The 58143-nt window shown below is 35.5% G+C and overlaps 4 protein-coding genes and 1 pseudogene across 10 annotated transcripts; 1 reads left to right on the plus strand and 4 right to left on the minus strand.

The window, feature by feature from the left end:
- Window positions 1-5518: 5518 nt before the first annotated feature.
- On the minus strand, window positions 5519-25621 carry LOC122316507 (rust resistance kinase Lr10-like). 6 transcript variants are annotated; one of them, XM_043133082.1, is made up of 8 exons: window positions 11070-11190; window positions 10842-10969; window positions 10555-10700; window positions 9518-9594; window positions 7855-7984; window positions 7247-7624; window positions 5918-7124; window positions 5519-5845 (listed from the first exon to the last, which is right to left on the minus strand). In XM_043133082.1, exon 7 carries the CDS (start codon window positions 7025-7027, stop codon window positions 5918-5920), a length of 1110 nt encoding a protein of 369 aa, XP_042989016.1. In that variant the 5' UTR covers window positions 7028-7124; window positions 7247-7624; window positions 7855-7984; window positions 9518-9594; window positions 10555-10700; window positions 10842-10969; window positions 11070-11190; the 3' UTR covers window positions 5519-5845. The 6 variants fall into 6 exon arrangements, with proteins under 6 accessions (XP_042989016.1, XP_042989015.1, XP_042989013.1 ...); XM_043133081.1 differs by having other exon boundaries at window positions 7247-7619; window positions 10842-11175; XM_043133079.1 differs by having other exon boundaries at window positions 10842-11175.
- Window positions 21228-23567, plus strand: LOC122316505 (rust resistance kinase Lr10-like). Of its 2 annotated transcripts, none has more exons than XM_043133077.1 (3): window positions 21228-21326; window positions 21615-21748; window positions 22049-23567. In XM_043133077.1, the coding sequence occupies exons 1-3, from the start codon at window positions 21310-21312 to the stop codon at window positions 23329-23331; spliced, it is 1434 nt and encodes a 477-aa protein (XP_042989011.1). In that variant the 5' UTR covers window positions 21228-21309; the 3' UTR covers window positions 23332-23567. The 2 variants fall into 2 exon arrangements, with proteins under 2 accessions (XP_042989011.1, XP_042989012.1); XM_043133078.1 differs by adding an exon at window positions 21880-21961 and having other exon boundaries at window positions 21263-21748.
- Window positions 23644-25633, minus strand: LOC122316506 (annotated as a pseudogene).
- Window positions 25634-28043: 2410 nt separating this feature from the next.
- Window positions 28044-29845, minus strand: LOC122315082. The gene is made up of 4 exons (XM_043130832.1): window positions 29434-29845; window positions 28858-28955; window positions 28463-28531; window positions 28044-28377 (listed from the first exon to the last, which is right to left on the minus strand). Exons 1-3 carry the CDS (start codon window positions 29678-29680, stop codon window positions 28478-28480), a joined length of 399 nt encoding a protein of 132 aa, XP_042986766.1. The 5' UTR covers window positions 29681-29845; the 3' UTR covers window positions 28044-28377; window positions 28463-28477.
- An 891-nt stretch (window positions 29846-30736) lies between these two features.
- LOC122315677 (adagio protein 1) lies at window positions 30737-37229 on the minus strand. The gene is made up of 2 exons (XM_043131742.1): window positions 36670-37229; window positions 30737-32792 (listed from the first exon to the last, which is right to left on the minus strand). The coding sequence occupies exons 1-2, from the start codon at window positions 36894-36896 to the stop codon at window positions 31184-31186; spliced, it is 1836 nt and encodes a 611-aa protein (XP_042987676.1). The 5' UTR covers window positions 36897-37229; the 3' UTR covers window positions 30737-31183.
- Between the last annotated feature and the right edge of the window lie 20914 nt (window positions 37230-58143).

Consider the following 58143-nt stretch of genomic DNA (forward strand, 5'->3'; position numbering starts at 1 on the left):
ATTCTAACTCTACTCTTCTATCCATCATAAGTTATCAATTATTCTAACTCTAAATAATTTGTTCCTAATGTTCACATAAATCCTCAAGACCAATATTTTACTCTCCATATAATAGTCTTCAAAAGAAGATCGATCTATGTATCCATAAAGATAGTGCTTTGCCAGAAATCATTTACTGGCGGTGTGGTAATACTATTATCATAAATGAATCCTACTAAGGCTAAAGCTTCTCCTAATCAAATTACTCTTCCAAACACAATTTCTATCGTATTTTTAGAATCAAAATAATTCTCCAAATATGTGGAATACCATTCATCAATCCTACATATCCTTTCTAATATTACTAAAATGTATTCTATATCTACATTGGTATGAACAATAATACTTCTAATGACAATTGTTACTCTTACCACTAGGGTAACAATTTAACTTCCAAGCTGAATTCTCAAGCACCACAATTAATCGAAACAATGACTCGTTTGAATCAAACAATGTACAATTTACCAACTCCAATGACTTGACCTACTCCAAAATAACAATAATGCAATACTACCATCAATTGCAATCAGATCAACGTTAACTATGTTTACCTCAACTAATTCTTCATCCATCGGGAAAATTCTGATCCTCTTGATTGTTATCTCCCTTAGGATTCCGAGGTATTCTATCACGAGTCATGTGTCCCTTCTTGAAACACACGAGCATATATATTAAAACCACATACTACCCTTCGTACCTTAAGAAATTCAAGCCTACTGACGACTAAAATTTCAAACCTAATGTTTGGTGCATTTCCTAAGGACATGTGGATTTACTGCCCAGAGACGTATTGCTCTGATACCACCCTGTGACGCCCCCAAATTCCGTTTGGGATTGGACGGACATTTGAAGCGTCGAGACATGCAACACAAGGTTACCTGCCCCCGTTCATGACATATAAGATGCAATAATCCTAACATGCATCTAACATTATGCAATATTCGCAGCGGATAATTTTTTTCTTTAGCAATACTATGCACCAAATTAAAATATCCCAAATACTTAAAAACATACTTCATATATAAAGATACATTGAATAACTAAGATCACAGAACTATTCCAAAATAGTTATGATCTAAAAGTACTGGAGATGCAACTCCATCGTACAAGTAGTAATTTAACTACTATATTAACCTTAACGACGCACCGTCGTTCAGTCGACTGTACCTAGTTGGTCAGCTCCTGATCTTCTTTCAGGTCCTGTAACAAGATCTACCATTCGGGGGGAATGGTAGTTGGGACTACCACAGTGAGATTTGATTACAAATCTCAGCAAGTTAACAAAAAACTTCCATACAGACTAATGATGCATGGATGACAGTAAAAGCATAAATGCATAATCAAATTCATAAGTAATTAAAGCATAACTTAGTGTACAACATAACATAATTGACATAGCTTAAATTGAATCATGAAGTGAACTTGACTTAGCATGAACTTGCTCTGAAACTTGAATTAACATGAAAAATACATACTCCACAGTTGTTGTGGCCCCATGTATTCTACGTGTAAATACATACTCCACAGTTGTTGTGGCCCCATGTATTCTTCACAAACTTGACTTAACATTAAAAATACATACTCCACAGTTGTTGTGGCCCCATGTATTCTACACAAACTTGACTTAACATGAAAAATACATACTCCACAGTTGTTGTGGCCCCATGTATTTTACGCATCACATTTGTAGTTAAATACATACTCGACAGTTGTTATGGCCCCATGTATTCTACACAACTTGACTTAACATTTAAAAATACATACTCCACAATTGTTGTGGCCCCATGTATTCTACACAAACTTGACTTAACATGAAAAATACATACTCCACAGTTGTTGTGACTCCATGTATTCTACGTGTAAATACATACTCCACAGTTGTTGTGGCCCCATGTATTCTACACAAACTTGACTTAACATTAAAAATACATACTCCACAGTTGTTGTGGCCCCATGTATTCTACGTGTAAATACATACTCCACAGTTGTTGTGGCCCCATGTATTCTACGTGTAAATACATACTCCACAGTTGTTGTGGCCCCATGTATCTTACATAAACTTGACTTAACATGAAAAATACATACTCCACAGTTGTTGTGGCCCCATGTATTCTATGTGTAAATACATACTCCACAGTTGTTGTGGCCCCATGTATTCTACACAAACTTAATATGAAACGTGACTGGAATACGAAAGGATTGAAGCCCTAACGTAACATAACGTGATTTGAACATAACTTGAAATACATGACCAACTTGAGATAGAAACATTTCATAACATGGCATAACATATAACAGACAACATATTTAACATGACATACTTGTAATGTACAGTAATACATGACAGAATATATTATGTAACAGATAAAAATTGATGACAGAATAAATTCTGTATAATAGACAATTACGTGATAACTTGGCATGGCATGACATATTTGATAACATACATACATACACTGTAGTTCCTTTACTTAGCACACATACACAGTAGACTGCTAGTAAGTTAAAAGCTAACTTACCTCGATCTCCGCGTTTCTTATAAAACTTCAAGTGCGATCACGAGGAACTGTAATTAGTGATTCTAAAAGTTAGAACTAAATCACTAATAATTTGAAATATGGAAAATACTAACTTAAAGAGTAAAATTTTCATTTTACTCTCTACATGTGGGAAAATGACCGTTTTACCCATAACTTAAGGATTTTGCATACTAACTCCAAAAGTTTCCAAAATTTACATTCATCATGTAAATTTTGTCCTAAACTTAAATATCAACTCAGAAAAATTTAAAACAAAACACAACTATGAAGAACACATTATGGCCGAAACATCCATAGGCCATTTCCATTGATTTTTGTTGCAATTCCTTCAAATTTCAAAACTCATGCTTAAACCAAAATTTTGCAACAAACATCTTCCAATCCTAAGTTCAAAATCATACTTAAAACATCCATTTAGAAAAAGCTAATAATTAACACCAAACTTTTTTGTAAAAAGATCCAAGCACTTGAATCACAAGTTTTGACATTAAATCAAAACATCTCCAAGAGTTTCAAAAAATCAAATCTTACTTCTAACATATTCATAATATCATCCTAACATCAACCATGCTTTAAATCATCAAACCAAAGTCACCAAAATCACAAAATAACATTTGGAGTTTTTGGTTTTACACTTAATCCAAAAACAGAAACTTTTTCCTCAACTAGTTTTGATAAATATCTTGATCTATGACTTATAAATATATGATCTTCAAACCAAACCATCACATGGTTTAAAAAGATGTCCTAAAACATATATAAGCTTCTAATTCAAGATCACATGGTTAGAAATTAACCAAAACATAAATTTAGCCAAGAATATCCACACTTTGGCTTGTTTGAATATCTCTTTGCATAAAATTTCATATCTTTGAAACTAACATCAAATATCTTCAAAATAATAATATAAAATGTATATAAGATACTTAGGATCCTCCAATAAAATTATTAAAGTCATTAGAATAGGTTTAGACCACCAAAGAGTTAAACTTTCTCAAAATAGAAACTGTTTTTCTTCTTCCAGTTTCTAAGTTTCTAAATCTAAGTAAATCTTTCATCAAAACCTTTAATCATGCAAAAATCCTCAACCAATAGTCACATATACATGTTAACAATACTCCATAAAAATTTCGGACCAATATCTATCCATTAGCTTGGTCAAAAACTCCAAACTATAACATATTCTCCAGTTTATCTCCCAGAATGACCTTTCTATAGTTTATACAATATTTGACTGACCAAATGATCTTCAAATGAGGCAAATATGATATCCATGTAAACTAGACTAAAAAAGGAACAACTTATATGAAGGAGACTTTATGATAAAACACTTACAACAGCTTCGAAATGGGCGTGCAAAAGACCTCCTAAAAGCTGTCCGAGAGAGAGTGTTTGATAATCTTTTATTGGAAGGTGTAATTAGATAATTTCGTGGGGAGAGGTGGCTGGAGATAATTATGGATGAGATATGGAAGAAATGAGGCTGGAGTTGAGAGTTGAGTGTAGTTTTCTCCTACCCAAAATATCTATAAAAGATTATCTCATAATATTTTATCTAATAATATCTATAAAAATCAACTCAAAATATTTTTACCCAATAATATTCATGAAAATTACCTCAAGATATTTCTTTTTATCCAATAATATCTACAGTTTTAAACAGACGTTTTGACCGAAAATATGAAAAAATGTTATTGCGCCATAAGACTTTAAATAACCCTCCGAGTCTAATGGCACAAACCATAATACATTTTGACACTTCTAACTATCTCCAATAATCAAAAACACACTTCTGATACCATAGTAAATAATAACACTAACTATGTAATTAGACAAAAACCTATATGATTAATGGATTCGTGAAAACTTATGGGGTTTTCACGAGGTTCTTAAAGTTAATAGAAATTTCACAATTAAATTTCTAGCGGGCTGTTACAATGAATGTCAATTTACCATCACGTTGTCATCTCAAATCTGGGAGATATTTTGTAAATCGATAAGTAGATTGTAAATCGACGGGTTAGAAAGTAGATTTTGTTTTTCAAAGGTAGGGTCATACGGTTCGATCCGAGTTTATTTTGATCGGATCAGGTCATATCGGTTTGGCGCCATAATTGGGTTTATGCGGGTCGGGTTGGCCTCAAACCCGACTGTGCAGGATCGGGTTGCAGGCCTAGATGTGTCGTTACTGGTGTGGCCTTTTGTCCTCTCTTATATGGTCAACTGTGTGTTCTATTCCATATAGGGCCAACAACATTTTCTATTTGTTGCCCTCCAAAAGATTAATGACAATCCAAGAATATTGAAGATAATTTGTACATGAGTCATACTACATATAGTCACTTTTGCGTATTTTTTACGCACTCCATTGATGTGATTGGCTTCTTCAATTTTTTTTAATATACAACTAATCACATTAATGGAGTGTGCAAAAAAATACGCAAAAGTGACTGCATGTAAAATTTTTATTTTCTAATTTGTATCACATAATTTCAGAATTTATACATTTCTCTGCAATTTTCGTTGATAATGGAGACAGGACCACTGTACCAGTTGCAAAGCTAAGAAGAGCAAGAATACCACGACTTCAAGAAATTGGCAATCATATTATGCTCACTCTCACAGCCAACAAAAGCGAACAAAATATCCAATGAATCTCATTTTGAGATGATTGTTTGTGCTTAAAACAACCATGAAATTAAGAGGGAGCAACTAAACTTCTAAGAAATAACAAACAAAATCCACCAAATTGGGGCGGGGTGTGTCAAAGGAAATGTATTTTACTATTTCTTTCTACCACACAAATATAGCAAGGAAAAAAGTATTCCAATAGCATCTTCTGCCTTAATGTATGAACAGATGAAAAGGGATCCTTGAATCAACTTCATAAGTTGGCCTAGCGGAATACGGATGAAATAAAATGAAAGAATAGTTGTGCCTTCTGGAAACAGAACTAGTGCCCAGTTTATTGAAAACTCTTCTCAAACTTTTAACAAGATCATAATAATAATCTTCCTTTTCCTACTCACGGGTTATTTGTAGGGGAAGAATAACAACAAAGAAAAGTTTATTCTGATGGAATATTACCATACGAGATTCATAAACTAAGGAAATAAACAGAACCACAATAGGAAAGAAAACAGAATAATAATCCATCTTATTTGCTATGGAAAGGAAAGAAATCATGTAGAATATTGGATTGTGCTGGTGCGATCTGAACATTCATGGGCAGTCTTTAGTGATTCAGCAGCTTGCTCGTTAGTGTCCTGCAACATAAGTGAAAAACAGATCAGTGATGTGAGAGAGAGAGAGAGAGAGAGAGATTCTGTTCAACCCACCTATGTAGAGGCAATTTCAATCTCAATCTCATAATTCCTCATCAGGGGAGTGGCACTTATAGAGGTAGATCTTGTAACCGTTTGAGTTGATAGTTCTGAATCAAGAGAGTTACCCGTCTGTAATGGATGGGAAGGTGCACTAGGGCAAGGAGCAAAATCCAACATGTGCTGGAATGGGTTCAAAGGTGTTGGGATTTCTACTGCTCCTTCCAGCATCTTCACCACCACACTCATCAAAGGCCTCGAATCTGGCCTATACTGAACACACCAGAGGGCTACCTTAACCATTCTCTCTATTGTCTCTCTGTATTTCGCCTCTATTCCACACACTATGGTCAACTCTCCCAGTTCTCCATGTTCATACTTTTTCCAAACCCACCTTGGGAACCATTCTTGGCTCTCTTCAAGACGCGTATCAAGGTTCTTTCTTCTACCTAATATTTCAAATAATAGCATCCCAAAGCTGTAAATGTCACACTTGTGGGTAATTGGATATGGCATCCACATTTCTGGTGCAGCATAACCAGGAGTCCCCCTTCCTGCTGTCAACGTGACGTGAGTATTTTCCCTGTTACAGAGCTTGGCCAATCCGAAATCAGCTACTTTAGGAAGGAACTTTGCATCCAAGAGAATATTTCCTGGTTTTATATCATAATGGATTATTCGTTGTTGACATTCTTCATGCAAGTAAGCAATCCCTCTGGCTGTGCCAACGGCAATTTCATGAAGATTTTCAAATCCTAATTTCATGTTTTCATGGAATAAGTACTTGTCGAGCGAACCATTTCCCATGTACTCATAAACAAGTGCTCTCAAGTCCTTCTCAAAACAGAAACCAAAAAGACGAACCAGGTTCAAGTGATGAACTCTTCCAATTGTACTCACTTCTGCCATGAATTGTTCATCCATCCTCTTATCAGAGTTCCCATGTAGAACTTTCACTGCCACTGGGGTCCCATTACTAAATATCCCCTTATAAACCGATCCAAATCCTCCTAAACCCAGCAAATTAGTGAAGTTGTCTGTTGCAATCCTGAGCTGCTGGGACGTAAATCTGATTGGCTTCTCTCTTTCCATATCATTGAGAAATTTATCCATGGTGAGCGTCATAAATCTTGTGTCTGAACTAACAGTACTGCTACCTTTTCGAGCTTCTTGACAATGACGGATACCACGCCCAAAATAAAAAACTTTACAACGATGACAACTGCAAAGTATTTCAACATAATAAGAACCAGAACCACTCTGCTGTTCAGAACTGTTTAGCAATGAATAACTCGAATGAAATAACATAGTTGGAAAATAAAAGGAAGGTTTTTAGAATCTTACCCACGCTCACAACAATAACAGCAGCTGGTACCCCTCCCTCACCTGTACTAGACATTAATATGGAAGTGGAATGCAGTAAACTAAACTCTATGGCACGCAAAGAGTTAAATTTGATAAGAAAATTTTTTGAATAGCTAATATATATGACAACATGAAGTTTGGAACAGAAGAGTGAAGATCATATCTTGATTTCTATTGAACTGTGATGATATCACGAATCGTCCAATGTTCCCTTCATCCTTGTGCAATTTATGCTTTTCCATTGTATATTATGAATATACTTGAAACCGTGTGGGATCTGCTTACCGGGGATAATTGACGATTGACTTTGACTAGAAGTGCCCTACAGCGACGTTATAGTCTTCAATGAGCTCTGATCTTCGAGGGAAATTTCCAACCAAAAACATGAAACAAGTATACTCAAGACGCGCTTTATTGACTGAGGTTTTAACGAAGTTTCTTTCTACTAAAATTAAACTATCTCATATCATTTAATCATTATAATTTTTTTAAATTTTTTTTAAAAATAAAATAAACAGTTAAAGCTTTTTCAATCTTTAATAAAATATCTCATCTTATTTAATTTAATTAAATAAGAGAATAATTACGTTTTGGGAAAGCAATCAAAGAAATGCTTTGTAATCCCTTGCTCTCGTGATAATCGCCTAGGGCCCATTGATACTTCGACTGATTCAACCCAAACCAGCGCGCCAAAATGATCATCTAAACTCGAATGCGCTGTGTATAGTTCCCCAAGAAAATGGATTAAAATTTGTTCAGTTATCAAGAAATGCAAATAAAGACATTAAGCAAAACAGTGACTCGCAAATTTTCATTCCAAAGGGCCTCTGGAAACTAAAATCCTCCGCCTAACTGAGCCTAACATATATAGCAGTTCCGCTTAGAACACTGCCAACTTAAGCATTCGTTTATAATGCTAGCAAGTCGTAACAGCAGTTAACCCAGCACCTCCGGTTCATTCTCTCAGCAACCAAACAGTTACTTCCCAAATTTTACATAAATCATTCGTTTGAATTGCAAAAAAATATGGGAAGCAAAAAAGAAACCAAGCCCAAACTGCCGCTCATAAGTTGAAAAATTATAATCCTCACTGACGTATCAGCATCCACGTACATTCAAATTTCTCGTGCCATTATTTTGGTGCTTGCTTTAATCCATAAAATAATAGAATTAATTTGCAAATTTTCTTTTCTTGTCCATGCATAACAAATCCTTCTAGTTGTTCTATGTACACTTTTTCATCTAATTCACCATTTGAGAAAGCAATTTAACATCAATTTAGTCTATAAAAAAGTTATATATTGAAGCTAGTACCATATACACTCTAATGAATGTAAATCTAGCCACTGGAGTATAAGTAACAAAATAGTATATACCCTTCTATCAAAAAAAAAAAAAAATAGTCTATACCCTATTTTTGTTTAAAACATTTGGCTACTAATCTAACCTTAAAAGTTTGAAAAAACTCATCTGTATAGTATTTTCTCCTAAATACCCATTTACAACAAATATGTTTTGATCCTAGAGACAAACCAACTAAAACCCAAGTATTGTTTGACAATATTGAATCTATTTTATCGTTTATTGACTCTTTTCAAACTGCAACATTTCTAGAAGTTATAACTTTGTTTAAATGTTTTTTTATCTTCTTCTATATTTAATAGAATGAGTAGCTTATTTAAAATATCATCTCTATTTCCTTTTAAAAGAAAAACAAGAGCATGAGATGACACAAAATTTCAATCCAAGCTTTTCTCTTTTCTAATTCTTTGGCTTCTCCTCAATTCAGTCAATGTGTTAGGAATTATACAATTCCTTTTCCAACTCAAGTCAGCTTTAATCTGCCGTTTGAGTAGGATTTGATATTGTTTTAGAGTCATTATAGAATATAGAATTTATCATCAATAAATTATACATCTTTTGATTTTACTATAATGTTAGAATTCAAATCCAAAAGTCTATATGCTTTTGAATTATTAGCACATCTTATAAAAACACTCTTGATTATCTTTGGATTTAAATTTGATCTTTTTGGGTCTGGAACTATATTAAAGGCTAAATAACTCCATACCATTAGGTATTTCAGATTTAGTTTCCTATCTTTTCATAGTTCATATGGTGAAATTTTAAATTTTATAGAAGATATTCTATAATGCAAATAACAGGGGAGCCAAAAAGTAGAAAATTAAGCAATATTAATAATAGTATTTGACCTCAAGAACAGCTTGGTCATGGTTTGAGATTTCTCACCTGTGTCCACGTGTAGGGGTTTAAATGGAGTGATGGTATGCTCCGGTTGTAATCCACATAAGTGAAAGCTAATGGACCTGCAAATTTTGTTTAAAACATCTCAAGCTCAATTTACATAAGACCATGTTTCAAAGTGGCTTCTTTGGGCCTTTTGCATGCAAAGGTTGCCTCCTGACTTCTAGTGGGAGCATTTGAAAATACCCGTCCTTTTAATTCTCAATATTGATTATATAATTAAAATTTGTATGTTTTTATCTACTTTTTTAGATAAATTTTAATTCTAACGTAATATCATATTATATGTTTCGAATTTGAATTATGACGCACACTTGAATAAAAATATTAAAATATAAATTAATTAATTCACTTTAGACTCAAAATCTTTCAACAGTAAAAATATGTAAAATAATAATAAAATATAATATTTATATATAATTTTATAAAAATAAGATATGAGTGCGGAATACAATATTATTTTACAAGGATATATATTTGTTTTAAAGAAAATATTTATTTTAAATTGTGCTAATTTAAAATTTTCAAGTTAGATATATAAAGATATAAAAGTATCGTTAAACCCTTTATCAATAATTTAATATTGTGTAAAGTATAAAATAATAGATATGATAAGAATTAACTGATAGAGCCAAATTTTTGACAAATAACTTCAATGCCACTGGATCCTTGGTTTTAACTTTTAGAAAGGTATGAAATGAAAACACGTCGACGTTATTCTGGTAACCGCGGCTCTGCTAACTTTTAACGTTAGCTGACAACTAATATTCCTCCAACCACTCTTCTACGCCTACAGCCTTTCAAGTTTCAACGGTCTGGGTGTACCTTTGTCGACCTCAGTTAAGTTTTTGATGCGCAGCTACATGATATTAAATTAATTTTTCTAAAGAGAGAGGCCCGCAGCAGCTTGCTGCTGGAGCCTTCCAGCGTCATCCAAGCGTTGCACTACTGGATGAAAAAAAAAAAAAAACAGAATTTCCGTGCCAGTGGAGACAGAGGAGAGTGATGGGAAGGAAATGTACCGCTTTCATAAAAGAAGGCAGAGAGAACAGAGCAACCAGGACCTCCGGTGAGCCAAAGCATAAAAGGGTCTTCTAAAGGGGACCTCTGAGATTCTACGAAATAGTTAACCAGTTGCGACTCGTTTGAATCACCTACACCCACGTACCTGACACCCAAATTAAAATTAAGCATTAGAAAAATTAAAATTAAGCATTAGAGAAATGCAAAATCGATCGGGTATGTGTTAATATTGAAACGAAAAGAGGATTTTATTATTATTATTAAATGAAGAGAAATCTTATCTTACCCAGTTTCAAATGTGAACGGAAGATCGCCATCATAACCAGGAAGCTTGGTGACAATGGTCTACGAGGCAGCAATGCCCGACAAAACCAAAGAACAAGAACCTGCAAACACATTGAGCTGAAAAAGCCACTGCACATGAACAAAATTCCTTAGACTAATGCGGGGATTTGCTTCTGCCTTTCCTGTGGCCATGACTCGAAACTAATACGCCAAATGCACCAGAAGTCACCTCTTTCAATGATGCTCCAAGCGCTCGTGCATATGCCTGCATCAATAGTTGAAAGGCCAGCTATATTTAAACTAGCCAGAAAGAACATGTTGGAATCCTCCAAGTATGCATGCTCATACGTAATCACCTCTTCATATGTAACCACCCACCCACCGAAAGTCCCTTGTCTATATTAGGACACCCCAATTTTCTGACAGGAAACATTGACTATAAATTACTGTTGTGCCCTCCGGCCATCCAAAAATCACATAAGACGATATTTAAGTGGTTCAACAAATTGCCTACTGTAACAGCCCGCTAGAAATTCAATTATGAAATTTCTATTAACTTTAGGAACCTCGTGAAAACCCCATAAGTTTTCACGAATCCATTAATCGTATAGGTTTTTGTCTAACTACATAGTTAGTGTTATTATTTACTATGGTATCATAAATGTGTTTTTGATTATTGGAGATAGTTAGAAGTGTCAAAATGTATTATGGTTTGTGTCATTAGACTCGGAGGGCTATTTAAAGTCTTATGGCGCAATAACATTTTTTCATATTTTTGGACAAAACGTCTGTTCAAAACTGTAGATATTATTGGATAAAAAGAAATATCTTGAGGTAATTTTCATGAATATTATTGGGTAAAAATATTTTGAGTTGATTTTTATAGATATTATTAGATAAAAATATCTTAAGTTGATTTTTGTAGATACTATTGGATAGAATATTATGAGATAATCTTTTATAGATATTTTGGGTAAGAGAAAACTACACTCAACTCTCAACTTCAGCCTCATCTCTTCCATATCTCATCCATAATTATCTCCAGCCACCTCTCCCCACGAAATTATCTTTATTTACACTTTCCATTGAAAGAATATCAAACACTCTCTCTCGGATAGCTTTTAGGAGGTATTTTGCACGCCAATTTCGAAGCTGTTATAAGTATTTTATCATAAAATATCATTCATATAAGTTGTTCCTTTTTTAATCTAGTTTACATGGATATCTTATTTGCTCCATTTGAAGATCATTTGGTCAGTCAAATATTGTATAAACTATAAAAAGGTCATTCTGGGAGGTAAACTGGAGAATATGTTATAGTTTGGAGTTTTTGACCAAGCTAATGGATAGATATTGGTCCGAAATTTTTATGGAGTATTGTTAACATGTATATATGACTATTGGTTGAATATTTTTGCATGATTAAAGGTTTTGATGAAAGATTTTCTTAGATTTAGAAACTTAGAAACTGGAAGAGGAAAAACAGTTTCTGTTTTGAGAAAGTTTAACTCTTTGGTGGTCTAAACCTATTCTAATGACTTTGATAATTTTATTGGAGGATCCTAAACATCTTATATACATGTTATATTATTATTTTGAAGATATTTGATGTTAGTTTCAAATATATGAAATTTTATGCAAAGAGATATTCAGATAAGCCAAAGTGTGGATATTCTTGGCTAAATTTATGTTTTGATTAATTTCTAACCATGTGATCTTGAATTAGAAGCTTGTATATGTTTTAGGACATCTTTTTAAACCATGTAATGGTTTGGTTTGAAAATCATATATTTATAAGTCATAGATCAAGAGATTTATCAAAACTAGTTGAGGAAAAAGTTTCTGTTTTTGGACTAAGTGTAAAACCAAAAACTCCAAATTTTATTTTGTGATTTTGGTGACTTTAGTTTGATGATTTAAAGCATGGTTGATGTTAGGATGATATTATGAATATGTTAATTCTTTGAGATGTTTTGATTTAAGGTCAAAACTTGTGATTCAAGTGCTTGGATCTTTTTACAAAAAAGTTTGGTGTTGATTATTAGCTTTTTCTAAATGGATGTTTTAAGTATGGTTTTGAACTTAGGATTGGAAGATGTTTGTTGCAAAATTTTGGTTTAAGCATGAGTTTTGAAGTTGGAAGGAATTGCAACAAAAATAAAGGGAAATGGCCTATGGATGTTTCAACCATAGTGTGTTCTTCATAGTTGTGTTTTGTTTTAAATTTTTCTGAGTTGATATTTAAGTTTAGGACAAAATTTACATGAAGAATGTAAATTTTAGAAACTTTTAGAGTTAGTATGCAAAATCCTTAAGTTATGGGTAAAACGGTCATTTTTCCACATGTAGAGAGTAAAATGAAAATTTTACTCTTTAAGTTAGTATTTTCCATATTTCAAATATTTAGTGATTTAGTTCTAACTTTTAGAATCACTAATTACAGTTCCTCGTGGTCGCACTTGAAGTTTTATAAGAAACGCGGAGATCGAGGTAAGTTAGCTTTTAACTTACTAGCAGTCTACTGTGTATGTGTGCTAAGCAAAGGAACTACAATGTATGTATGTATGTATGTTATCATATATGTCATGTCATTCCAAGTTATCACGTAATTGTCTATTATACAGAATTTATTCTGTCATCAATTTTTATCTGTTACATAATATATTCTGTCATGTATTACTGTACATTACAAGTATGTCATGTTAAATATGTTGTCTATTATATGTTATGTCATGTTACGAAATGTTTCTATTTCAAGTTGGTCATGTATTTCAAGTTATGTTCAAATCACGTTATGTTACGTCAGGGCTCCAGTCCTTTCGTTTTCCAGTCACGTTTCATCTTGAATACATTCAGTTTGTGTAGAATACATGGGGCCACAACAACTGTGGAGTATGTATTTATACGTAGAATACATGGGGCCACAACAACTGTGGAGTATGTATTTATACGTAGAATACATGGGGTCACAACAACTGTGGAGTATGTATTTTTTCATGTTAAGTCAAGTTTGTGTAGAATACATATGGCCACAACAACTGTGGAGTATGTATTTATACGTAGAATACATGGGGCCACAACAACTGTGGAGTATGTATTTTTCATGTTAAGTCAAGTTTGTGTAGAATACATGGGGCCACAACAACTGTGGAGTATGTATTTACACGTAGAATACATGGGGTCACAACAACTGTGGAGTATGTATTTTTCATGTTAAGTCAAGTTTGTGTAGAATACATGGGGCCACAACAACTGTGGAGTATGTATTTACACGTAGAATACATGGGGCCACAACAACTGTGGAGTATGTATTTTTCATGTTAAGTCAAGTTTCAGATCAAGTTCATGTCAAGTCAAGTTCAGTTCATGTTTCAATTTAAGTTATGTCAATTATGCTATGTTGTACGCTAAGTTATGCTTTAATTACTTATGAATTTGATTATGCATTTATGCTTTTACTGTCATGCATGCATCATTAGCTTGTGTGGAAGTTTTTTGTTAACTTACTGAGATTTGTAATCAAATCTCACTTTGGTAGTCCCAACTACCATTCCCCCCGAATGGTAGATCTTGTTACAGGACCTGAAGGAGAATCAGAAGTTGATCAACTAGACACAGTTGACTAAGCGATGGTGCGACGTCAATGTTAATATAGTAGTTAACGTAAATTACTACTTGTACAATGGAGTTGCATCTTTAGTATTTTTTGGATCATAACCATTTTGGACTAGTGTTGTGATCTACTCAATGGGTCTTTATGTATGAAGTATGTTTTAAGCATTTGGAATATTTTCAATTTGGTGCATAGTATTGCTAAAGAAAAAAAATTATCCGCTGTGAATATTGCATAATGTTAGATGCATGTTAGGAACATTGCATCTTATATGTCATGAACGGGGGCAGGTAACCTTGTGTTGCATGTCTCGACACTTCAAATGTCCGTCCGATCCCAAACGGAATTTGGGGGCGTCACACCTACATCCACTGGAGCCTCTTTTATAGAATTTATACGAGATTTACAAAAACTCTATAAATTCTCTTTCTCTCCCTCACGTACCCTCTTTCTCTGTAAATTCCCCCCCACTGCCACTGCCGCACTTTTGCACATTTAAGCTCTCCTATTTATAGGAGAGCAGACCTTTACAGTGCAGCAATCTACTGCATGATGTTTGGGGAGGTGCCTAATAAAACAAAAACACCAAACGGTGCCTAATAAACCAAAAGAGAAACGGTGCATGTTTCTCACACACGTAGGGTGGCTTTTAACAATCACCCCCTCCACCCAAATGTGTCATACCAGACTATTTGCAAATTGATTCACTCTTCAATTTGAATACACCTCTTTCTTTGACATGAGAGATTTCTGCCACCAAATGCATCTGCAGGTACGTCTTCAAATGGATGTCCAAATGCCTCTCAAAATACATCTTCAAATGCATTCGCATCATCTACATCCACGGAGCTTGCAAGGGATTTTCTTCATAGGAGATTTACAAGTGTTTTACTGCACAATCTCAACTCTCTAGGATTCTTCTTTCACTCGAGTCCATGAGTCCGCACTCATGTACACCTTGAGCAAACTGAGTTTCACTCCAGTCACAACCGAGCGAACAATCTACCTGGTGCCTTTACAGCTTTCAAACCAGGCTCCATAATCCTACAATCACACCAATCTCCAACTTGGAGACTGGTTCTTCAACATGCTAGCCTCTATCTCCAGCATGATCCCTTATCATCTTTACAATTTTACAGCTCATGTCTTCAAGTCAGAAGACTAACTAAAGTGATGCATAACTTTAGTTCATCACGTACAGTGCCCTTAATCAACACATCTATATAGGGCAACACATCTCCCACTGCACTAGGAATCAATGGTCTCGCACGGACCTTGACACAAATCAGAGAACCTGTTGCTAAGGTCTCCATCTCTGATCTGGGCAACTGGCCCCTCATCCTGCTGCTACTATATCCTGTCTTCAGTCGATGTGCCCATCTTATATGCAGTCTTTGCTAACTTCGACTTGCATAATCTCCATTCTTGCAAGATTTTTCTTCATACCGTAGTTCACTACTTTCATTCAGCAGGATATAGTTTAAGGTAGTAACCACCATGGAGGTCTGATCGTCTTGGCAGTCATGCAATCATCAACTTTATGTGTAGATATCCCTGGAACATCTGACATTTTGTTCCAATCTCTCACACATTTGCTTCATGTCGTGATCTAGGGAGATTTCTTTAGGTTTAGATGAGGAAAAGTAAAACTGAGTTCCTTTTACTTCATCATCTAATTCGCACGACCATTACCACGAGCCAAGACTAATGAATCATTCATGACCTTCCATGTCTTTTTGAGAAAACACTACTGAATGACTGCTGTCCTCAAGCTGTCTTTAACAGCATTGTGCACTGCAAGAAATGCAACGCCATGTATTTCTTCAGTCACCATATTCACAGCATCATTCTCAATTTTCTCCTGATTTTAGCAGTCTCATGTGGCATGTCTTGCCACAATTCCTAGCGAGCCATCTGTTGTCTAGATCTTGACTTGCCTCTACCCCTACTATCAACATTCAGGACCAACAACTCGAGATCTTGTTAGAATCTCTTCTGCGCACCTCCTCATCTAGGATAAGATCTCTTACATTAAGAAACTTCAACTTCGACTTCTTTGCAGAATTACTCATAGCCATTCTCATGACCTCCCAACTTTTTGACCACAACGTCAAATACTATTGGGCAACAATAGTACCTTTTGCCTTTTCTAAAATTGAACTGTTTTTTCATCTGCACTTTGTTATTTACAACTGGCTTTTCAAAGAAAGCCACGATGAGATCCGTTGCGGTTCTCCTCTTAATAACATTATGCTCTATAAGTTGTATGACTGCAAAAACCTGCTGATACAACAAATTAATTAGCATCGTCCAATGATCTGAAGTTTGCTCCTCAAACTTCACGATCTCAGCTGGCTTAAATCAAGCCCAAACGAACTGAGTCCAGCAACATTGGACTCCAACTGGCTGACATCAAGCCCCAAAACCAATGAGTCTGGCACGACTCCAACTGGCTGAGATCAAACCCAAAACAAATGAGTCTGGCACGACTCCAACTGGCTGCGATCAAACCCAAAACAAATGAGTCTGTCACGACTCCAACTGGCTGAGATCAAGCCCAAAACAAATGAGTTCATCATGACTCCAACTGGCTACAATCAAGCCAAAAACAAATGAGTCCGTCACGACTCCAACTGGCTGCGATCAAGCCCAAAACAAATGAGTATGTCACGACTCCGACTGGCTTCGATCAAGCCCACAACTGATCTGCAACTATGAACGGTTCAGATCGAAAGTACTGATGGCGAATCTCAACATTCCCACCGTACCGATGAGTCTGGAATGATCCAAATAGTTTGTCAGTATTATTTGATCATCGCGATGGAACTCCAACTGACGTAGATCTAACCCAAAATGATCTACAACTCATGGACGATTTAGATCGAATGTACCGATGGCGAATCTCAACATTCTCATCTTACCAATGAGTTTGGAATGATCCAAATAGTTTGTCAGCACCATTTGATCATCGCAATGGAACTCCACCTGGCGTAGATCTAGCCCAAAATGATCTGCAACTCGTGGACGGTTCAGATCGAATGTACCAATGGTGAATCTCAACATTCTCACCGTACAGATGAGTCCGGAATAATCCAAATAGTTTGTCAGCACTATTTGATTATCGCGATGGAACTCCAACTGGCGTAGATCTAGCCCAAAATGATCTGTAACTCGTGGACGGTTCAGATCGAATGTACCGATGGCGAATCTCAACATTTCCACTGTGCCGATGAGTCCGAAATGATCCAAATAGTTTGTCAGCACTATTTGATCATCGCGATGGAACTCCAACTGGCGTAGATCTAGCCCAAAATGATCTGCAACACGTGGACGATTCAAATCAAATGTACCAATGGCGAATCTCAACATTTCTATCGTACAGATGATTCCGGAATGATCCAAATAGTTTTTCAGCAATATTTGATCATCGCAATTGAACTCCAACTGGCGTAGATCTAGCCCAAAATGATCTGCAACTCGTAGATGGTTCAGATCGAAAGTACCAATGGAGAATCTCAACATTCCCACCGTACCGATAAGTCCGGAATGATCCAAATAGTTTGTCACCACTATTTTATCATCGCAATTGAACTCCAACTGGCGTAAATTTAGCCCAAAATGATCTGCAACACGTGGATGGTTCAGATCGAATGTACCGATAATGAATCTCAACATTCCCACCGTACGGATGAGTCCGGAATGATCCAAATAGTTAGAAACTACTATTTGATCGTTGAAATCGGATTCCAAATAGCTTAGATCTAGCCCAAAATCAATCTGCAACTTTTTGACGGTTCAGATCAACCTTCTGCTACAGTAGCGCGCCAGAGCGCGTGCCTAAGTGTGGTGGCGCGTGGGAGAGTGTATCCCACGCATCTTCTTCCTCCAGACGTGAGTGAGGGTGCGTGGGCGTGTGTCTCCCACTCGTCTTCTTCTTCTGACGCGATTTAGGCGCGTCTGTGCACTCTCCAACTTTTGGGGGCGCGTACAGACTCCTCCGACATCCGTTTTTGATGCCGTTTGCGGCAACGGATTCATCTTGATGCAAGGAACATCGCTGTGCAGTCAAAAGTTGATTTCAATCAACTTGATTTTTCTAGACAGTACGAAATCAAAGCTCTAATACCAATTGTTGTGTCATTCGGCCGTCCAAAAATCACACAAGACGATATTTAAGTAGTTCAGCAAATTACCTTCGTCTATTGGATACTCTTTTATAGAATTTATACGAGATTTACAAAAAACTTTATAAATTCTCTTTCTCTCCTTCACGTACTCTCTTTATCTGTAAATTTTTCCCCCACTGCCACTGCCGCACTTCTGCACATTTAAGCTCTCCTATTTATAGGAGAACAAACCTCTACGATGCAGCAATCTGCTGCATGATGTTTGGGAAGGTGCCTAATAAAACAAAAGCACCAAACGATGCCTAATAAACCAAAAGAGAAACGGTGCATGTTTCTCACACACGTAGGGTGGCTTTTAACAATTACTGCACTGAAAGAAGCTATTGGAAATCTTCTTCTTGGTCAAGAATTGTAAGTGTTTGTCCCCTATGGCTTCTCTTATAAAAGAAGGTCATTTGATAAAGATTAAAACTATCCTCACTAAGGTGAGCCATCAAGAAGATAAAAAATGTAAGGGATCCTCACTCACTGAGATGAGCGATCAAAGCATAGGGCTGTGAGTGAAATATAGGTTATGGAGAAACTCAAAACAGAGGGCCTTTTAAGAGATAGAATTTGTTTATAAGTGTTTGTAATTTTATACAAACATATTAAATATACTGAATTTTCATTCCAGTGGATGTAGACAAGTTGCCGAACCACTTAAATATTATTTTTATATCATCTTGTGTGATTCTTGGACATGTTTGTAGTGCAACAGAACCCTTCTGTCCATTTCGGGAGAAAGTTAGATACATACCTATCGGAATATATAAAACTCTAGCTCGGAAGAGAGAGAACAAAATCAAGCTGCAAGTACGTAACCAAAATAATTAGTATGATTAGGTGCAGGGCACGTGAAAAATGCACCAAGCCTTGAAACGTAGACAATGTTTCTCATTAGAGTAATGTTACATACAGTCACTTTTGCATACTCCCTGCGCACTCCATTGATATGATTGGCTGAATTAATTTTTTTTTTAATACACAACTAATCATATCACTGGAGTGCACAAAAGAATTCACAAAAATGACTGCACATAGAATTTTTATTCTCATTAATTGGTCCAAGTGTTCCCAACACATACCAAACAAAGAAGATCTCTGATAAAATAGCAGCCAAACAATGTCGGATATATTAAGGTCGTATTGACACACTTCACAATCAAACTAGATATTTTGCATCGTCTATTAAGGTCGTATTGTGTTGATACTACTTATCCATCTTAATAGGATTAGAATGTAAATTATCATATTTTTATAATTTAAAAATATGTTAGTTATACATTTTAAGGCCGCATAAAAGAAATTTATCATATATAAGCCAATATGAATAGTGAATACCATATATATATATATATATATATGCGTCATTCATTCCGTTGATTTGGCAATTTATTTAGTTAATAATATGAATACTCATTTTATTTAGTTTTCGTTATTTAATTCCTTTGATTTGGAAAAGTATTTTGAGCTAAAGAAATTAATATTAATAAATGCACAATTTAATTTATTTTTGTTAGTCAGTGAATCCAACGACCATATAATATAGTACTGACTGAAATCTAGATATATAAATAGTCAGTCTCACCATACAACAATATTTGTTTAGTCATGGACCCACGTAACGTTTTTATTCATATTATACCAAGTTTATTTAATCCATCATATAATATATTCTTCTGTCAATATATAAACGACAGCGTTTGCATTACAAACTACGTACTCTCGAGTCTCTTACCAACTCTTCCAAATTAACTAGCAAAATCTCTTAAGCCAAAAGACAAATAAAAATTATTCAATTAATCCTTTCAAAACGTTGTTTAATATTGGGCTACCTTGTTATAGATATTCCTCGATAAATCAAAAGCCTTTAATATGATGGGTCAAGGGCCCAAGGCCTGCTCCGTTCAAAGAATGGTAGATTGAAATTAGTTCCATCATCCAGCCCATTTTTTGGTGGGTTTGAACAAGTATTTCAGGCAGCTCAGTATTTTTTTTCCCCCTTTTTTTTAGAGACCGGAAATAAATAGAAAGTCCATAAATTTATCCCGATAAAAAAAACTTTTAATTCTCTAATAAAATACTCATTTATATGGTTTTAATCTATGAATTCTGTTAGTTATAAATTGCATTCATCAAAATTTTAAAATAAAAATAAAAATATTTTTCTTTATTAATATGTAGTTCTTTTATTTTCTTTAGTTGAATTAAAAAAAAAAAGATGAATGTATATTTTGAATCAAATTTATAGTTTTTTATAAAATACTACATTTTCCATGTACTTATAACTTAATATAAATGGTCTTTATCTATTTTCAAAAAAAAAAAAATGGTCTTTATCTTCTTCTAATATGAGGCAAAAAGAATGTCGACAATTAAGCTTAAATATGCAAATTATATGTATATTGAAACTATTTAAACTCATATCATATTTTTATTAAAATTAATCGATAAATTTATATTTTAAACTTTTTTATACATGATATTAAATACTTGAATTGCATTATATATGATTTTTAAAACTTTTTATTAACAATAAAAACAACTAATTTTTATTTATTGACCGATCTTGACCGATTCCAATTTTTGGAGCCGCTTGATCTAGTTTTCCAAGTCCTGCGGTACTGTTTGAAGCCCATATCTACACGACATCTGTGATCTTGTCTACACGGCTTTAACTCTCGTCGATGTCGAAAGTCAGCAGGTAGAGCTAGCGTTTTATAATTTATGAGTAGGAGACTATTCCAGGCTGCATCTAAATTCTATAGTCTACTGATCCGTGCGTGGTTTTGCTTGGAATAAGTTTCCCTTTAAGAGCTCCGTCAATAAAGCGCGTCTCGAGTATACTTGGTCTTGTTTAATGTTTTTGGTTGGAAATTTCCCTCGAAGATCAGCTCAATCAACATTATAACGCGGATTCATTCATGCATGATTTACTTGATACTTGCTTTTGTTGCTAATCGTCATTATTCATCTTCTTTAATTTGATCAGTCTGGTTTCGATCGGGTCACCAAGAAAAGAGATTGGTCGGCCATCCTTCTCTATCGACATGAACGATCAGGCCCAAAGTGAATTCCACGATGAAGTTAATTCCACGATGAAATGGGCAACAATAGCTTCACTTGGTAAGCCGATAGAACTTCGTTTGAATCCTAAATTAAAAACATGTATCGTTTCTGTTACTTGTTCCTTAATTTTCAACTATTTTTTTTAAAAACATGTTTCTGGTTCTTGTTTATTTACTTTTTATCAACAGTACTGATGTTCCTGCATGCTTCGAGTTTGTCGGGGAAAAAATTTACGTGCTATTGTCACTCTAGGAACGTTCTTATATATTGGTGCGAATAATCCTTACTGACAAACAAATTCGTCCTGATTTTTAAAATTTTCATGTTAATTAATCATTTTTTCCCCTCATTTTTCAGTTTCTGGTGTGGTGATGACCATTGCAATTGTGGCCATAGTGTATGCCATTATTGATTGCTTGAGAAAGGCAGGAACTGCAATTCCTGGTTATACCAGGATAGCCACCGGAGACACCTATAAAGCAACAGATCCACATCCATCATCCAATCATGACATTGAGAAAGCAGCAGCATCACCTCCTCTCCTCGTTGAGAATACGACGATAGAGAGATTCCTCAGCAACATGGCAAGAGAGAAGCCCGTCAGGCTCTCACCTGAGCAACTTAAAGATTTCACTGAAAACTACTCCACCATCTTAGGTTCAGGCGGTTTTGGTGTAGTCTTCAAGGGGCGATTCCCAAATGGAGTGCAAGTGGCTGTCAAAGTACTTAATGGTGATTTGAATAAGCAAGTTGAAGAGCAGTTCATGGCGGAAGTTAGCACCATGGGAAGAACTTACCATATCAACTTAGTCAGACTCTATGGCTTCTGCTTTGACCCCACCATTAGAGCACTCGTTTACGAGTACATGGAAAATGGTTCCCTCGACAAGTTCTTGTTCAGCAACTCCCAAGACATGGAATGGGAGAAACTTCATGAAATTGCAATCGGAACGGCAAAAGGAATTGCTTATTTGCATGAGGAATGTCAACAAAGAATCACTCACTATGATATAAAACCAGGAAATGTGCTTCTTGACAATAGTTTGAATCCAAAAGTTGCAGATTTCGGGCTAGCAAAGCTTTGCAAAAGGGGAAGCAGTGACTTAATATTGACAAAAGGCAGAGGGACACCAGGATATGCTGCTCCAGAGCTTTGGAAGCCTTATCCTGTGAATCACAAATGTGATGTTTACAGCTTTGGTATACTGCTCCTTGAAATTATTGGGAGGAGGAGACATTTTGATGATAATGAAAGTGAGTCACGGCAATGGCTTCCAAGATGGACATGGGACATGCTTGAGAATAATGAATTAGCAGTTATGATGGCGCTTTTCGGGATTGAAGAGAAGAACAGAGCGAAGGCAGAGAGGATGGCAATGGTGGCTCTATGGTGTGTTCAATATTCACCAGATGAGAGACCTCTCATGAGTACTGTGGTGAAGATGTTGGAGGGAAGCATTGATGTTGTCCCACCACCTTTTCCTTTTGAACACATGGTATCTCCTAGACCAACTATGAACTTACATAATGGAAGCCATGGGGATTCTGTTACTTCATCATCATCGTCAATGGAAAACACTCTTGAGAAATCCAAATCCAACCCTATACATAAAACCTTAGAGATTGAACTAGCTACTTAGATCTGTAGATCCAGGATTGATGATTGTCTATCTATACATATACAAGATCTGTAGGTCCGGGATTGATGATTGTCTATCTATACATATACAAACACTTTCTCCACTACTGTTTGCCTATATTGATATCAGCTGTAATTTTTCAAGTAGGTTCATCCACCACGAATTCAAATTTATTCCAATGCCATGGTTTATGTACAATGTTGACCAATATCAATAGATCATCCTGATTGCTCCCAGATTGGGGATGTGCCCTGACTAGTGTGGCCTTCTATCCTGTCTTATATGGTCAACTGTGTGTTCTATTCTATATAGGGCCAACAATATTTTCAATTTGTTGCCCTTCAAAAGATCAATGACAGTCCAAGAATATTGAAGATAATTTGTATCACATAATTTCAGAATCTACACATTCTACTGCAATTTTCGTTGATAATTGGGACTGGACCACTGTACCAGTTGCAAAGCTAAGAAGAGCAAGAATACCACGACTTCAAGAAATTGGCAATCATATTATGCTCACTCTCACAGCCAACAAAAGCGAACAAAATATCCAATGAATCGCATTTTAAGATGATTGTTTAAAGAGGGAGCAACTAAACTTCTAAGAAACAACAACAAAAAAATCCACCAAACTGGGGGCCGGGTGTGCCAAAGGAAATGTATTTTACTATTTCTTTCTACCATACAGATATAACATTGAAAAAAGTATTCCAGTAGCATCTTCTGCCTTAATGTATGAACAAATGAAAAGGGATCCTTGAATCAGTTTCATAAGTGAAAAATAGAACACTGATGTGAGAGAGAGAGAGAGAGAGAGAGAGAGAGAGAGAGAGAGAGAGAGAGAGAGAGAGAGATTCTGTTTAGCCCACCTATTTAGAGGCAATTTCAATCTCATATTTCCTCATCAGGGGTGTGGCACTTATAAATGTAGATCTTGTAACCGTTTGAGTTGATAGTTCTGAATCAAGAGAGCTACCAGTCTGTAATGGATGGGAAGGTGCACTAGGGAAAGGTGCAACAGCCAACATGTGCTGGAATGGGTTCAAAGGTGTTGGGATTTCTACCGCTCCTTCCAGCATCCTCACTACCACACTCATCAAAGGTCTCGAATCTGGCCTATACTGAACACACCAGAGGGCTACCTTAACCATTCTCTCTGTTGTCTCTCTGTATTTCGCCTCTATTCCACACACTATGGTCAACTCTCCCAGTTCTCCTTGTTCAAACTTTTTCCAAACCCACCTTGGGAGCCATTCTTGGCTCTCTTCAAGACGCGTATAAAGGTTCCTTCTCCTACCTAATATTTCAAATAATAGCATCCCAAAGCTATAAATGTCACACTTGTGGGTAATTGGATATGGCATCCACATTTCTGGTGCAGCACAACCAGGAGTCCCCCTTCCTGCTGTCAACGTGACGTGAGTATTTTCCCTGTTACAGAGCTTGCCAATCCGAAATCAACTACTTTAGGAAGGAACTTTGCATCCAAGAGAATATTTCCTGGTTTTATATCATAATGGATTATTCGTTGTTGACATTCTTCATGCAAGTAAGCAATCCCTCTGGCTGTGCCAACGGCAATCTCATGAAGAGTTTCAAATCCTAATTTCTTGTTTTTATGAAATAAGTACTTGTCAAGCGAACCGTTTCCCATGTACTCATAAACAAGTGCTCTCAAGTGCTTCTCAAAACAGAAACCAAAAAGACGAACCAAGTGATGAACTCTTCCAATTGTACTCACTTCTGCCATGAATTGTTCATCTATCCTCTTATCAGAGTTCCCATATAGAAATTTCACTGCCACTAGGGTCCCATTACTAAATATCCCCTTATAAACCGATCCAAATTCTCCTAAACCCAGCAGATTAGCGAAGTTGTCTGTTGCAATCCTGAGCTGCTGAGAGGTAAATCTGATTGGCTTCTCTCTTTCCATATCATTGAGAAATTTATCCATGGTGAGCGTCATAAATCTTGTGTCTGAACTAACAATGCCGCTACCTGTTCGAGCTCTTTTATGGCAAACCACGACCAAAATAACAATCTTTACAATGATGACAACTGCAAAGTGTTTCAACTTAATAAGAACCACCGTACTGTTCAAAACTGTTTAGCAATGATAACTCGAATGAAACAACATAGCTAGAAAATAAAAGGAAGGTTTTTAGAATCTTACCCAAGCTCACAACAACAGCAGCTACCTCGGCAGCTGGTACCACTTGCTCACCTGTACTAGACATTAATATGGAAGTGGAATGCAGACTCTTAAAGCCCTACTGTAAACTCTGGCACGCAAAGAGTTAAATTTGATGAGGGAAATTTTTGAATAGCTAATATATATGTACAACATGAAGTTGATTTCCATTGAACTTTGAAACGCAGAGCACCTGTGGGATATCCCGTATCGACCAATGTTTCCTTGTGCAATTTATGCCTTTTCAATTGTATATTATAAGTATACTTGAAACCGTGTGGGGTCCGCTAACCGGTGATAATTGAAAAGCCGGCCATTAATATTAATATGTAAGTTAGAAGATTATGACATTTTATAGGTGATCATACATGTCAAGGATAATCCAACCATGTATCCATTGATGCCCTTTCTCCTAGTACCGTCGTTGAAACGCACCACCATTGCCTCTATTTTCATGACCATTCTACATAACGACAAGAAGAAGCAAACATAATCCGTCTTCTGTCAGGCAAAGCAAGCGGGAAGACCCATAAAAATATAAAATGAAAATGAAAGCGACTAATAATTCTGAAGGCATATATGGGATATCCTCTAAAGTAGTTATAAATAAGTCAAATGAGTTTCGAATTTACATGGAAATTGAATTCAAAAGACAAGAAGCACTAAACAGCAGAAACATTGCCACAGAACCCTCGCCTAATCCTAAGGTCCCATTGGGTTTTTTGGATGTCTTATCTCGTTTCATTTCGACATTTAAATATTATACAAATATAAACAATTTTTAATATTAAATTATTTCTTTAATCATTATAACTTTTTCAAAATTTCAAACAAAATATATAAAACAATTTAACTTTTTAAGATTTAAAAAAAATTAATATTAAAAAATTATTCGATTTTATAATATTTTTATTCAACGCTTTTTTTCACATTTTCAAAAGGTATATAAAATATCTTAACTTAAATAATTTTACTATTATTTATAAATTATCTTATTACTATTCATAAATATATTATCTTATCTGATAGGAAAATATAAATAATGGCTACAAATTAAACCTTTCTCGGGCTATACTACTTTTAGCTTCAGACAACAAGATTTTGTAGAAAAATAGTTTTTTCACAAAAAATCTTTTGCCATAATTTTGCCCAGGGAAAAAGGCTGTATTTCTTGTAGTCAAGGCATCAACACCTCCGGTCATAGTTGGCTTTTACTTGCCATGTTCTTGCGCTTTTTTCTAAGATTCCTCGTGCAATCGAAATAAAACGATGTTGTACTGTTTATCTCGGTTACAGAGATCTTCGTGCATAAAGCTAAAGCCAACCGCAATGTTTTAGTATATGTTTGGATTAGGGTAAAAAATATAATTTATAATTTTAAGATTTATAACTTATAATTTAAATAATAAATTTTATTATTAAAAAATTATTTATTATTTAGTAATTATATATTTAAAACACTTTTAAATATATTACGTTTATTTAGAAACAAATTTAAAAAGTACTTTTTAAATTTGAAATAACGATTATTTAAATTTTTAAAAATTATGTTTATATTATTAAAAGTTTGAAAGTTGTAATTATCTTAAAGTTATATGGATATTTTTGTCTATAGATAGTCTTTTTAAAATTTAAATTACGTTCTGTATTATACGGAAAAATACGTTTAAAAAAAGACATCTACTTTTTAGTTTATTTAAAATTAAAAGTATTTTAATATTTAACTCCATTAAAAATCTTTTAAAAATATTTAAACATTCTTTAAAACTCTTACCGCAACCTCAAACATGCCCTTAATGATGCCTCCCAGCGTAGTCGACCGATCACGTAATGTTAACTCCCGAACAATTGGCCGTAGCAACTCTATGTGCAGTACCCTAAAAAAACTGATTGAATAAGCGGGATTTCTCTATTGCCTTCTATTCTGCCAAAAGGACGATCCTTTCTCGTCTGAGCTTTCTGCATTCTGCAACTTCTGCCATCACAATAAGCCACGGCCATAAATTCTTACATAAACTGCTGTAGGTTTCAAGAAGCAAACGATGTGCAAACCCGTTGGTCACGATCTTGAAAGAAGAAAATGCGAATGGTTTCTCAATCACGACCATTTATATCCGGACCAAACAAGTTAACCAACTAGACAACTCGAACACTATTTTTTTCAAAATTTTCAGATTAAGAGAGTTTTTCTGGTTCTGGACAGCCCAACTAGATTCGCCGAACCAGCTAAATAACAACATGGATACACGCTCCGAAGCATCTCCCACAATCAGAAGTTAAAAACGAATGCTTCAATGTCCAAATTGGTTACACAAAATAAAAAATCTCATCTAATCTCATCCTATCTCAATTTATCATTACAACTTTTTTAAATTCTCATACAAAATATAATAAATAATTTAACTTTTTCAAATTCTAATATAAAATTAATATTAAAAAATTATATTATAATAATATTTTTTTTATTATTATTTAAAATATTTCATCTCATCTATTTAACCAAATGGCGCACTAGATAAAATTATAAAAATACACGTTCGATTACCAAAACTGCAATTTACAGAACCCAAGAACTTGACCAAACTAAATGAGATGGTATCACATCGGTGTCCATGAACCAAAAAAGTTATCTCGTACAAAAGGAAAAAAACAACCAACATGACAGTACAGCTGCTTCTCTAGGTTACCAAGTTCAGTTAACTGCTTCTCTAGGGGAGAATCGCATTACCCAGATCCCAGACGTTGCTTAAAGGAACCTTTACAAATTTGCTGCACTTCTGCCATTCAATACATAGGTATATAGCTATAGTATATCCAAACGGAGAACTCTGCAGAGACTGCCATTTTCAAACATTCTGCATCCCAACAACATTTTCAAGTTCAAAAACTTCCAATAAACATTTCAGGTAAAATAAAAGGAAAAATCAAACATTAAGTTACCAGCCAACAAGCATGTTACACACTCTGTACTTTGCTTGATATATCTTTTGCCCTTGCATCTCCTTTTTCCTGCAGTCATTGAATTTCAAGCATTTTAGACTGCGATGGAATCACATGCATTTTAGACTGCGACGGAATCACAAGGTTAATGAAAACAATCGTGGTATTTAGGTTAGAACTTGTTCATGATGACACAGGAAAAAATATGTGATTTCTATTGAAGAAATTGGTTGTTTTATCTATCTGATACAGGCGTAGTTGCTTTAAAACACTTTGAGATTAGAGTTTATTCACCATTAACACCTAACAAAGATCAGACAATAATTACGTTTTGGGAAAGCATTCAAATAGATGATTTCTAATCCTTTAATCAACAGTCAATTCAAAATGCTTACCAATCCCTTGCTCTCGTGATAATCGTCTAGCGCCCATTGATACTTTGACTGATTCAACCCAAACCAGCGCGCCAAACGATCATCTAAACTCGAATGCGCTGTATAGTTCCCCAAGAAAATCGATTAAAATTTGTTCAGTTATCAAGAAATGCAAATAAAGACATTAAGCAAAAACAGTGACTCGCAAATTTTCATTCCGAAGGGCCTCTGGAAACTAAAATCCGAGCGTAACATAGCAATTCCGCTTAGAACACTCTGCCAACTTGAGCATTCGTTTATAATGCTAGCAAATAATAACAGCAGTTAACCCAGCACCTCCATTCTCTCAGCAACCAAACAGTTACTTCCCAAATTCCACAAAAATCATTCGTTTGCATAGCAAAAAAATATGGAAAGCAAAAAAGAAACCAAGCCCAAACTGCCGCTCATAAGTTGAAAAATTGTAATCCTCACTGACGTATCAGCATACACGTACATTCTAGCAGGTTTTTCTTTTTATTTCTCCCAAACTCAAAACTTGATTTTCTTTTCTTTTCCTTTCATCAAAAACCAAACAAACTCTCAAAATCCACATACCATTCTGAACCTTCGTGACAGCATTCTTAAAGAAGCCCACAACAGGTCCACTGGAGTCAATGGACTTAGCAGATTTATGGAACTGAAGCGGCGGAGGCTGAACCGGTGGCGGAGTGACGATCTTGTTGGGCGAAGCGAAGACCGGCGGCTGAGAAGGCTTTGGGGTCGAAGGTGGGGTCATGAACACAGTGTAAGGCCCGATTTTTCCGATCGCAGGCGGGGGAGGGGGGTCTCGGTTGATAGCCATTGATGGAAATCAAAAGAAGTTGGGAGAAAGTGGTGGGAAAGTATGGTATCAGGTGTGAAGAGTGAAGTAGAAGAGCGTGAAGGGAGCGACTTTCGGCAAAGAGTAAAGATAGCGAGGCAGAGAGCACGCAACCCGAAGAGAGTGACTTTTTATTGGTAGGAGTCGGAAAGTGATTTTCGCAGATAAATGAGGATAGAGATGGGAGAATGTACTATCTTTTGTTGTGTTGTGTTACGAAGACATTACACTCATTACAGTCAGGCTTGAGAACACCGAAACATGTTCTGTCACTTCCGTTTTTTTTTGCGTCCACCCTACTGTCTTCTGACTATTTAACTTTTTAGTGCAATTAGATTTAGGAAACTTTAGGAATAAAGTAATTCATTAAAATAAATTCTGTTAAATATTTTTAATTTTTTTTCTTAAAATAAATATAAAATATCATATATAATTATATCTATTTATAAATTTATTTTTATGAAATCACTTTAACTATATTTTAAATTTTAACATATTGTATTAAACTTACTGAGATAATAAATATTTATATAATTTAAATATATAATCGTTCAACACTTACTAATGGTATATGTAAACGGACCTCGCCTTGGATAAGTTCCTTATCAATAAATATGGTCTTGGCTTATTAAAAGGAAATAGGTATGGTCATGCTACGTAACACCGCCACCCGCCCACAATAATAACAACTTGTTACTGATCGTACAGCACGAGTCTATGTTGTTTAAAAAAACCAAAAAAGAAAGATGTTACTGTTATCTATTCATCTCATTTATCTTGTTGCTACTACGTAATCATTCTCTTGGTGTAGTCTATTAATGGTGATAAGAGTCAGTTTGATTGCTCCAAGAAAGAGCTAAATTAAAATCTTGAAGCCTAAATGTAAGTAATTTATTATCTGGTAAGGGAGATTAAAATACCCGGATAAAAAAAATAAAAATAAAAATAAAAAAGAAAAGATGAAGGGATATATGCTGAACATGGCTTCCATTATTACATTTAAAAAAAAAAAAAAAACAAAGGCTGCAGCAGTAGCCATACTATAAACATGCACCTCTTTCAATTTTTGGTTCAATTTACAAAACTTAAAGGCAACCCATGGGCAGAGCAAGTAAGAAACTAAGCCTAAATACATAAACCTACCTGTTTGTCAAATACTTACTATCAGTGAAGAATAATCCATTGTACGTACTGAAAGGCAAGTCTCACACAAACCTCACAAAAACAGACACGTCCCAAGTCACTGTTTGAAAGTCGATTCAAATTTTTTATATCGAGCCAGAACAGCTCCCATACAAGATAATGCGTTACGAGCAACCACCTGACCTCATAGAGGTCCCCGACTTGAATATCATTTGTGAAGAGATATTAGTAACAGAAACAACATTCTCCAGACACTAATTCCTGGGAATTATCTCGCAGCTGGCAGTTGAAGCTCCTACTCACCCCTTTGTGACAGCTTTTCATATTCTCTTATCCCCAGAATCAGATGACCGAACTTGCCAGCGACAGCTCATGGAGCTCACTGAGCATCCAGTCCTCTCCAGTTTGACCGCCAAGAACAATAGCCCTTGTCCCCCCAACAACACAAGTACTATGACCCCAAGCAAATCTTGGGGGCCTCCCAGGTATATTTAATATCCTCCATGTAGGCTTCTCATCTGTTGGGTCCAGGATATAAAGCTGTGAGGCAGAGTGAAGACCTGCCACGGACCCACCAAAGATTAAGATTCTCCCACCTGGGAGGCTCACGGCCACATGATCAAGTCTAGGTGGAGGAGCTATGCCCCCTGGATTTCCAGCACCAGGCATTCCACTCCCCGTTACACATCTCCAACATGGTTCCTCCTCACTTAAATCCATTGTGAAAACATCGCTGGAACGAAAACGAAGAGGCCCGCTCTTGGCCAGACCCCCGAACATCAATATTTTCCGACCACCATACACAGATAGCGTATGACCTAACCGAGAAGGTGGAGTCCATGCCACTGGTATCTCCCTCCAGACAGGTCTCTCTATTGAAAGATCAAGCAGAAAAGTGTCGCTGAGGAGTACTCCAGAATCCGCACAGCCACCAGAAACAATCAACTTGGTGCCATCTAGGATGCAAGAGCTATGCCATGATCGTGGAAGTGGAGGGGCCAATCCAGATACTTCACGCCAAGTTGGAGGCTTGGCATCCAAATCCAGCACAAAAACATCATTGAGCAAGCCCTGCGTTCCACAGCCTCCAAATACCACTAAATGAGACCCATTTACACAAGAAAGTGTATGACCCCAACGACCAGGTGGAGGGGAGCTCACTTGGACATGTTGCCATTCTGGGTTACTCGAATTCAGATCCAATACGAAGGTGTCATTCATGGGTTGCATGTCGACCCCTTCCCCGCCAAAAAGGACAACCCGATTCCCGACTGCGCAAGCACTAAAGTTGCAGCGTGAAGGTTCAACAGCACCTCCTACAGTCAGTTTCCTCCATGCTGCTGCTTCAAGAGTCGTCAATTCCCTTGCCAGCCGAACCCACCCAAGTCTCTTTGCACCTGGTACAGTCTCTAAAACACGAGTTGTTTCACTTCCCCATGAATTTTGGCAGACCATTCTCCAAAGGTCCTCATTCTTCGTCAGTTCATACAATCGCCTACAGACAGACCCAACTGATGCAATGTCTCTAGGCGTCAAACGTGAAAGAATCTTGAGAGAGAGCACCTCATCACTCAGCTGGAATATCCCACAGACCCCACGACAAAAATTTCGGTCCCCCAAGGTGACGGGGCGGATAGTTGAAAGGCCAGAACGAAACCGATCAGAAGATTTTGCAGATTCCTTAGTCAAAGAGCCAGGCAAAGGACCCAGATCAATATTTACTTCAGTGAAGAACTGGATTCCAATAACATGAGTAATCATTTCATCATCTCCGTATATAGGCGTCAGCCGTAATCTGTTCATCAGTGGAGACCCATCTTTCCTAAAATTCAACAACTCGCCTTGGAATTCGATTCCCTCCTCAAGACATTTCCTAATTTCTGAAACTACTGTGGAGTCCACTAATGGATGTCTTCTTTTAGCATAAGGTCCTCTACATTGCAAGAAACGGCTGTAACAAAGTCCCACAACATCAAAACAAAGACAAAAATCTCAACATTGTAACCAATCAATTGATGAAAAAATAATTCTAAAGATCATAATGTTAGTTAACAAGCCCACAGACACACACACACACACGCACGCACACAGACTACTGTAATCTAAACCTGCAAGAATGAAGCAGCAGAATAAGAACAAGGAAAAGCATGCAAAGACCATAAGCAATATGTCAAACCCTATAATCAGTGAGTATAAGATAAACCACATATATTAATGCATAACCACGTATCAACTAACTTACTGTAAATATTGTGTATTTGGCTATTCTTTTGTTGTTTGTTAACTGGGTTTAAGAGTGTAAAACCCGAAGTGAAACATAGCTCATGGAATCCACAAAGTCAACTCTCGGAACCATAACTTTAACAGTTAAGCAAAGACACATAGAAACCAAAACTTTGTGCTGCATTAAGGTCAAATCAGGTCAAATCTAAAATTAACGGAACCAACATATATAAAAAAGAAAAAATAATTTTAACAAAAAGAAAAAGCAACACTAAAAAATTGCCTCCAAGAAGCAACACAGCGAGACTGAGCGAAGCACTAGGTCCCCTGATAAAGCACCCTAGCTCCTAATTCAGTACCCTCATGACAAACTTTTGAAATACAATATTTAGGGGCACCTACACAATAAAGCATTGAGGAATGAAATTAAGCTCCAAATATAATAATTAAGTTAACCCCCTCACTTAATAGTCATATATGTCAACTATACCTAATGTTTCCATGACTTGGATCAAGTTCAATGCTTTTTTTTTTTTTTTAATATAAGAAATCAAAGATTTATTTGAAAAAAAGCATCCAAAAGGCATAGCCCGAGGGATGAAGTTCAATACTGTAAGACTACTAAGAAAGAAATAGAGAAAATTGAAAATAAAATGTCAATACAGATTATAGCTTCTGCTTTAGGATTCTATCAATTAGGATTTCTGGATATATTTTATCAAAAACACAGCATTAGCCACATCTGTGCTTAAAGCCATGAAGCAATGCAATGTCCCAGCACCACATGGTGTTACTAAGTTGAATATGATACCATTGTAACAATCCAAGAAAAGCGCTAGCCACATCCGTTCTAATACTCAAAGTAATTAGTCAAGGTACAACTAAAACTCCTTGGAATAATTATAAAGTCTAGTTCCACCAAAAAAAGAACCAATGTGACACCCCCAAGATTATTCGGGATGCTATTCTTGGACACCCAGTGCCAATAAAAAAATAAAACCAATGTAGGACTTGGAACTCAATGTACTTTTATCATACTCATGCACCTCTACCATAACTTCCCCACCCAATGTAAGGCTTAACAGGGCATCATAACTAGTAAGCCACGCAAAGGATGCAATTTAACTCAGTTGCAAGTTGGTGAGAAAATTTTAGTTGCATGCATTTAGATTGACGTGAAATAACAGAGAAATATTTCTAGATTTCACAAACGTTGACAATTTTTTTTTTATAGGTAACACGTTGAAAAATTATTAGTCTGCTGTACTTCAAAGCAAACTGATTCATACTAGACAGCATGTACTTCAATGCAAATGAAGAAATGAAGAAATGAAGAAAACCACTAATTGCAAAAGTAACCCAACAAAAGAGAAATGAATGGTGGTAATGGCATTGTGGTGATGAGGTGTTAGCAAACCGCAAACAGCATGAGGTGGATATACCCTATAGACAAAAATATTACCATCACCACCCTATATAAATCTTCACCACACATGTACTACTCTGCCTATCTCATCTGAGCCCGGTTTGGATGCCCATATGAGATGCAAACTATCTCATCTGAGCTGTACTTCATCTTTCATCTGCCTATCCAAACGGTTGGACACAAAATCTTATCTCATCTCTAATTTTTCAACTAATGCTACAGTAACTCTTAACTACCACATTTTTAATATATATAATTATCCATCAGAATTTTTTATTTTATTGTAGTATATAATTAGAAAAATATATTTCGAATTTTATCAAATATAGTATAATAAATAGGTCATAATATAATAATATAAAAATATATTTTGAGAAAGTCAAAATATTTATGAGTTTTTAAATTAATAATAGATATTACTTATTTTTAATATATTCATAATATTTCCACCCAATAATTTTTTTTTCTATAATTAATATGAGTTTTATTACCATATATAGGCATAGCTTAAGTAAATAAGAAGTAAACAAGAGGAAATACCATCTCAAATCCCCAATAATTAAAAATACTTTTTGATAATTGGTGGGACCCACCACTTTATCAAATCCCAAAAATGTTAAAACCATCTCATCTCATCTCACTATCCAAATTCCAAACACACAATTTTTTACAAACTATCTCATCTCATCTTATCTTAAATAAAAAATCTCACTACTATTCAAAACATCTCATCTCATCTAAACTGTGTAACCAAACGAAACCTAATGGATTAGCTATCTAAATCTTCATGGGTATACCAAAATCTGAAAATGGATATGCATAACCTATATTTGACCCTAATCTTGCTGACCATATGTGATCTGAGTGTCTCGATAAGTGACTTATGAGAATAGTTTTATGTGCAAAACCTTGATAATGAAATTAATTACCATTGGAACAGGAATATATCTCTGTGTATCAACGAAACAACTCAGAAAATTCCAAATCATATCTGGGCCTCTACTCAAAATGAATAGTCAATGTTGAGCCTCTTGCCTCCCAGACAATGTGAGATCCTTTTCACCACCCTCCTCCTATACTCAATCTGGGGTATTACTAGCTATTATGTCATTGATTACTAGAGTATAGACCACTGGGATGAGATAACTACTTATCAAAATCCATTTCATGCATGTACGGGTGTTTGGACAAGTTGAACAATGATACAACAATGGAAAGATGACATATAAGTGAAGAAGCTTTGAAATGCATCATGTATCATCAAATAGCATGTTACATAGCATCTTAAATGATACAGATTGCACTTAATCAAGGAATGTGCAACAGATTGTTCTGCCACACCAAGAAGTCAAAGAAAATGTTCATGACTAGATTGAATCACCAAGCAAGAACTAATAACAATATAGAAAAAAATTTTAAATTTGGGAACATGACCTCAAGCTGAAAGATGCATTTTTTTCTCTCAGCCACAGGCGAACCTATTGGTTACAAACTTTTGCTATACAAAATAATACAAACTAGTTAATTTCCAGGCCAAGAAAAGAAAATATGGGAGGGATCACATCAGCAATAGGTCTAGCATGCTTCATCACTAATAACATAACCAATCGGAGAGAGAGTAAGATTTCAAAGGCATACACCTACTTCTTAATATTTAACCGCTAATTATAGAGAGATTCAAGGATAGGCATTATATTCGAAATTCTGCTGTAGACTATTTGATTTTATCCTAGCACCACTAATCTTGGCAACGATCAAAAGGCAGAAAGGGGCAGCTACAAATTTTTTATTTATTATACCCATAGAAAGAGGCAATAAAATCCACTTGCAGACTACTACCTTCCACTCCGAAAATAAAAGAAAAATAAAATAAAACCTCGCTAGAATGTACCTCTAAATGGCATTTGCGAGTTATAATTTAAACCTAGGCTCCTTGTCGTTCTCAAAATAAAAAATTTAAGAGTTAAAATCTCTAATTCTTTCAAAGAACCAAACAAAAAAGGTTAGGTTTAAATGCCAAAAGTACCCAGATAACACCTTAATTTCCCCATAATTGTACTCTCGTGTGAATGAATAACCGAGAATTGAAATTTTAAAATTCTACATCCTAAGCCTGGAAATAATAGTAAGAAAAATAAAAGAAGGGGGAAAAGAAAGGGGAAGGTGGAGGAGAACGGACCAATTACGACCGAGGACCTCCTCGGCGCGGTATCCGGTGAGCATCTCGAAGACGGTGTTAACGTAGATGATGGGGTGGTCGGGGTCGAGGGCGTCAGTGACGACGAAGCCACAAGGTGCCGTTTGGAGAAGGTTTCCAACGGGGAAGGGAAGCGGTCCGCCATCGTTGAGAGCGAAGCCCTCGTCCTCGTCGCCGCTGAGATCCGAATTGCTACTATCCCACTCCATCCCCTTCAACCCATAAATGAAATTACCCCAAGACGAGCTCCAAACAAATTCACTTGGATTACCCAAACAGAACTCAAGACTCTCTCAGACGAACTCTCTCACAGTCCGTTGGGTGTGTATCATGGGTAACGGAGCAGAGGAGAAATGAATGGTGGGCAGCGTTTGGTTGTGCGATTTGGCTAAGAAAGAAAGGTCTGTGTTGTTGTACAGTGTGACAGAGAAGAAGTTGAGGGTTCGGGTTTGGCAGTGTTTTTTAGCGTACCGCCTTGATTACAATGTTGGAAAAAATCTGGGAGACTCCGAGTTGGGTTCGGCATTGGCTTGGCTTCGGATTTTGGCTTTGGGTCGTGGGTTGGGATTTGGGTTGCGTACGGGTTTTTCTCTCTTTTAAAGATGAGTTTTGATATCTATAAATAAAATTGTATATTAATTTATATATTAATAATGATTCTTACATATTTAAAATTTAAATTAATATTATTTTTAATAAAATTTATTTTTTAAATAATTATATTAAATTAATATACATATTAACATCTAATTATATTTCAATTAAATTTTTCTTTGACGTTGTGGGAGAATGGGGACTCTTCACTTCGCTATCACGCGATCCGGTGCTGGGTGCGTCTTGGAGTAAGCTCAACTCGCTACCGCCTTATTGCTCTGCCTCTTCGTTAGCTTTGTCCCGTGTCTTCATGTGTTAGGCGCAGGATCTAATTTGTCTCGTAATTAAAATGAAGATGTTATTTAATTTAGCATTTACTCTTTTAATTTTTACCCTATTCACAATCTTTAAATTTATTTTTTTTAAATGACGACATTTTATAATAAGAATTTTTTTTTTTTTTAAGATTTTGTTATTTTTAATCACACCTATAATGTAACAGATTTACACGGTTTCATATACCAAATTTGAATCCCTAAACTTTTTATCCCAATACTAAGCTATAGAGAATGAAATAAATATATATATATATATATATATAATTAGCTCTACAATATTTATAAATGTTGTAAAGTGCTGTTTTAGTGATTTATATGCTTGTCTCCGTCTTTGTGCTTAAACATTATTTTTATTGCTTAAATATATAGTCATTTAAAATATATTGTATTAATATTTACAATTTATTACGAATAACAACAATTTTATGGCCCCATTGGAAACCCTAGTCGCCTCCTCTCTTCCCCCTCCATCCTCTCTCTCAAAAAACCAAATTATCTAGATCCGATTTTCCTCCATTGCCTTCCCTCATTTCTCTATTCACCTATATTGTCTATCAAATTCTAGTTTGTTTGGTTTTATTTTTGACAACTCTTGAAAGACATGTGCGTCACAATTAGATTCACAAGTCTAAAACTATTCGGAGAAAAGTAGTGATTTTACAAAAATCATCGTGCTTGGTTCTCACGTGCCGCCCATATTTGCATAGCCCACATGCGCCACCATTTTCGACAGCTCTTATCAACACACATGTCAGATCACAGGACTTGTCACCATTAGACCTTTTAGATATATTTTTGTAGTTGAAAATAGACAAGTGTGTTGCCTTCCTAGACCGTCACAAATTTCAAAGTCTAACAAAGTTGGTACAAACTGTAATCCGTCTTTTTTCACATGTATCTTATTACTTTTATTTTCGGTTTCATTATTGTTAATTAAAAAAAAAAATTGTTCGTCTCTTAATCTTTTGTTTATAGAAGTTGAATTTTCTCTTTTTTATGAATTGTGAGATTAAGTCTCTATTTAGGTAGAGAGTGTTGTCTCTTGAATATTTATCTGTAGAGAGTATTAACAATGGTGAAGATCAAACCTGTCACAACAGAAAATAGTTTTCGTGGAGCTCCAAATGTATTATTTTGGTTTATGATATTATATTTGATAGGGAGACATCCCATAATGTATGTAGTTATGAATGTAAATTTTTTTGATAAATGAATTATGATAGTTTCCTTTAAAAAAATAATACTTTTATTTTTAAAAGTAAATTTTTTTTCTAATAATTAATAATAGAAAAATATCACGCGGGTAGAGTGTAAATTTGGGGAAAAGTATAGTATATATCAAAACTTGATTGAAAATATCCTTTTACATACCATCAACAAATAACAATTATGGGATCTAATTGCCCTTAATTCAACTGGGGACCATCAATTACAGCCTCTGACGGGCCGTCGCACGTGGTTTTGGCAGAAGTGGAAATGCTCTGTTCAATCCCTTTGGTGCTCCACATATTTTGGATGCAGAGTATGCAAGGATTTAAATCATTTAAAAACTATTAAATATAATATAAATAATTAAATTATTATTTTAATTCTTTTTTTAAGAGATAATTTAATGTGATATCTGAATATAATATAAAAGTTTTAAAAAATCTAAGCCCACCAAAATTATTGTTCTCAACAAATATAGGATAATTATGACTATCATAAATAATTTTATTTTTTAAATTTTTTGTGCCCATAGAGCATATTTAATGAATTATTCAAATCTAAAAATAAAGTTTCATTTAGTTATTAGAGATGATAAATTGCTTGTAATGGATTATGCAAACTCAAATTTATTGGCTTTGAGCTACAGTACATGTAAAAGTAAAACTAAATTTGCTTGTTACTATTTAAAGAGTAAATGTTTATTTTATTACTTCATATTACTCATGATTACTAGTTTAATTACTTATAAATAGAATAGTAAAATATGATAAAATAAAATAAATTAATAATTAAAAAAATTAAATATTTTTTTAATTATTAATTACTTATTATTATATAATGAATAAATAGATAATCTAATGTAGAGATTTGATGTGAATAACTAAAGTTAAATTCATCTTATATTATTTTATTGTTATATAATGAAAAATAGCTATTTAAACATAGAGTCTTACGTGAATAGAATAGTCAAAAGTTAAATTTATCAAAAATGTAACTTTAGATAATCAATTAAGGATGCTCTAGGCTGTAACATATCTTTATGTTGTATTACAATGAATGATAACGAGTATAGAGTTTAGTTAGCTTGAAACTCTTATATCTCTTATATCTATAAGAGTTCGTATTATTTAATAATTGAATCTATTTTACATCTCAAGTGATTTATTTAACAATAGAATGAAGATAAATTTAAATGCCTCATTTGTTTTTATAGATGAGATGAGTTTAAGATAAAAGTTGAAAGTTAAATAAAATATTATTATAAAATATTTTTTTAATATTATTTTTATTTTGTGATTTGAAAAAATTGAATTATTTATTTTATTTTGTGTTAAAATATAAAAAATTTATAATAATTAGATGAAATGATATGAGATAAAAAAATTTTATAAAAGTAAATAGGGACTCAATCTAATTAAATTTGAAGCGTAGGTAAAAGGGGGTGTGTAATAAAGCAGGGGCGCCCTTAGTGGGCATGCCCCTGCCTCTTACCATTTAGGGATGCTGGCATTACTCCAGGCGTTATGTCTGGAGTCAAGGGCCGTAACTTTGGCTGGCCATTTACCATATGAAGGGGCGCGGACGACTGATAAATGCCTCCTTCCATTCCTTGGCAGATGCAACTCTCTCTTGGAAAAATCTCTCTCTGTCTGTGAGTGAAAATACTTAGGCTGTGGGCATTTTGAATGTGTCTCTAGATTCATCTACGTAGCACATTCACGCACTGAGTGGAGAAATCTATTTGAACACTGGATTCACTCGTGGAACAACTACACAGACTATTCTTGAGGTATTTCTTCCGCTGTGTACGTTTATATAATTGCTAACATTGGTATCAGAGCATTACGTTAGTTGTTCCCAGTGAAATATGTCTATGTTTCTTGTTCATGTAATGCATATATATTTTTTTTCTTACGTTCTATGAATATGATCATGTTTATATATATTGGGTTTAGTCTCTGTTTATTAAAACATGTATGAGACTGTTAGAAATGCCATGATCTATTATCGTAAGTTTTTATATATGATCTCTGTTTACATGAACATCACGCTATATTGCTAGATGTGTTTTAACAGTTTTCTTTTTATGCATTGAGAATATGTATTATATTGTTTTTTTTAAAATACAATATATATATATATATATATATATATATATATATATATGTTGAGCACTGTGTGATACTGCGCATGGCAGTGTATTTGCCATGCGCAGAGGCACGGAGCGCACCATGGTGGTGGCTGGGCAACCACATGGTTGCTGCTAGCACCACACGGGTGGTCCTCGCACTACATGGTGCCGAGGACACCTCCATGGGTGGCAAGCACCCACTGGTGCACCGAGCACCATTTTTTGGTGCTGAGCGCACACGGTGCTGCAGCCCACACCGTGGTGCCTATCGCACCATGGTGCTGCGGGCTCGCACCGTGGTGCTGCTCGCACCGTGGTGCCGCTGGCACCAAGTGGAGATGCTGGCACCGAGTGGTGCTGCCCAACCGAGATGGGCAGCATACACCACGGCTGCCGCATGCCAAGGAGTGGTGCTGCACAATGGGAGCAGCCCACTCCGGCTGCTGCAGCCCGTGGTGTTCAGAGCACTCCGGTGAGTGCTCTGCCACCGAGCCCACCGGCGGAGGCTGCCTAAAATGGTGGCTTTAAGCCACTGTTTTTTTTTTTCTGATACTGTTCACATGAACAGTACCAATTCCGAAGGTTGAAGAAGGTTTAAAAAAAAAAAAAAGACTTACGGGCTGAGGATTTAAAACTAATGGGCTGTTCAAAGCTTGAACTTGGCCCAATTGTTTTATTTTTTTTTATCTCCAGCCCAATTGTTTTCTGGCCCAACCCGTGAGGTTTTTTCACTAAAATGGCAGAAATTGTTTTTCTCGTGTTTAGAACCCATGACCAAGTGGGAGTCAAGATGAAAGCGCACCATTGGGTTGCTGCTTCTCCTGGTGATAGGTGGGGGTTCTATTTTTTTATGATCTAATTGTGCTAAAAAAAAAAAAAAAAACCTTTCTGTTTTTTTTTTTTTTTTGGCATGATTATTTCTTTAAATACATGATTAGTTATTATATTATCACTAAATTAGTAAGTTTTTTTTGTGATAATTAGTGGATGTATGGTTGAAATTTTTTTTGAAATTTCCCATGCAATTTAAAATTGCGCGAAAATTGAGTTAATAAGTTAATAATTGGGCATTGTGACGCAAGAGATGATTAGGAAGCTTAGCGAATTTTCGATCTTGTGACATGTCTAGATTATTTTCTCTTTAACTTAGATAAACGCGGCATTTTTTTTAGGTGTGTGTATATATCTAATTTGTGCATTTTTGTAGTGAAATGGCATCGAAAAGTATTGTTGCCGATTTGAACAAAGGAGAAAAACTGGATGGGGAAAATTACGACATTTGGCATCGTAAGATCCAGTATGTCCTGAATGAGCAAGAGGTCTTGGAGACCTTAACTCACTCCCTAACTGAGCCTGAAAAAGGGAACTCTGAACAACACCGAAAGGATCATGAGGTTTTTGAGAATTGGCTCAAAAAGGATCGGTGCGCGCGCTTTACTATGTTAAGCAGCATGCACAATAACCTTATCGGTGAGTTCGAGGAGTATAACACTGCTCAAAGTATGTGGGAAGCACTGAAAGTGAAGTTCGGGGGAACTTCTGCCATGAGATTGCGCGGACTGACTATGAAGTTTGACTCTTATAAAATGCGCTTTGAACACACGATAAAGCAGCATCTTAGAACGATGTCATCAATGATCCGTGAACTCAAAGTGGCTGGAAACAATCTGACGGATGAGCAGCAAGTCCAAGCGGTTATACGCTCACTACCCAATTCATGGGAAGCCATGTGCCAAAATTTGACGCACAATGAGAACATCAAAACTTTTGATGATGTGTCGCGTCATTTGGAGCTTGAGGCAGAGCGCCTAGAGGCTATTAAGCCTAAACATTCATCCTCTGTGGCTGAATCTGGCTCGCGTAAGGCAATTAGGCCTAAACGCAAGAATAATAAGCTTGGGGTATCCACTGGACGTGTGCAAAAAGAGTCAGGAACTTTCAAACGCACCAAGAGAGGGAAGCGTGGAAAGAACAAGTCCAATATGGATTGTTTTAACTGTGGAAAGAAAGGTCACTTCGCTCGTGACTGTACTGAGCCGAAGAAGGTACAATCTGACTATTCTCTTTCTGTTTATGTAACAAGTCATGTGATGGTTGCTCACTCATATCCTATGTGGACTGTTGATTCAGGAGCGACCGAGCACATAGCAAGAGACAGAGTCGGATTTGTCGAGTATCGTCGAATTCCAGTTGGGAGTCGTGATATCAAGGTGGGAAATGGAGCTAGTGTCGAGGTGCTTGGAGTTGGTACCTACAAGCTAGTATTGCGAGGCGGTCGCATTCTATTACTCCATCATGTGTTATACGCTCCCGGAATACGACGAAATTTACTTTCCGTAGTTACTTTAATCAGACTTGGTTTCCGCATTTTATTTGAAAACAATGGTGTTTCCCTATTTTTGGGTAATGTTTTTTATGGTTCTGCTTTTCTTTCAGACGGTTTTATGATAATGGATTTGGATGATTCAAATGTGAATCTACTATTTTTATCACTGAATCTGATAATTTAGATTCGAATACATGGCATGCTAGACTTGGCCATGTTGGGCAAGAGAGGATGACACGGTTGGCTAGAGAAGGCCTAATAGGCAATCTCGCTAAAGTCACGTTGCCCACTTGTGAACATTGTTTGATGGGAAAATCAGAAAGAAAACCGTTTGGAAAAGCAGCAAGAGCATCTTCTTTGTTGCAATTAATCCACTCAGATATTTGTGGCCCAATGAGTGTGAGGGCGAGACACGGGGCTTTATATTTCATCACATTCATAGATGATTATTCACGATATGGTCATGTTTATTTGATCTCCCATAAGTCTGAAGCATTGGATTGCTTTAGACAATACATGAGTTTGGTTGAGAATCAATTAGACAGGAGTATAAAAGCTCTAAGAACAGACCGTGGACGTGAATATTTATCTGAGCAATTTAAAAGGCTCTGTGATGAAAAGGGAATTAAAAGGCAGTTGACAATGCCATATACGCCACAACAAAATGGCGTGGCAGAAAGAAGAAATCGGACACTGCTTGAGATGGTTAGATCGATGATGGCGCAAGCAAACCTACCAATATCATATTGGGGGGATGCACTTTTGACTGCAGCCTATATCCTTAACCGAGTGCCCTCCAAATCGGTGCCGTCCACCCCGTATGAACTTTGGACCGGTGAGAAACCCAACTTGAATAACTTGCGGCCATGGGGTTCAACGGGCTTCGTTCATGATTCTTTTCATAAATATGGAAAGTTGGGTCCTAGAGGAAAGAAGTGTATCTTTATAAGGTACCCTGATCACTCTAAGGGATATGTATTAATCGATGAACAACCTGATGGGACGGTATCTGAAATTGAGTCACGAGATGTGAATTTCATCGAGGATGAATTTCCAATTAGAGGCGAGGTTGATAGGAGTTTGGAACTCCAAGAACTTGTGGATCAAGAGGAAATCACTCCAAATGTCGTAGTTGAGAATGATGAAATTTCTCAAGCTCTTAGAAACAGTGGGAGTGATTTAGCTCTGAGCAACGAAACACCACTTGTTGATTATTCACAACAGTTTCAACCACGTAGAAGCTCACGCGGAAATATTCCCCGTCGTCGATTTGAGATTGAAGGGGAGATTTTCATGGTGGGACTGCAAGATGATGATGAGCCTAGAACCATCCAAGAGGCTTTCTCATCTTCTACTAAAGATGAGTGGATAAAAGCACTAAACAATGAGATGGAGTCTATGAGGACTAATCAGGTCTGGGATCTGGTAGACCTACCGCCAGGACGAAAGGCCATTGGGAACAAATGGGTTCTAAAGGTCAAACGTAAAGCGGATGGGTCAATAGAAAGGCATAAAGCTCGCCTAGTAGCGAAAGGATATACCCAACAAGAGGGTATAGACTATGAGGAAACCTTTTCTCCAGTAGTAAGGTTTGCCTCAATTCGCTTGATTCTAGCCATTGTAGCACAATTGGACTTAGAACTCTATCAAATGGACGTTAAGACGGATTTTCTCAATAGAGAACTAGATGAAGAGATCTATATGGATCAACCCACGGGCTTTGTGGTCAAAGGTCAAGAGCGCAAAGTGTGCAAGCTCAAACGATCTATATATGGCCTAAAGCATTCATCTAGACAGTGGTACCTCCGATTCCATCAAGCCATTCTTTTGAATGAGTTTACGATGATCGCAGAAGACCACTGTGTTTATATAAAACGGTCCAAAACGAGTTTTGTGTTATTATCATTATATGTTGATGATATTTTAATGGCTGGAAATGATAAGGAGATGATTGTCGCCACTAAAGAGTGGTTGTCCCTCAATTTTGAGATGAAGGACATGGGTGAGGCTGAATATATTTTGGGCGTTAAGATCTATAGAGATCGTTCAAAGAAGCTTCTGTGTTTGTCTCAACAGACTTACATAAAGAAGGTCCTTGAACGCTTCCAAATGAGTAATTGTAAACCCATTGACAATCCCATTGCTAAAGGCGAGACCTTATGTCAAGAAATGTGTCCTAAAACTCCAAAAGAGAAAGAGAAAATGACTCGTGTTCCCTATGCTAGCGCTATTGGTAGTCTGATGTACGCAATGATGTGTACTCAACCGGATATATGCTATGCAGTTGGCTTGGTCAGTAGATTCCAATCTAATCCTGGACTGGCTCATTGGAAAGCGGTCAAGAGGATTTTCAGATACCTCAAGGGAACTGCAGACTATACATTGTGCTATCAGGGTTCAAATTTGCAGCTAAATGGTTACAGTGATGCTGATTGGGGCAGTGACCTAGATGAGCACAAATCGACAACTGGATATGTTTTCTTGCTGAATAATGGCGCCATCACATGGAGTAGCAAGAAACAACCCTGTATAGCTTTATCCACTATGGAGGCAGAGTACATAGCATGTTCAGCAGCAGTTCAGGAGGCTGTTTGGTTGAGGAGGTTCCTTCAGCACTTAGATATCGGCGCGGATTATTCTGATCCAGTGACGATTTTTTGCGACAGCATGGCTGCTCTCGCGTATGCTAAGGACCCAAAATATCATGGAAGAACTAAACACATTGATATCCGATATCACTACATAAGAGATATGGTGGCACAAAAGGAAGTGGTCCTGAAACATTTATCTACGAATCGCATGGTTGCTGATCCCTTGACAAAGCCCATAGCGAAAGTCACTTTTATGACTCATGTTAGGAGTTTAGGACTGCGTAGATTGTGATTCAGTTGACACAGTTATGTAAACTTTCTTTGGAGAAATTAATGCAGTGTGTTTCTTTTCTTTTGATCATATTGCATGAATTGTACACACACACAATGTATGTTAACAGGCTTAGATCGACTCACTCACACGAGTGATCACCTTTGGCGCTGTAAAGAGATAGCGAGCAAAGATGAGACATTATGTCACTTGTTACTTGTCCTGAGAGAGATAAGTATGACATAAGAGATATGTTGCCTTAGTAAGAACTAAGATGAGGTTCATTAAATTTAAAAGAACCGTGCATGGACACTCCACAATCTATGTAGCCTGTAGTAAGCCAGATGTGAGATTCTCTTTGGCACCTTGGGGGTGAGCAAATTGAGAAACTCAGGTTAGACATGTGTCTAGACTAAGATCTGTACGGTGTTTGATATGGACATACGCTCTTTGATAAAGAGAGATTCACCGTAGCATGTATTTCATACTACATGTGCTCTTGCGACCAAATATGGAAGTGAATGAATAGTTTCCTGTTTCTTCACTGTGTGAGTCCTATACTTCATATTTTAAAATGATGCCCTTTTTTATGACTTTTGACAATGTCATAAGATGGAGGTTCTGATATTTGCTACTCTAGCATACTCTCTATGATCATGATTGATACGGTCTAAAGAGGTATTGTTGGGAAAGCAGTTAGACTAACATTGAGTGACATGAGGGCGAAGGGAAGACTATTCGACAACGCATTTAGATTGTGTTTGCTGATGTCAAACTTTGGCGCTACAATTTGGTAGTGACAATTTTTGTGAACACATCATGAAAACTAAGAAGCAATTAAAGCATAGTTCTGGGTTTATTTTTAAACTCAAAAAGGGATCGAATATGCTTGATTAGATGCGATCGAATGAGTCTAGGGCGTACGAGACACTTTAAGGATGATGCTATGCTGGTCTTCTCGAGGAGAGATTTGGTATAGTGCTCCCAATTTTATTTTTTCAGGTGTACTCGGTGGTCGCACGGCCTATTTATTTTGTATAAACGAGATAGAGAACATGTTGAGACATATATGCCTGGGGATGCCCACTATGTGCGAGTGGGAGATGTAATAAAGCAGGGGCGCCCTTAGTGGGCATGCCCCTGCCTCTTACCATTTAGGGATGCTGGCATTACTCCAGGCGTTATGCCTGGAGTCAAGGGCCGTAACTTTGGCTGGCCATCAACGGTTACCATATGAAGGGACGCGGACGACTGATAAATGCCTCCTTCCATTCCTTGGCAGATGCAACTCTCTCTTGGAAAAATCTCTCTCTGTCTGTGAGTGAAAATACTTAGGCTGTGGGCATTTTGAATGTGTCTCTAGATTCATCTAAGTAGCACATTCACGCACTGAGTGGAGAAATCTATTTGAACACTGGATTCACTCGTGGAACAACTACACAGACTATTCTTGAGGTATTTCTTCCGCTGTGTACGTTTATATAATTGCTAACAGGGTGCTTTGTTTACGACACCAATTACGTTGAAAGTCATTTTTTTTTCTTTTTTCTGTTTTTGATCAAGATTGGATAATATATTGAAAGACAAATAAAGCTTACAAAGTTGGGAGATGGTAATTACAAGACTGCACAATTACGTTGAAAAATCATTAAACATATGTATTTATTATTATTTCGTTGGTTGGGGGTTTGGAATCAATTAATAATATAAAAACTCTATATGCAGATTGTAGTTATTTTTATATATATTTTTAATTTAATTGGCTATATCATTTTTTTAAAATTTAAAATAATTATTTTAATTAATTATATTAATAAAATATATACAAATAATTGTATATAACAAAACTCTTAATAATATCCGTACTAACTTGTTGCACAGCTTTTGATTGGACTTTTTGGTTAAGAAATAAAGGTATGTGTTTTTGTACCGTGTGACAGAGTAGAAGTTCGGGGCTTCGGATTTGCAAATTTTTTTTTACAGTGAAATAGTGTTTCATTCATTTAAATAACGGACAATTACAACTTCTGACTTGAAAAATACAAGCCAAATTATAACATTTACTCGCTCCCCAACCCACAAATTTCTTTGTGGTTGACATGGTCTTGTCCAACTCCTCTAGACTAAATCGTCTAAGAGACAGCCCTCCAGACTAACAATCTGAGAGACAAACCCCTGTCTTAGACCACCGTCTAAGACAGCCTACACAACGCCCCCTCCCTAAGAGTGGAGTACAAACTCTACGGACCCTAGGCCCTAGAGACTGTTTCTAAACACTACCTGAAAATAAACTATGTGACGCCCCTAAATTCCGTTTGGGATCGGACGGACATTTGAAGCGTCGAGATATGCAACACAAGGTTACCTGCCCCCGTTCATGACATATAAGATGCAATAATCCTAACATGCATCTAACATTATGCAATATTCGCAGCGGATAATTTTTTTCTTTAGCAATACTATGCACCAAACTGAAAATATCCTAATACTTGAAACATACTTCATACATAAAGATCCATTGAATAACTAAGATCACAGCACTATTACAAAATAGTTATGATCCAATAGTACTGGAGATGCAACTCCATCGTACAAGTAGTAATTTAACTACTATATTAACATTAACGACGCACCGTCGTTCAGTCGACTGTGTCTAGTTGGTCAGCTCCTGATCCTCCTTCAGGTCCTGTAACAAGATCTACCATTCGGGGGGAATGGTAGTTGAGACTACCACAGTGAGATTTGATTACAAATCTCAGCAAGTTAACAAAAAACTTCCATACATACCAATTATGCATGTATGACAGTAAAAGCATAAATGCATAATCAAATTCATAAGTAATTAAAGCATAACTTAGCGTACAACATAGCATAATTGACATAGCTTAAATTGAATCATGAACTGAACTTGACTTAGCATGAACTTGTTCTGAAACTTGAATTAACATGAAAAATACATACTCCACAGTTGTTGTGGCCCCATGTATTCTACGTGTAAATACATACTCCACAGTTGTTGTAGCCCCATGTATTCTACACAAACTTGACTTAACATTAAAAATACATACTCCACAGTTGTTGTGGCCCCATGTATTCTACACAAACTTGACTTAACATGAAAAATACATACTCCACAGTTGTTGTGGCCCCATGTATTTTACGCATCACAATTGTAGTTAAATACATACTCCACAGTTATTGTGGCCCTATGTATTCTACACAAACTTGACTTAACATTAAAAATACATACTCCACAGTTGTTGTGGCCCCATGTATTCTACAAAAACTTAACTTAACATGAAAAATACATACTCCACAGTTGTTGTGGCCCCATGTATTTTACGCATCACAATTGTAGTTAAATACATACTCCACAGTTGTTGTGGCCCCATGTATTCTACACATCATAATGTACTCAAGATGAAATGTGACTGGAATACGAAAGGACTGAAGTCCTGACGTAACATAACGTGACTTGAACATAACTTAGAATACATGACCAACTTGAGATAGAAACATTTCGTAACATGGCATAACATATAATAGACAACATATTTAACATGACATACTTGCAACAGTGAATATTACATGACTTGACTTACATGTAATAGATGACATACTTAGCATGACGTACTTGTAATGTACAGTAATACATAACAGAATATATTATGTAACAGATAAAAATTGATGACAGAATAAATTCTGTATAATAAACAATTACATGATAACTTGACATGGCATGACACATATGATAACATACATACATACACTGTAGTTCTTTTACTTAGCACACATACACAGTAGACTGCTAGTAAGTTAAAAGCTAACTTACTTCGATCTCCGCTTTTCTTATAAAACTTCAAGTGCGATCACGAGTAACTGTAATTAGTGATTCTAAAATTTAGAACTAAATCACTAATAATTTGAAATATGGAAAATACTAACTTCAAGAGTAAGATTTTTATTTTACTCTCTACATGTGGGAAAATGACCGTTTTACCCATAACTTAAGGATTTTGCATACTAACTCCAAAAGTTTCCAAAATTTACATTCCTCATGTAAATTTTGTCCTAAACTTAAATATCAACTCAGAAAAATTTAAAACAAAACATAACTATAAAAAACACACTATGGCCGAAACATGCATAGGCCATTTCCCTTGATTTTTTTTGTTGCAATTCCTTTCAACTTCAAAACTCATGCTTAAACCAAAATTTTGTAACAAACATCTTCCAATCCTAAGTTCAAAACCATACTTAAAACATCCATTTATAAAAAGCTAATAATCAATACCAAACTTTTTTGTAAAAAGATCCAAGCACTTGAATCACAAGTTTTGACCTTAAATCAAAACATCTCCAAGAGTTTCAAAAATCAAATCTTACTTCTAACATATTCATAATATCATCCTAACATCAACCATGCTTTAAATCATCAAACCAAAGTCACCAAAATCACAAAATAACATTTGGAGTTTTTGGTTTTACACTTTGTCCAAAAACAGAAACTTTTTCCTCAACTAGTTTTGATAAATCTCTTGATCTATGACTTATAAATATATGATCTTCAAACCAAACCATCACATGGTTTAAAAAGATGTCCTAAAACATATATAAGCTTCTAATTCAAGATCACATGGTTAGAAATTAACCAAAATATAAATTTAGCCAAGGATATCCACACTTTGGCTTATTTGAATATCTCTTTGGATAAAATTTCATATCTTTGAAACTAACATCAAATATCTTCAAAATAATAATATAACATGTATATAAGATACTTAGGATCCTCCAATAAAATTATTAAAGTCATTAGAATAGGTTTAGACCACCAAAGAGTTAAACTTTCTCAAAACAGAAACTGTTTTTCTTCTTCCAGTTTCTAAGTTTCTAAATCTAAGAAAATCTTTCATCAAAACCTTTAATCATGTAAAAATCCTCAACCAATAGTCACATATACATGTTAACAATACTCCATAAAAATTTCGGACCAATATCTATCCATTAGCTTGGTCAAAAACTCCAAACTATAACATATTCTCCAGTTTATCTCCCAGAATGACCTTTCTATAGTTTACACAATATTTGACTGACCAAATGATCTTCAAATGGGGCAAATAAGATATTCATGTAAACTAGACTCAAAAAGGAACAACTTATATGAATGAGACTTTATGATAAAACACTTACAAAAGCTTCGAAATGGGTGTGCAAAAGACCTCCTAAAAGCTGTCCGAGAGAGAGTGTTTGATATTCTTTCAATGGAAAGTGTAAATGAAGATAATTTCGTGGGGAGAGGTGGCTGGAGATACTTATGGATGAGATATGGAAGAGATGAGGCTGGAGTTGAGAGTTGAGTGTAGTTTTCTCCTACCCAAAAAAAATCTATAAATGATTATCTTATAATATTCTATCCAATAATATCTAAAAAAAATCAACTTAAGATATTTTTATCTAATAATATCTATCAACTCAAAATATTTTTACCCAATAATATTCACTAAAATTACCTCAAGATATTTCTTTTTATCCAATAATATCTACAGTTTTGAACAGACGTTTTGTCCGAAAATATGAAAAAATATTATTGCGCCATAAGACTTTAAATAATCCTCCGAGTCTAATGACACAAACCATAATACATTTTGACACTTCTAACTATCTTCAATAATCAAAAATACACTTATGATACCATAGTAAATAATAACACTAACTATATAGTTAGACAAAAACCTATACGATTAATGGATTCGTGAAAACCTCATACAGGTTCCTAAAGTTAATAGAAATTTCACAATTGAATTTCTAGCGGGCTGTTACAATCTCCCCTCCTAAAAAAAAAATTTCGTCCTCGAAATCGAAGTAAGTAAGAAATAGCAATTTAATGAGGAGGTGTTGCTTACCAACCTACTGTCTATCCCGTATATATTTGCCTTTGAGATTATGTCATTCCTTAACTCTCTTACTTTAATCAACAATTAGACTATACTTCTTTGCACAAGGTTAGCCAAGTTGTAGCGACATACTCTCCAAACCTAAAACTTTAAGTAAATAATCTTCCGAAACTCTTCTTTAGAAAATCATAGGTGATATACTTTAAATGTTCTTATAAATACCATAGTTAGTAGAGAATTCATCAAAATTAAGCCGTTAACCTCTCTCTCTCTCTCTCTCTCTCTCTCTCTCTCTCTCTCTTTAACAAAATCGGTGGCACTCTGTTTTAGACCAGACAACTCTGATCCGCATGATTTTTATAGGTCTTCTGTAGTTGTCAGGCGCCGCATAGCTATGACACTACTTTGTTCTTGTCTCTTGTACAGAAATGCTTCACGAGAGATGATTCGTCATAATTTTCTCTATAAAAGAATTATTCAGTTCATCTTCTTTCGCATCTCATCTTCTTCACTTTTCTGAAATTAGTCTGCATTCTTACTCTGCAATCTCTTTCTGCTTTCTCATTTTGCAATGGCTCAGCAATCTTCTCATTACCAATACATGAGGTATTCTGCACCTCGTTCACCAGTTGTTTCTGCTTCTTCCGTAGGTGCTATTATGCAATCAAATAATGATCTGACTAATAAGTCAGAAAATGAACTTATCTACGAGCTTGTGAGTCTCGGTACTCGATACTCATCAGCCATTGTCGCATATTCTCAGCGACTACAATCCAGGACTGGTGGGGTTGACCAACTCCACGAGAAAATTTCTATCCTTCAGAGGCTTCTTATGGAATCCAACATGAAGATATAAGCAGTAAAGCGAGAGAACAGAGATTTAAAATCTTTGCTTAACTCTTCTTTTCGAGTGGCTACTCCTTTAGATAGGAGAGGCATGCAGATTTTTGAAGAGCAAGAACGTTTAAAGATTGAGGCAAAGAGCCTCAAATTTCTGTAATTTTGCTTTATGATAATAAAATAATACTTCACAAATATTTATATTTGTGCTTCTATCTTCTGGTATATGTTTTATGTACAACATTTTATTTCTTTCAGGGATTTTCATATATACGACATGATCCAATGACTCATATAAATATGCATTTAATCATGCATATCCAAACTTTCAGTAATCTTCAAGTTAATAAAAACCTCAAGGAGTTCTACTGGTCTAGGACTAACTTACTTCTTTATAATCGCAACAATCAGTCATCTTCCTAGGTGGTACTTTGATAACTGACCAGTTAATAACTTAAACTTGAAACTTTCTCTCTTATGATTGTTATAACTCTTCTATCCATCATAAGTTATCAATTATTCTAACTCTAAATGATTTGTTCCTAATGTTCACATAAATCCTCAAGACCAAGATTTTACTCTCCATATAATAGTCTTCAAAAGAAGATCGATCTATGTATCCATAAAGATAGTGCTTTGCCAGAAATCATTTACTGGCGGCGTGGTAATATTATTATCATAAATGAATCCTACTAAGGCTAAAGCTTCTTCTAATCAAATTACTCTTCCAAACACAATTTCTATCGTATTTTTAGAATCAAAACAATTCTCCAAATATGTGGAATACCATTCATCAATCTTACATATCCTTTCTCATATTACTAAAATGTATTCTATATATACATTGGTATGAACAATAATACATTGGATTCGTGAAAACCTCATACAGGTTCCTAAAGTTAATAGAAATTTCACAATTGAATTTCTAGCGGGCTGTTACAAACTAGATAAACCAAAATACATAAAAACACTCAAAATAAAAACACCTTGGGCCCAAGCCCAGTCAAAAGAAAGTCTAGCCTATTTGCAAGAGGGAAGCCCGTTAGGGTTTCGTCTCCATCATTTTCCTCGCCCCCCTTCCCCTTCTCCTTCACGGTTTGATTACGCTGTGGGTCTCTTTCAGCGGACCCCAACCGTGCCCACCAAAACTGAGAGCCATAAAAGCCTTAACAACGGAGGGAGACAAACCAAAAACCAGAAAACGAAACCAATAAAACTGCAATAGGACCAAAATGAAAAGCTCGCCGTCGTCTGCACTGCCAGCCCCCTCTCCGACCTCTATCCATGTGAACGCCCACACCCCATATCAGCTCATCCACCTGCACCTCCGAAAGCCTCCAGAAAAACTTCCTCTGTTTTCCTTGGGTGAAACAGGGCACCATTGGCTGAACAGATCCACCCATGCACATCAGTGTGCATCCACCCCTTCCTTCCGTTTGAACCCGCGGGAGTACATTCCGAAAGAGCAAACCTTCCTTCATACATCTGAGAGCTAACGCCACACATCCGGTCAGAAAAATAGCGGCCAAGTTCGTAGATTTACAACCACCCATAACCATGGCCAAAGGAAGCCGAGATCCTCCTCCTCCTCCTCCATTGTGCACAGACTCTCCGCCCAGCTGCGTGTTTTGTTATGGAGGATGACTCGGGAAACCAAGCCGGTGGTCTTACAACCCACCAAAACGCAGCCAACAACTTTTATTAAAACCAAAACCAAGACCCAAGAAAAAAGAAAAAAATTGAGAAGCATGGAAACTGAAACCAAAAAAAGCAAAGAGAAAACAGAAATAGAGAGAGAGAGAGAGAGAGAGAGAGAGAGAGAGAGAGAGAGAGAGAGAGAGAGAGAGGAGAGGAGCCGAAGGCTCCCACCTCCCTCGGATGGTTTCTGAAACTTCTTTCTTAGAGAGAAGGAAGAGATTCTCTCACTAAAACGCTAGGAAGGTTATTTTTAATTGTGCGTATATTTTAAAGCTTAGCTTCAAACTAGCTTTCAATATTATTAGCCGATTTTTTTTAAGTTTTGTTATATATAAATAAAATTATATATTAATCTTTGCATCAATATTAACTTTTTTATATTTAAAATTTAAATTATTATTTTTAATAGGATTTAGTTTTTGACCCATTATATTAAATTAATATATATATTAATATACTGTTGTATTTTCAATTAGATTTTTTCTTTTTACGTACCGCCTAGCTTTTCGGCCTACCATGTTAGAAAAAAATCTTGGAGACGCAGAGTTGGGTTCGGCATTGGCTCCGCTTCGGGTTTCGGCTTTGGATCGTGGGTTAGGGTTTGGGTTGCGTACGGGTTTTTCTCTCTTTGGACGATGTGGAAGAATGGGGACTCTTTGCTGCGGTATCACGCGATCCGGTGCACTGCTGGGTGTGTTTTGGACTGGGCTCAACTCGCTACCCCCGTAACCTTATTGCTCTGCCTCTTGGTTAGCCTTGTCCCGTGTCTTCATGTGCTACACACGTGGGATCTAATTTGTCTTATAATTAAAATGAAGATGTTATTTAGTATTTCCTCTTTTAATTTTTACCCTATCCACAACCTTTAAATTCATTTTTTTAAAATGACTACATTTTATAAGTAGAGCAATGTTAATTTTTTATTTTATTTTAGATTTTGTTGTTTTTAATCACACCTATAATGTAACACATTTTAAGTGACTTCATGTACCGAATTTAAATCTCTTAACTTTTTATCTTAATACTAAAGGATAGATAATGAAATAAATAAATAAAATTAGCTCTAAGATAATTTAAAATATTGTAAAGCGCTGTTTTAGTGATTTATATGTTTGTCTCCGTCTTTGTGCTTAAACATTATATTTGTGGCTTAAATGTATAGTCATTTAAAATATATTGTATTAATAATTACAATTTAATATGAATAACAATACTTTTATGACCCATTAGAAACCCTAGTCCCCTTCTCCTCCCCCCTGTCTAAAAAAACCAAAGCCTCCGGGAATGATTTTCACATAAGGGAAAGGAAACCTCAGCTTGTTCATTCTCTTCCCTCTCCTTCCTCATTCTTACACATTGTTTATCAATATTTATTTTGTTTAATTTTATTTTGCTTTCTTTAAGATTAAAAAAGATAGATCTATAATTTTTCGACTACTCCTGAGAGAAATAAGCGGCACAAGAAGATTCATAGGCCCAAAACTATTAAGATAAAGTGGTGATTTTATAAAAATTATCGTGCGTGGTTCTTACGTGCCGCCCATATTTGCACATAGTCCACACGTGCCACCATTTCCAATAGCTCTTCTCAATATACACCTCAAATCATACAACTCACCATCACCAAACTTTTTATATTTGACTTTTGTGATTGAAAATAGGCAAGTGTGTTAGCTTCATATATCATCACATATTTCAAAATCTACCAGAATTTGTCCAAACTGTAAAAATGTATTACATTAATAATTACAATTTAATACGAATAACACTTTTATTTTTAAGAATAAGTTTTTTCTAATAATTAATAATAAAAAATATCACACGTGTAGAGTTTAAATTTGGAGAAAAGTATAGTATATATCAAAACTTAATTGAAAATATCATTTTTTCATACCATCAACAATTATGGGACCTAGTTGCCCTTAATTCAACTGGGGACCATCCACAACATCTCATGGGCGCTGTCGTGCATAATTTGGGTAGAAGTGGAAATGCTCTGTTCAATCCCTTTGGTGCTCCACATATTTTGGATCCAGAGTATGCAAGGATTTATAATATAAATAATTAAATTATTATTTTAATTTTTTTAAAAGATAATTTAATATAATATCAGAATATAATATAAAAAATTTAAAAATTCTAAACCCACCAAAATTGTCGTTCTCAACAATTCTAGGATAATTATGACGATCATAAATAATTTTATTTTTTAAACCTTTTTGTAGCAGCGGTAACATATCTTTATTTTGTATTACAATGAAAGATAACGAGTATGGAGTTTAGTTAGCTTGAAACTCTTATATTTCATGCATCTATATGAGCTTGTATTATTTAATATTGCATCTATTTTACATGTCGAGTGAATTATTTAACGACAAAATGAAGATAAATTTAAACGTAATCTAATTAAATTTCAACCGTACGCCAAATAAGGTATTTTGTTCATGACACCATTTACGTTGAAAAGTCCTTAAAACATGTATTTATTATTATTCGTTGGTTGGCGGTTGGAACTTGGGGTGTTTGGAATCAATTAATACAATAATTATACAGCCAACCAGACTGTGTCACCGCCGCTGCCTCTGGCTGACGTGGCTGTTTATGACTTTTTTAAGAAAAATTTTTATTATTATCCTCACACTTTACGCATCATATTTATTTTAATATTTTTTTTATTTTTTTATAATAAATATGTAGTGTATAGATAATAAATAAAATAATTTAATTAATTTAATAAGAATAAAATGAAATAAAAAATAATATTTTAATATATAAAGTGTATAGTGTAGGATAATGTGTAATATTTTTTTTTTAAAAAAAACAACCACACCGGCCAGCAGGCTGCAGTGGAAATGCTGGCCAGTTAACTGTAGAATTATTTTAATTAATAATACTAATATAAAGTTCAATTTTTTAAAATTTATAACAAGTTTATTACTTTCATATTTTCATTTTTTACTTTATAAAAAATGAACTTTGTATTAGTATTATTAATTGATTCGGAACCCCCAACACCCGACCAACGAAATAATGATAAATATATTTTTAAGAACTTTTCAACATAAATGATGTCATAAACAAATACGCTATAAAATAATAAAAAAATAATAGAATGATGGTAAATCCTTCGTTATCCTTCTAAATATACGTCTGTGGACAATCGTTTCTTCCATGTCTCTATTACCGTAATCATGAATGGTCCACGACAAGTGATTTTATTTATTTATTTTTAAGCAAGCTTGATTTTGTTACGCTAATTAGATTTAAGTGTTGAGATATATTATGCATTGTAATAAAAAAGTAAGTGAAAATTGTAATAAAATATTAAATAAGAATAAAAAGTAAGAATAAAATAATAATAAAATAATAAAAAATAGTGAAATATGTTGAGAAGTATTGAAATATTCTCAACACCTAAATATATATTAAAAAATAATACATAAAGAGAGAGTAGAGTTTCTCAACAAACACTCCAAAACAATAAATAACAATAATTTTGATGATCCAAAATATTGTCACATACCTTAAAAAAATATACATGAATAGAGAGTCAAGTTTCTTAAC

This window comes from Carya illinoinensis, chromosome 7, assembly GCF_018687715.1.
Source record: "Carya illinoinensis cultivar Pawnee chromosome 7, C.illinoinensisPawnee_v1, whole genome shotgun sequence".
Lineage (NCBI taxonomy): Eukaryota > Viridiplantae > Streptophyta > Magnoliopsida > Fagales > Juglandaceae > Carya > Carya illinoinensis.

What these genes read in the sequence shown, in the direction of transcription:
- LOC122316507 (XM_043133085.1), bottom strand. Translation starts at nt 7,027, where the DNA reads ATGACGCTCACCATGGATAAATTTCTCAATGATATGGAAAGAGAGAAG.
- LOC122316505 (XM_043133077.1), top strand. An exon ending in GGCAACAATAGCTTCACTTG is followed by an intron (nt 21,749 to 22,048) that starts GTAAGCCGATAG and finishes CTCATTTTTCAG; the next exon opens with TTTCTGGTGTGGTGATGACC.
- LOC122315082 (XM_043130832.1), bottom strand. Translation starts at nt 29,680, where the DNA reads ATGGCTATCAACCGAGACCCCCCTCCCCCGCCTGCGATCGGAAAAATC. An exon ending in TGTCACGAAGGTTCAGAATG is followed by an intron (nt 28,956 to 29,433) that starts GTATGTGGATTT and finishes GGAACTATACAG; the next exon opens with CGCATTCGAGTTTAGATGAT. An exon ending in ATCACGAGAGCAAGGGATTG is followed by an intron (nt 28,532 to 28,857) that starts GTAAGCATTTTG and finishes CAATGACTGCAG; the next exon opens with GAAAAAGGAGATGCAAGGGC.
- LOC122315677 (XM_043131742.1), bottom strand. Translation starts at nt 36,896, where the DNA reads ATGGAGTGGGATAGTAGCAATTCGGATCTCAGCGGCGACGAGGACGAG. An exon ending in GAGGTCCTCGGTCGTAATTG is followed by an intron (nt 32,793 to 36,669) that starts GTCCGTTCTCCT and finishes ACTTTGTTACAG; the next exon opens with CCGTTTCTTGCAATGTAGAG.